Source organism: Erinaceus europaeus, chromosome 4 (assembly GCF_950295315.1).
Source record: "Erinaceus europaeus chromosome 4, mEriEur2.1, whole genome shotgun sequence".
Classification (NCBI taxonomy): domain Eukaryota; kingdom Metazoa; phylum Chordata; class Mammalia; order Eulipotyphla; family Erinaceidae; genus Erinaceus; species Erinaceus europaeus.
The window spans coordinates 30,530,456-30,602,544 of record NC_080165.1 but is presented as its reverse complement, the minus strand read 5'-3'; the positions used below and the strand labels follow the sequence as shown (position 1 = coordinate 30,602,544).

Below are 72,089 nucleotides of genomic sequence, written 5' to 3'. Positions count from 1 at the left end.
GACACTATTTCATTATGAACTTGATACTGACTCACTGCAGACTATTGTGTATTTTTGTTTTCATGTATATATTTTGCCCTAATTTATGGACAGGTGAACATATGCTCTATCTTACGGGACCTGGTCTATATCTAGATTTTGGGACTTTGTGAGGAAGTGAACCTCCTGGAATGGTTATTTATTTATTTATTTATGAGAAAGATAGGAGGAGCAAGAGAAAGAACCAGACATCACTATGGCACATGTGCTGCCAGGGACTGAACTCAGGACCTCATGCTTGAGAATCCAATGCTTTATCCACTGTGCCACCTACTGGACCATGGTATCTATTTTCTATAACAAAAATAAGCAGTTTGTCATTATTTGAGGTTTTCTTTTCTTTCTTTCTTTTTTTTAGAGTAATTTTTTTATTTTTTAATTTATTTTAAAAAGGAGACATTAACAAAACCATAGGATAAGAGGGGTATAACTCCACATAATTCCCACCACCAGATCTTCATATCCCATCTCCTCCCCTGATAGCTTTCCTATTCTTTATCCCTCTGGGAGTATGGACCCAAGGTCATTGTGGAATTTTTTTAAAGCACATTCTTTTTTGTTATTTATTTATTTTCCTTTTTGTTGACCTTGCTGTTTTTTATTGTTGTAGTTATTGTTGTTGTTGATGTCATAATTGTTAGATAGGGCAGAGAAAAATGGAGAGAGGAGGAGAAGACAGAAGGGTAGAGAGAAAGATAAACACCTGCCAACCTGCCTCACTGCCTGTGAAGTGACTCCCCTGCAGGTGGGGAGGTGGGGGCTTGAACTGGGATCCTTATGCTGGTCCTTGCGCTTTGCCCCACCTGTGCTTAACTCACTGTGCTACCACCCAACTCTATTATTTGAGTCTTTCTTTACTAACAATGGCATCAAAACTTAATTAAAAAATATAGTAGCCACTTGAGGACATTTATTGATATGTCTGGTCCAGAAGTTTATTGGCCAGTTTTTTAATAAACTTCTATCTTCCCAGATGTTGTTCCAAGCCAAACATGATCTATTACCTGGTAAGCAACGGCAAAATTTCCCTTCCATCTAGGGATTCCTCCTCACCCTAGAATCTTAGCCTGTGGCCCTTTGTCCTTTCTGCAATAGAGGAGTTATGTTTTCCTTGCCAGGTTCCTCACAGAGCTAAACAACCTGAGCTTTCACTGATCTTTGCTTTCACAACATAAATTTCTCTGTAAATCTTGTTCTCGTTTCCTTGCATGCATCTATCTCCCTTTTGGATGGAGTCTCTCACCACAAGGTTGCCATGTCACTTGGTTATGATGTTTTCTCCAGCTTTCTACCCCCTTTTCTCCATCTGTCAGGAATTGAGTTTCCTGAAGAGGAAGTTTCTCTTGATTCAGTAAGTTAATGTAAGAAAAGGAGCAAAACTATTTTGATTAGAATATGTTTGCTTAAATATATTTTCCAGCTGCCTGATCCAAATTCAAGAGCTCCCTTTTTAATTTTGTGTACAAAAGTGCAGTAAGACCCTCCTAATAAACAGATTAAAAAAAATTTTTAACATTTATTTTCCCTTTTGTTGCTCTTGTTTTTATTGTTGTTGTAGTTATTATTGTTGTTGTTATTGATGTTGTTAGATAGAACAGAGAGAAATAAAGAGAGGAGGGGAAAATAGAGAGGAGGAGAGAAAGATAGACACCTGCAGACCTGCTTCACCACCTGTGAAGTGACTCCCCTGCAGGTGGGGAGCCAGGGGCTCGAACTGGGATCCTTATGTCGTCCTTGTGTTTCATGTTACATGTGCTTAATCTGCTGCACTACTATCCGACTCCCTTTTTTTTTTTTTTTTTTTAAATCTCTTCTTACCAGAGTACTGCTCAACTCTGATTTACTGTGGTTCAGGGGATTGAATCTGGGACATTGGAGCCCGAGGCCTGAAACTCTCTTTGCATAACCATCATGCTCTCTACCCCTGCTCAAGAACAGACTTTTACAAAGTGAAAATATTGATTCTCCCTCATCTCAAATACAATGTCATCTATGGAAGGAAAGTCTGTGATATGATTTTGTTTTCTTTTTTTTTACATTTATTTATTTAAAAGGAACATTAAAAATATTTTATTAAAAATATTGTATTTATTTATTAGATAGAAACAGAAAGCAATTTAGAGGGGTGGGGGAGCTAGAAAAGGAAAGAGAGAGAGGGACACTTGCAGCCCAGCTTCACCACTCATGAAACATTCCCCTTGCAGGTGGGGAAACACGGGCTTAAACCTGGGTCCTTATGCACTGTAGCATGTGTGCTTAACCAGGTGTGCCGCCGCATGGCCCCCAAAACATTTATTTACTTGTAGAAGAAAGAGAGAATCAGAGTATCACTCTGTTATAGGCAATACCTGGGGTTGAACTTCATAGTTGCAAACCTGAGGCTCTAGTCCCTCTGCAATCTCCCCAGCAAATTTGTTTTCCTCATTTAGGAAAATTTTTACATAGAACAGTAAGTGAAGTGCAGAAATTAAATTTTGCGGACACTGCAATATCCTTCTCAAGTTGTCACTACAAAATACCATAGATTGAACAGCAAATTTAATTGTCACAGTTATGAAGGCTAGAAGTTCAAGACCAGGGCACCAGCACAGCACATGTGGTAAGGACCCTCTTCCATTTCAAAAACTGCTAATTTCTTACTATATCATCATATGGCCCAAGAGGTCAGCAAGCTTTCTGGTGTTCCTTTTATTTATTTTTTTAAATTTATTTCTTTATTGGGGAATTAATGTTTTACATTCAACAGTAAATACAATAGTTTGTACATGCATAACATTCCCCAGTTTCCCATTTAACAATACAACCCCCACTATGTCATTTATCATCCTTCATGGACCTGTATTCTCCCCACCCACCCACCCCAGAGTCTTTTATTTGGGTGCAATAAGCCAATTCCATTTCAGGTTCTACTTGTGTTTTCTTTTCTGATCTTGTTTTTCAACTTCTGCCTGAGAGTGAGATCATCCCATAGTCATCCTTCTGTTTCTGACTTATTTCACTCAACATGATTTTTTCAAGGTCCATCCAAGATCGGCTGAAAACGGTGAAGTCACCATTTTTTACAGCTGAGTAGTATTCCATTGTGTATATATACCACAACTTGCTCAGCCACTCATCTGTTGTTGGACACCTGGGTTGCTTCCAGGTTTTGGCTATTACAAATTGTGCTGCCAAGAACATATGTGTACACAGATTTTTTTGGATGGGTGTGTTGAGTTCCTTAGGATATATCCCCAGGAGAGGAATTGCAGGATCATAGGGTAGGTACATGTCTAGCCTTCTGAGAGTTCTCCAGACTGTTTTCCACAGAGGCTGGACCAATTGACATTCCCACCAGCAGTGCAGGAGGGTTCCTTTGACCCCAAACCCTCTCCAGCATTTGCTGCTGTTACCTTTTCTGATGTATGACATTCTCACAGGAGTGAAGTGATATCTCATTGTTGTCTTGATTTGCATTTCTCTGACAATCAGAGACTTGGAGCATTTTTTCATATGTTTCTCGGCCTTTGGGATCTCTTCTGTGGTGAATATTCTGTCCAAGTCCTCCCCCCATTTTTGGATGGGGTTATTTGTTGTCTTGTTGTTGAGTCTGGCAAGCTCTTTATATATGTTGGTTATTAAATTCTTGTCAGATATATGGCATGTAAAGATCTTCTCCCATTCTGTGAGGGGTCTCTTGGTTTGGGTAGTGGTTTCTTTTGCTGTGAAGAAGCTTTTTAATCTGATGTAGTCCCATAGGTTTATACTTGCCTTAGTCTTCTTTGTAATTGGATTTGTTTCATTGAAAATGTCTTTAAAATTTATGCGGAAAAAAGTTCTGCCAATATTTTCCTCTAAGTATTTGATAGTTTGTGGTCTGACATCCAAGTCCTTGATCCACTTGGAATTTACTTTTGTATTCGGTGAAATACAGTGATTTAGTTTCATTCTTCTGCATGTTTCAACCCATTGTTTCCAACACCATTTGTTGAAGAGACTCTGCTCTCCCCATTTAATAGTCTGGGCCCCTTTGTCAAAGCTTAGATGTCCATAGGTGTGGGGCCTTATTTCTGGGCTCTCAATTCTATTCCAGTGGTCAGTGTATCTATTCATGTTCCAGTACCAAGCAGTTTTGATGACAATGGCCCTATAATATAGTTTGAGATCTGGGAGTGTGATGCCTCCAGTTCTGTTCTTTTTTCTCAAGATTGTTTTGGCAATTCTAGGTCTTTTCTGGTTCCAGATAAACATTTGTAGCATTTTTTCTCTTCTCCTAAAAAATGTACTTGGGATCTTGATGGGGATAGTATTAAATTTGTAGATGGCTCTGGGTAACATATTCATTTTGATGATGTTAATTCTTCCAACCCATGAACATGGAATATCTTTCCACTTCTTTTTTTTTTAAATAATTTATTTTTTATTGGGGAATTAATGCTTTACATTCAACAGTAAATACAATAGTTTGTACATGCATAACATTACCCAGATTCCCATTTAACAATACAACCCCCACTATTTCATACATCATTTTTCATGGACCTGTATTCTCCCCACCCCAGAGTCTTTTACTTTGGTGTAATACTCCAATTCCATTTCAGGTTCGACTTGTGTTTTCTTTTCTAATCTTGTTTTTCAACTTTGGCCTGAGAGTGAGATCATCCCATATTCATCCTTCACTTTCTGACTTATTTCACTCAACATGATTTTTTCAAGGTCCATCCAAGATCAGCTGAAAACGGTGAAGTCACCATTTTTTACAGCTGAGTAGTATTCCATTGTGTATATATACCACAACTTGCTCAGCCATTCATCTGTTGTTGGACACCTGGGTTGCTTCCAAGTTTTGGCTATTACAAATTGTGCTGCCAAGAACATATGTGTATACAGATCTTTTTGGATGGATGTGTTGGGTTTCTTAGGATATATCCCCAGGAGGGGAATTGCAGGATCATAGGGTAGGTCCATTTAATATATTGCTGTAGCTCTTTCAGTAGAAGTTTGATGTATTTAGATGGCTTCTCATTGGGTGCATAGATATTAATAATTGTTAAGTCCTCTTGATTGACTGATCCTCTGAGCATTAAGTAGTGTCCATTCGTATCTTTTTTAATCTTATCTATTTTTAGTCTATCATGTCAGATATGAGAATAGCTGTTCCTGCCCTTTTTTGTGGGCCATTGGCTTGTATGATAGTTTTCCATCCTTTCACTTTAAGTCTGTGTTTGTCTTGTTGAGTTAGGTGAGTTTCCTGTAGACAACATATTGTTGGGTTGTGTTTTCTGATCCATCTTCCTACTCTGTGTCTTTCAACAGGTGAATTCAGGCCATTGAAATTTATTGATATCAAAGATTGAAGATATTTTAATGCCATTCTTGTAGAGTTTTAGAGTGTTTTGATATATGTCCTATTTGTGGTGGTCTGGTTGTTTATAGGAGACCTTTCAGAACTTCTTTCAGGGCAGGCTTGGTGATGATTGCTTCCTTCAACTGTTGCTTGTCTGAGAAGGTTTTGATGCTTCCATCTAGTCTGAATGACAGTCTAGCAGGATATAGTATTCTTGGCTGAAAGCCTTTCTCATTGAGCACTCGATAGATATCTTGCCATTCTCTTCTGGCCTGTAGTGTTTGTATGGAGAAGTCTGCTGCTAATCTTATGGGTTTTCCTTTGTAGGTGACTCTTTGTTTTTCTCTTGCAGCCTTCAGGATCCTTTCTTTATCCTTATTCCTTTCCAATCTAAGTATGACATGTCTTGGTGTCTTTAGGTCTGGGTTAATTCTATTTGAGACCCTCTGGGCTTCTTGAATCTTTATGTCTTTGGTGTTGTCTAGACTAGAGAAATTTTCAGCTATTATGGCCTGGAGAATGCTTTCTTCCTCTCCTTCTCTTTCTTCCTCTGGTAAGCCAATAATGCGTATATTGTTTCTTTTGAAGTCATCCCATAGGACTCTGTTGTTGTTTTCAGCATCTCTTAATCTCTTTTTGAGATCTCTTACTTCTTTTTTAGTTGTCTCTAATTCATCCTCAATCTTGCTAATTCTGTTTTCAGCCTCATAGATTCTATTCTCTCTGCCCTCTACTGCTTTCTGGAATTCATCTATTTTGTTGCATTGCTCTGATACTGTTTTAGCTTGTTCAGCTAGTTGCCTGCTTAGCTCAGCAATTTCAGCTTTCAGCTCTCTAATAACCATGAGATAATTAGAATTTTCTTCCATTTTCTCATTTGTTGTTCCTGCATTTCTGATTATAATTTTTTCAAATTCTTTACTCACTCCTATTATTATTTCCTTAGCTAATGTTTAGATGTTGAACTCGTTGTTTTGTGCTTCACACTCTGGAGGACTTTTAGCTGGATTCTTGTCCTGGTTTGAGTCTCCAATATTTTTTCTTGTTGTTTTACCATTTTATATATGTTAACAGTTTTTCAGTCCCTGAGTTGGAGCTCAGTGGTGTAAAAGCCTCTTTTATTTCTTCCCTGTAGGCTATGGGAGCCTGTGGGCTTTTAAACTGTCAATAGGCTTCTTAGCTTAATCACTGACTCCTGACCTAGAGATAAAGCAGGGTGTGGCAGAGATAATCTAGTGGTTATGCAAAGAGACTTTCACAGCCCCTCAGCTATGCCACCCCGGTATAGGTCTTCTCCTGAGTTTCCCGGTTAGATCTCTGTCCCCTGGTGTCCCTCCCTGTTGCTGCTTCAGATTCTGAGGGTAGTAGCAATGGAGACTCAGAGTTGCACTTAGTGAGTCTCTGGGGAGTCCTTTCCTCCCTTCAGCTGTTCCCTTGTTGTGGAGCAGACTGGAGGTGGTGTCTCCACTGATAAACTGTTGAACTGTTAGCAGCCACTTAATCTCTCCTTAGGCCCCTCTCTCCTCTCTGTCACCAGCCATGCGTGTTTGTACTCACGAGTGATTTACTGGGTTCCTGTGGTCATTCTAGTCCTGTCTTGTTTCGGTCCGGTGGTCTCCTTTGGTATTCCTAGTTGATCCGGGAGAGGAGAGGAGAGGAGAGGACAGAAAGGGATCTGCTGCTCGTAGCTCCGCCTCCATATCTTTCCACTTCTTTGTGTCTTTTTCAATTTCTTTGAGTAGTGACTCATAATTTTCAGTATAGAAGTCTTTCACTTCTTTGGTTAGGTTTACTCCTAGATATTTTATTGTTTTTGTTGCTCTAGTAAAAGGAATTGTTTTCTGGATTTCAATTTCTTCTAACTTAGTGTTTGCATAGAGGAATGCCACTGACTTTTGAATGTTAATTTTGTAGCCTGACACCTTACTGTATTGCCTGATGATTTCCAAAAGCTTCTTGCTGGATTCCTTAGGTTTTTCCAAGTATACTATCATGTCATCTGCAATAAGGAGAGTTTGACTTCTTTTCTTCCAATCTGTATCCCTTCAATTCCTTGTTCCTTCCTGATTGCTATGGCAAGAACTTCCAACACTATGTTGAATAGTAATGGTGATAGTGTGCATCCCTGTCTAGTACCTGATCTGAGTGGAAATGCTTCCAGTTTTTCACCATTGAGTATGATGTTGGCTGTAAGTTTGCTATATATAGACTCCACTATCTTCAGGAATTCTCCATCTATTCCTATTTTTTGTAGTGTTTTGATCATAAAGGGTTGTTGTATTTTGTCAAAGGCTTTCTCTTCATCTAGTGATATGACCATGTGGTTTTTGGTCTTGCTTTTTTTGATGTGGTGGATCACATTGATTGATTTACGTATATTAAACCAACCTTGCATGCCTGGGATAAACCCCACTTGGTCATGATGGACAATCTTTTTGATATATTGTTGTATCCGGTTGGCTAGAATTTTGTTCAATATTTTAGCATCTATGTTCATCAGAGATATTGGTCTGTAGTTTTCTTTTTTGGTTGTGTCCCTGTCTGATTTTGGTATCAGAGTGATGTTGGCTTCATAGAAGCTGGCAGGGAGTATTCCAGTGTCTTCAATCTTCTGGAAGGCTTTTAAAAGTAGAGGTATTAGTTCTTCTTTGAAAGTTTTGTAGAATTCATTTGTAAAACCATCTGGTCCAGGACTTTTATTTTTGGGGAGATTTTTGATAATTGTTTCAATTTCATTAGCTGTGATGGGCCTGTTCATGTTATGCACTTCCTCTTTACATAGTTTGGAAGTTGGTAGGTGTCTAGGAAATCGTCCATTTCTTCCAGGTTCTCTAGCTTGGAGGCATATAATTGTTCATAGTAGCCTCGCATGATATGTTGAATTTCTGCGGTGTCTGTTGTGATATCTCCTCTTTCATTTACTATCCGATTTTTTTGGGTCTTCTCCCTTTTTTGTTTTGTGAGTCTGGCTAAAGTTTTGTCGATTTTGTTTACTTTTTCGAAGAACCAACATTTACTTTCGTTGATCTTTTGTATGGTTTTCCTATTCTCAATGTTATTTATTTCTGCCCTAACTTTAGTGATTTCTGTCCTTCTGGTTGCTTTAGGATTCCTTTGTTGTTCTTCTTCTAGGTCTTTAAGATGTGCAATCAGGCTGTTTATTTGTGCTTTTTCTTGTTTCCTAATGTGTGCTTGTATAGCTATGAACTTCCCTCTTAGGACTGCTTTAGCTGTGTCCCAAATATTTTGATAGCTTGTGTCTTCATTTTCATTGAACTCTCGAAACATTTTGATTTCTTCCTTGATTTCCTCTTTGACCCAGAAGTTGTTAAATAGTGTACTGTTGAACTTCCACATTTTGGCACTGTTACTAATTTTTTGTTGATTGTTAAGTGTTAGTTTAATTCCACTGTGGTCTGAGAAGATGCTTGGGATGATTTCAATGCTCTTGAATTGGCTGATGCTGTCTTTGTGGCCTAATATATGGTCTATCCTTGAGAATGACCCATGTGGATTTGAGTAAAATGTGTATTCCAGTTTCTTGGGATGAATGACTCTGAAAATGTCCAGTAGTTCTAGTTTATCTATCTCTTCATTTAGCTCCCTTATGTCTTTATTGATTTTCTGCCTGGATAACCTGTGCAGTTGAGAGAGTGGGGTGTTGAAGTCCCCTACTATGATTGTTTTACTGTTAATATATTGCTGTAGCTCTTTCAGTAGAAGTTTGATGTATTTAGATGGCTTCTCATTGGGTGCATAGATGTTAATAATTGTTAAGTCCTCTTGATTGACTTATCCTCTGAGCAGTAAGTAGTGTCCATTCCTATCTTTTTTAATCTTATCTATTTTAAAGTCTATCATGTCAAATATGAGAATAGCTGCTCCTGCCCTTTTTTGTGGGCCATTGGCTTGTATGATAGTTTTCCATCCTTTCACTTTAAGTCTGTGTTTGTCTTGTTGAGTTAGGTGGGTTTCCTGTAGACAGCATTTTGTTGGGTTGTGTTTTATGATCCATCTTCCTACTCTGTGTCTTTTAATAGGTGAATTCAGGCCATTGAAATTTATTGATATCAAAGATTGAAGATATTTTAATGCCATTCTTGTAGAGTTTTAGAGTGTTCTGATATATGTCCTATTTGTGGTGGTCTGGTTGTTTATAGGAGACCTTTCAGAACTTCTTTCAGGGCAAGCTTGGTGATGGTTGATTCCTTCAGCTATTGCTTGTCTGAGAAGGTTTTGATGCCTCCATCTAGTCTGAATGACAGTCTAGCAGGATATAGTATTCTTGGCTGAAAGCCTTTCTCATTGAGCACTCGATAGATATCTTGCCATTCTCTTCTGGCCTGTAGTGTTTGTATGGAGAAGTCTGCTGCTAATCTTATGGGTTTTCCTTTGTAGGTGACTCTTTGTTTTTCTCTTGCAGCCTTCAGGATCCTTTCTTTATCCTTGTTCCTTTCCATTCTAAGTATGATATGTCTTGGTGTCTTTAGGTCTGGGTTAATTCTGTTTGCGACCCTCTGGGCTTCTTGAATTTTTATGTCTTTGATGTTGTCTAGACTAGAGAAGTTTTTAGCTACTATGGCCTGGAAAATTCCTTCTTCCTCTCCTTCTCTTTCTTCCTCTGGTATGCCAATAATGCGTATATTGTTTCTTTTGAAGTCATCCCATAGGACTCTGTTGTTGTTTTCAGCATCTCTTAATCTCTTTTTTGAGATATCTTACTTCTTTTTTAGTTGTCTCTAATTCATCCTCAATCTTGCTAATTCTGTCTTCAGCCTCATTGATTCTATTCTCTCTGCCCTCTACTGCTTTCTGGAGTTCATCTATTTTGTTGCCCTGCTCTGATACTGTTTTAGCTTATTCAGCTAGTTGCCTTCTTAGCTCAGCGATTTCAGCTTTCAGCTCTCTAATAACCATGAGATAACTAGTATTTTCTTCCATTTTCTCATTTGTTGTTCCTGCATTTCTGGTTACAATTTTTTCAATTTCTTTACTCACTCCTGTTATTGTTTCCTTAGTTAATGTTTGGATGTTGAACTCATTATTTTGTGCTTCACCCTCTGGAGGACTTTTAGCTGGACTCTTGTCCTGGTTCGATTCTCCAATATTTTTTCCTGTTGGTTTAACCATTTTATATATTATGTTATGAGTTCCCTTTATCAGTACTTTTCAAATTATTGATCACTATTCCCTGGATTGACTTGTGTCTAAGTAAGTTAATTAAAGGGTTCACAGTGGTGGAAGTTAACAGTTATTTCAATCCCTGAGTTGGAGCTCAGTGGTTTAAAAGCCTCTTTCTTTTTTTTTTTTCCTTCCCTGTAGGCTATGGGAGCCTGAGGGCTTTTAAACTATCAATAGGCTTCTTAGCTTAATCACTGACTCCTGACCAAGAGATAAAGCAGGGTGTGGCAGAGATAATCCAGTGGTTATGCAAAGAGACTTTCATAGCCCCTCAGCTATGCCACCCTGGTATAGGTCTCCTGAGTTTCCTGGTTAGATCTCTGTCACCTGGTGTCCCTTCCTGTCTCTGCTCCCGATTCTGAGGGTAGTAGCAATGGAGACTCAGAGTTGCACTTGGTGAGTCTCTGGGGAGTCCTCTCCTCCCTTAAGCTGTCCCCTTGTTGGTGGAGCAGACTGGAGGTGGTGTCTCCACTGATAAACTGTTGAACTGTTAGCAGTCACTTAATCTCTCCTTAGGCCCCTCTCTCCTCTCTGTCACCAGCCATGCGTGTTTGTACTCACGAGTGATTTACTGGGTTCCTGTGGTCATTCTAGTCCTGTCTTGTGTCAGTCCCGGGTGGTCTCCTTTGGTATTCCTAGTTGATCCGGGAGAGGAGAGGAGAGGAGAGGAGAGAAAGGGATCTGCTGCTCGTAGCTCCACCTCCAGAAGTCAGATCTCTCTGGTGTTCCTTTTATTAAGGAACCAATCCCATTCATTAGAATTCCACCTGCATGACTTATTCTTACTCACCCCCTCCAAAAACATCACATTGAAGATTATGTTTTCAACATATGAATGCATATTAAGAGTAATTTAGAGATCATAGCAAAACTAGTTTTACTTAGTAGTAGTCGATGATGATAGATAGATAGATAGATAGATAGATAGATAGATAGATAGATGATGGATGATAGGACTCTTAGAATCATAAAATGACAGAGAAATGGGGTCGGGCAGTGGCGCAGTGGTTTAAGCGCATGTGGCACAAAGTGCAGGGACTGGCGTAAGGATCCCGGTTCGAGCCCTGGCTCCCCACCTGCAGGGGAGTCGCTTCACAGGCTGTGAAGCAGGTCTGCAGGTGTCTATCTTTCTCTCCCCCTCTCTGTCTTCCCCTCCTCTCTCCATTTCTCTCTGTCCTATCCAACAATGAACAGCATCAACAATGGCAATAATAATAACCACAACGAAGCTACAACAAGTGCAACAAAAAGGGGGAAAAAATGGCCTCCAGGTGCAGTAAATTCATGGTGCAGGCACCGAGCCCAGCAATAACCCTGGAGGAAAAAAAAAATGACAGAGAAAATTTGGTTCAATTTCCTTTACCTAAAAATGAAAAAACTAAAACCAAGAGAAGCTGAGACCATGGTTTTCCCAGTGATGCTTCAAACTCAGTATTCCTTATTCTCAGTCCAGATGACAATTATTCCCAATTAGCCTTATTCTCCGTGGCTAGGTTAAACCAAGTTGTGCTACAAAAGAAGCAATTTAAATATGTAGTACTTGGAGCATCCTATATTGCCAGCTGGGCATTTTTTTTTTAATGTCTACTTTAATCCTGCCCACAGAGCAGTCTTGGTAGATATTACTACTACCTTTTCACAATTGACAAAACTGAGACTTGAGAATTCAAGAGAGTTGAAGGGTATCAGTCAGAATGAACTGGGTTAGCCTATGGTAACAGATAACTTAAAAATCTCAGCACCTTAACATAGGTGTATAGGTATTCTTGTCTACAGGACCTCTCCAACATGAACTGTCAGAGAACTGTGTTCTGTATGATCCTTTTGTGCTTATCCTGCTGTACTACCACCTGGCCCACTTTGCTTCTTAAAAAAAAAAAAAAAAAAACGAAGCCGGGTGGTAGCGCAGCAAGCAGGTTAAGTGCAGGTGGCGCAAAGTGCAAGAACCAGCATAAGGATCCTGGTTCGAGCATCTGGCTTCCCACCTACAGGGAAGTCTCTTCACAAGCAGTGATGCAGGTGTCTATCTTTCTCTGCCCTTCTCAGTTTTCCCCTCCTCTCTCCATTTCTCTTTGTCCTGTCCAACAACAACAAAATCAATAACAACAAGAAAACAACAATGGCAACAAAAGGGAATAAATAAATAAATATTTTTTAAAAGATTTTATTTATGAGAAAGATAGGAGGAGAAAGAACCAGACATCACTCTGGCACCTGTGCTGCCGGGGATCAAACTCAGGACCTCATGCCTGAGAGTCCAAAGCTTTACCCCTGCACCACCTCCCGGACCACATAAATAAATATTTAAAAAAAAAAAACCTGTTCCTTCTCCTTTTTCTTCATCTCTCTTCTCCTGTTGGTACTACTATAATATTTATATTGATTTTCTTGGTTCTTCTTCTTCTAGCGTTTGCCCTTCTTCCGTGGCCAGTCAACAGCATCAGGTTGAGCCTGATGTAAAGTTTCGAGACCTCCTTTGAATCTGGAGAGGTGGCAGTCGTTGACTATGTGGGTCATAGTCTGTCTGGAGCCGCAGGGGCAGTTTGGGTCGTCTCTGGCTCCCCAGCGATGGAACATAGTGGCTCACTGGCCATGGCCTGTTCAATAGCGATTGAGGAGAGCCCAGTCATAATGTGCTAGGTCAAAGCCGGGTTGACGCTTGCAGGGGTCTGTGATGAGGTGTTTGTTCTTTACCTCAGCTAACTGCCAGCTCTGTTTCCAAGAGTCTGGAACAGAGAAGTTCAGTGTAGGCATAGGGGACCAGATTGGGTGACGATACGTCAAGTGTTGAACAGGGTGGGCAAAGATATCCGCGTATATTGGCAGGTCTGGTCGAGCGTAGACGTGGGAAATGAACTTAGATGATGCCGCATACCGACGAATATCTGGCGGGGCGATGTTGCTAAGAACTGGCAGCCATGGAACCGGGGTGGAACGGATGGTTCCAGAAATTATCCTCATGGAGGAATATAATTTGGAATCGACCAAGTGAACATGGGGGCTACGGAACCATACTGGGGCACAGTATTCTGCAGTGGAATAGCATAATGCCAGAGATGATGATCGTAGTGTGGAAGCGCTCGCGCCCCATGAGGAGCTGGCCAGTCTTGCAATGATGTTATTCCTCGCGCCCACCTTTGCTGCAGTTTTTATGAGATGTTCGTGAAATGACAGGGTGCGATCGAGAGTAACGCCAAGATAGACTGGCTGGGCTTCATGCCGGATTCTCGTATCGCCAAGCTGCACATTAAGCTCACATGAGGCCGAGGCATGGTGTAGATGGAAAACAGATGATACCGTTTTTGCAGTGCTAGGGATTAGTCGCCATTTTTTACAGTAATCAGATATCAGAGACATGTCTTTCGTGAGTGTTTCCTCGAGGATGTCGAACTTGGATGCCTGAGTTGCACAGCAGATGTCATCGGCGTAGATGAACTTCCTTGAAGAAGTTTCTGGGAGGTCATTGATGTAAATATTAAATAGCATAGGAGCCAGAACAGAGCCCTGGGGGAGGCCACTTGAGACAAGTCTCCATCTGCTAGACTTGTCACCCAGATGTACTCGGAATCTTCTGTTTTGGAGAAGAAACGATATAGTGTTGGCCACCCATGGAGGCAGGCATCTTGAGATCTTGACTAGGAGACCACGATGCCAGACCGTGTCATAGGCTGCTGTGAGATCAACAAAGACAGCACCCATCTTTAAATTCTTCTGGAATCCATTTTCAATGTAAGTTGAGAGGGCCAGGGCTTGTTCGCAGGTAGATCTTCCTGGGCGGAAACCAGCCTGGGCGGGTGATAGGAATTTCTCTGTAAGATGAGAAATACGTGACATAAGCAGCCTCTCAAGGAGTTTGTAACACACGGAGAGGAGAGAAATTGGTCTATAGCTGGCGGCCAGTGTTGGGTCTTTCTTTGGTTTCAAAACCGCTATAATCTTCGCACGACGCCAAACTTTGGGCATAGACTCAGATTCCAAGATGTGGGACAGGAATGAAGCGAGCCACTTCTTTGCCGCGGGACCCAGGTTAAGAATGAGTTCTGGGGTGATGTTATCATAGCCAGCAGCTGTTCCCGGTTTAACCCTCTTCAAAGCATCTTCCAGTTCAGACAGTGTAAAGGGAGAGAGTTTTGGAGATGGACAAGATAAACGGAAGTGGGATGACCACTCATGGGAAATTTATCTTTTCCAGACTGGGTCGATCTTAGGACATCCAACTTGAGTTAGGTGACTGGCCACTGAGTTTGGAGATATGGGAGGATGGGAGACGGGAGGGGGTTGGCTACCGGCACCCAGTCTGTGAAGAAGCTTCCAGGCCTTCCTATTTGAGTGGGTGAAGTTCAGACTTTCCATGAGATGTTGCCAGCGGGCTTGGCGTGCTGCATCCAGGGAGGCAATGAGATGCTCAGCCACATCTGGGTCGCCCGACTCATCATACTGCTTTAGTAGTTGCTCACATTCAGCATCAAGACAAGGCGTATAGTTAGCACGTCTCCCATGAGGAATGGCTTGGGAAGCTGCTTTGAAGATGGCTTGGCGGAAGCGCCTGTAGGAATCTTCAGAGGGGATAGAGTTAATTGGAATTGCAGGAATAGATTTGTTGGTAAGATCACTGAACAGACGCCAGTTTGCTTTCCGAAAGTTCCATCTTAGTTTCTCTGAGCACAGAATTAGTGGGAGCTGGAGACCGATGTGGATGATAGCTGGGCAGTGATGACTGTGCGGGAAGATCTTGAGAACTTGTCTCGTAGCGGGAAAGGCTTGGCCGTTGACTGTGCTAATCCAGCACAGGCCTTCTGCTGAGTGACAGTCACTAACACTGTGATGCAGACTTATCGGCAATCCCTTTCTAGGGAGACATCAGGGATGTGGAGTGGGCTCGAGGTAGGTGTTTGCTGGCTTTATCGTTTCCAGGGTAAATGTTAATCATCTTCTCAAGATGTGTCATATTGGAAGCCTGTCCTTCAGGCAGCCACCTTGATTGTTTGCAAATGACCTTTTTCTAGGAGATAGGGGTTGGGTTGACAGCAACCACCACAAGTTCTCTCTCTTGTAAGACTTTGTTTATTAATGAGAAAGACAGGAAGAGAGAAAGAAAGAACCATGTGCTGCCAGGGATTGAACTCAGGACCTCTTTTTTTTTTTTTTTTTTTTAACCAGAGCACTGCTTAGCTCTGGTTTATGGTGGTGCAGGGGATTGAACCTGGGATTTTGAAGCCTCATGCATGGGAATCTGTTTGCATAACCATTATGCTATCTACCCTTGTCCAGGGCCTCATTTTTGAGAGTCTAATGCCCCATCCTCTGCTCCACCTCCTAGACCACCCACCACAAATTGTCTAGAGCTTTTTATGTTCAGGAACTCATCCCTCAGATAGGAATCTTAAAAACTGGCCTCCAAGATGTGGGACTCAAAGAGAAGCTGGGAGTGAGGAATTCCCTATTGTATGGGAGCCTATGCTGGGGTGGGGTTTAAGGTGAGAATGGGTCTCAGCATTCTCTACCAGTTTCAATATGGGTATTTTCTTGTTTACACAATGTATAGGAGTTGCTCGACTGGTTTCTGGATTTCTTTCACAAAGAATTGCGTAGTTACAAAGAGCACAGTCACACACTCATGAAGTATCTGAACATCAAGTGAGTTCTATTTTTTATTGTACAGAGAATTTGTATGTTTGACCATTTAATTTGTTTCTTTTACTTGCTTGTGAAGAGAGAACGAGAATACCAGAGCATCATTCTGGCATGTACTGTGCCAGGACTTGGGACTGCTCTGTGATAGAGGAAAATACACACTGTAGAGGTCTGTAGACGGAGAGATACTTGAGTTTCCTGTTCTTCTCACTTTTATAGTGGGTTCAGTGGATGCTGAGGTGGGACCCTGAAGGAATTAACTGTAGCTATTGTCTGTAGGTACACAGTCTACATTGTTATGTCCTTAGCAGTCTGGTGGAAAGGGAGATACAGGTATAGGATGCAGACATCTTGGCATCTGGCCTCTTTTGCACAGTGCAGGGAGAGTGGTTGCTAAAAACTTTCTTACAGAAAAATCTTTCTCTAAGCAACCCCGGCACCAGGACCTTGTGCATGCAAAGCCTGTGCCCTATCATGGAGTCACTTCCCTAGGTACTGTTTGAAAGTGTGGGAAGACGGGGAAAGGAATAACCAAAGGAGGAGACTGTCACAGCCAACATCCCATCAATGTACTTTCACACATTGCATGGGAGACAGAGAGCTTTTATTGTATTTCCCCAGTTCCCTTTCATCTAGGGAATTCAGGTTCCATAATTTAAGAGAATTAATGTCAAACTAGGAAGTGATGTTTTTATTTATTTATTTTTTATTTACTTTTTTAATTTATTATTTATTCCCTTTTGTTACCCTTGTTGTTTTATTGTTGTAGTTATGATTGATGTCGTTGTTGTTGGATAGGAACAGAGAGAAATGGAGAGAAGAGGGGAAGACAGGGATGGGGAGAGAAAGATAGACACCTGCAGACCTGCTTCATCGCCTGTGAAGGGACTCCCCTGCAGGTGGGGAGCCAGGGGGCTCGAGCTGGGATCCTTATGCCAGTCCTTGCGCTTTGCACCACCTGCGTTTAACCCGCTGCGCTACCACCTGACTCCCGCGATGTTTTTTATTATTGAGGCTGACAGGTACCATTCTGAAGGCACCTGTCTTTTCTGTGAGAGTAGAAGGCAAGGTCCTCACGTCTATTTTTGTGTGCTTTGGTAAGTACTGAAAAGCAGTAGCCAGATATCTATTTTGCTGCTATGAAGTACACCAAGCACAGCATGATTCTGGAACAGAAGCACAACCAGCAACATTCTGGTCAGGGCAGCTGCTTGATCACGGCAGGCAGTATGGCTGGGAGTTAGTAGCGGTAACCACTGATTCCCATCATGACTGATGCCTGCTGACTTAGAGAAGAGGCAATAGCTTCTTTAATTCTCCAGGGTGGTTTTTGGTAGTGTTCTTAAAGAAGCCAATTTGGAACCTGTTTCAAAGACTCTGTAAACTGTGTAATATCCTGTAATAAATCTGTTGTGCTAAAACTAACAAGATTGAATTCTGTTGTCTGCAGCAGACCTGAGCTATATACATGCAACCCTCCGCTGTGCCTTTCCCAGTGTATTCTTTCCTTTAAACCAAATCACTACATAAGAATTAAGACTATATTATTCATTCTCTTTGGCGGGACCACAGATTTTCCCTTTTTAAAAAGTGCAATTTGATATCTACCCTCCATTAAACCATTTTAGATGGGTTCAGAAACACATCCCATTTCCTCTGAAACTGTAACTTAGACACTTAGTAATAGCTCTTTGGGGGATTCTAAGGACATTAATCAGTTTCAGAACTAGAGTCAGACTACTTCCCCTGGGAAACATTTTTCACATAGAGTAAAAAGTACTTTGACCTTAACAGGGCAAATGAGGACTTAAAAAGAAAAGCTAGCGTTTATGGCTAGGGTAGCAATCAAGATGTGAAAACTCATTCCTCTAAGTCCTTCGACTATTTCTCTTCCCCTTCTCTTATCTTGCTCCTTCCCACAGCGTATAATTGGCAGAAAGCAAGAGAGTTGTTACTCTACCAAAAGTATATTCTTTCATAAAAAGAAGTACAAATCTGTCAGCTAAAATAGTCCACCTTTCAAGAGACCCTGGAACCCTGAACTACCCTCATGAATGCTTGAGTCTTCTCCAAACCACTGGTTCTGAACAATTAAGTAGAGGCAAGAAGGTCCCAGTTGGCACACACTGCCCCCTAGAGATCAGTTCTAGCACTGCTTCCTGTTTCCCAGGAAATTTTCCATTTCTCTATTGCAAACTTCATTTGGCCCAGAACTGAGGCAGTTAAGGATACAGAAATAAATTTACCAACAGTTTTTAGAGTAAAGGAATCATGTGTTATGGCTCAAATATGTGAAAAAGAATAAGAATATGTAGAGATTATATATTTCTTTCTGATTCCAAAGTCACTGCCTTTCTTCTTCTTTTTTAATGTGAAACTGCCTTACACAGATGTAGTGTTGTAACCCTCCAATTAGCTATTTTATCAGACTTTGTTTGCAGTACCATCTAACTGGGAAATTTAAATAGAGAGCAGGGGTAGATAGCAAAGACACTCTCATGCCTGAGACTTCAAAGTCCCAAGTTCAATACCCAGTACCACCATAAGCCAGAGCTGAGCAGTGTTCTGGTGAAAGAAAGAAAGAAAGAAAGAAAGAAAGAAAGAAAGAAAGAAAGAAAGAAAGAAAGAAAGAAAGAAAGAAAGAGAAAGGAAGGGAGAAGAAAAAAATTAAAATAGGTAATAATTAGGAATTCATAATGTCATTTATATTTTTATGTACTTTACAAAGCTAGAGAAGAAATATTAGTTGATACTTCAACAGCTACGTCAATATCTACTGAATAATAAAGCCAACACTTTCATAATTCGGAAGGTAAAGATGTGACATGTCACTGAATTGATATTTCAAATTTACAACTAGAATTTACTACAAAGAGATCCCTTGATTGGAATATTAGCTTCTTTGCTAGAGATAATGGCCTACTCCTACTTTAATTATTCTTTAATGAATGGACTGTGTTACAATCCCTTTTGTCTACCTATATATAAAATACTTGTCTCTCCAAAAATCAGCCAGGTATTAAAAGAAGCAATGTTCTTCTCTCTTTTTTTCTCTCTCTTTCTTCCTCTTATATGAAACTAGCTTGTATAAAATAAATAAAATAAGTCTTAAAATAATTTCAATATTTTCTGTCCACAAATTGCAAGAGCTGCATTTGGAGCCATTCTAAACATTTGTGTAATATTTGACACCTGTTAACATTATGAACATTGATCTGTGGAAAGGCTCTACAACACCTTTACTAGAGACTTTCCAAAAGAAATCACACAAAAAAATCAGCAGAGCTGTATAAACTAGAGAGCTTTTTTATTTGTTTGTTATTTTACCAGAGCACTACTCAGCTCTGGTTTATGATGTTGTAGGGATTGAACCTGGGACTTTGGAGCCTCAGGCATGAGACTCTCTTTGCATAACCATTATGCTATCTATCCCCACAAAGCTGTATAAACTAGAAACAACACAGAAATTAACCACCCTGACCTATGAGCTCTTACAGAGCATAGTAAAATCAAATCCAGAGAGTGTACAATAATTGCCTAGAAAGTCAATAGCTTCCTACATCTTCTGCAACTTCATCTTTTAAAAAAATTCCTGGAAACCCTTTGAAAGCTAGGCATACATGTATGCAAATGTCATATGCCATCAGGCAGAAGTGCTCTTAATTATACTTATTTACAGGCAAAAAGCCAGACACAGTCTTGATCTCCTTTTTTTAAAAAACTGTACTCCTCTTAATTAAAAATAAACTTCACTAACCAACACAAGCATGTGCTACTAAAAGTGTCTTTAACAGTTTCCTAAAAATGTGTGAGCACATACGTGCTTGAAATCCCTTCTTTTCATCATTTTGAGAGACAAACTTCTTAATTTCCTGCTCTGGAACATGTGGAATATCATTTTAAACAAAAGTCCACTTTGATAGGCTTTCAGGCTTGGTTCAGTACTAGAAAGCATTTGGGATATGTGTTTCTTACTCACTGTACAGGAGACTAGACACACAGTGCCTTAAGCAACAATCAAGTTTTTTGCAGAGGACAGTAACCATAAATCCATCCTATCCCTGGGCTGTAGTCTCTACAGCCCCTGGTGCTGTATTATCTTCATATACACCTAATAATGACAAGATTTGCTGACGAGGACTCAGATTTTTAGGGTATATTCTCTGTACTGGGCATGATTTTTAGCATGGAATCTTTCATACCACTTTCTACTGGAGTGAACTGAGAAATAAAGATAATAGTTATTGAAGGAGCCTAGAGTAACCAGAGCCATTAAGCAATAGCACCCTTGGGACTGGCCGCCTTACCAGCATCTTTTAATAACCTACTTTCAATTTTAATTAAACAACTAGTTTTCTCACATTACCGGGCATTTATTCAGTATTCCATAAATTTGAAAGAAGGGCAATGACTACAAAACCAACTAGCAATCACTGTATTTCACCAAATACAAAAGTAAATTCCAAGTGGATCAAGGACTTGGATGTTAGACCACAAACTATCAGATACTTAGAGAAAAATATTGGCAGAACTCTTTTTCTCATAAATTTTAAAGACATTTTCAATGAAACGAATCCAATTACAAAGAAGACTAAGGCAAGTATAAACCTATGGGACTACATCAAATTAAAAAGCTTCTTCACAGCAAAAGAAACCACTACCCAAACCAAGAGACCCCTCACAGAATGGGAGAAGATCTTTACATGCCATACATCAGATAAGAGTTTAATAACCAACATATATAAAGAGCTTGCCAAACTCAACAAGACAACAAATAACCCCATCCAAAAATGGGGGGAGGAATTGGACAGAATATTCACCACAGAAGAGATCCAAAAGGCCGAGAAACACATGAAAAAATGCTCCAAGTCTCTGATTGTCAGAGAAAGGCAAATCAAGACAACAATGAGATACCACTTCACTCCTGTGAGAATGTCATACATCAGAAAAGGTAACAGCAGCAAATGCTGGAGAGGGTGTGGGGTCAAAGGAACCCTCCTACACTGCTGGTGGGAATGTCAATTGGTCCAACCTCTGTGGAGAACAGTCTGGAGAACTCTCAGAAGGCTAGACATGTACCTACCCTATGATCCTGCAATTCCTCTCCTGGGGATATATCCTAAGGAACCCAACACATCCATCCAAAAAGATCTGTGTACACATATGTTCTTGGCAGCACAATTTGTAATATCCAAAACCTGGAAGCAACCCAGGTGTCCCACAACAGATGAGTGGCTGAGCAAGTTGTGGTATATGTACACAATGGAATACTACTCAGCTGTAAAAAATGGTGACTTCACTGTTTTCAGCTGATCTTGGATGGGCCTTGAAAAAATCATGTTGAGTGAAATAAGTCAGAAACAGAAGGATGACTATGGGATGATCTCACTCTAAGGCAGAAGTTCTTCTTCTTCTAGCGTTTGCCCTTCTTCCGTAGCCAGTCAACAGCGTCAGGCTGAGCCTGATGTAAAGTTTCGAGACCTCCTTTGAATCTGGAGAGGTGGCAGTCGTTGACTATGTGGGTCATAGTCTGTCTGGAGCCGCAGGGGCAGTTCGGGTCGTCTCTGGCTCCCCAGCGATGGAACATAGCGGCGCACCGGCCATGGCCTATTCCATAGCGATTGAGGAGGGCCCAATCATAACGTGCTAGGTCAAAGCCGGGTTGACGCTTGCAGGGGTCTGTGATGAGGTGTTTGTTCTTTACCTCAGCTGATTGCCAACTGTTTCCAAGAGACTCGAACAGAGAAGTTCAGTGTAGGCATAGGGGACCAGATTGGGTGATGAGATGTCAAGCATTGGACAGGGTGGGTGAAGATATCCGCGTATATTGGCAGGTCCGGTCGAGCGTAGACATGGGAAATGAACTCATAAAACTGCAGCAAAGGTGGGTGCGAGGAATAACATCATTGCAAGACTGGCCAGCTCCTCATGGGGCACGAGCGCTTCCACACTATGATCATCATCTCTGGCATTATGCTATTCCACTGCAGAATACTGTGCCCCAGTATGGTTCCGTAGCCCCCATGTCCACTTGGTCTATTCCAAATTATATTCCTCCAAAAGGATGATTTCTGGAACCATCCGTTCCACCCTGGTTCCATGGCTGCCAGTTCTTAGCAACATCGCCCCGCCAGATATTTGTCAGGATGCAGCATCATCTAAGGCAGAAGTTGAAAAACAAGATCGGAAACGAAAACACAAGTAGAACCTGAAATGTAATTGGCGTATTGCACCAAAGTAAAAGATTCTAGGGTGGGTGGGTGGGGAGAATACAGGTCCATGAAGGATGATAGATGACATAGTGGGCGTTGTATTGTTAAATGGGAAACTGGGGAATGTTATGCATGTACAAACTATTGTATTTATTGTTGAATGTAAAACATTAATTCCCCAATAAAGAAATAAATTTAAAAAAAAAAAAAAGAAAAAAAGAAAGCAAGTGAATGAGAAACACAGCGGGGTAGCGCAGTGGGTTAAGCACAGGCGTGGCGCAAAGCGCAAGGACCCGCATAAGGATGCCAATTCGAGCCCCCCTGCTCCCCACCTGCAGGGAAGTCGCTTCACAAGTGGTGATGCAGGTCTGCAGGTGTCTTTCTCTCCCCCTCTCTGTCTTCCCCTCCTCTCTCAATTTCTCTCTGCCCTATCCAACAACAACGACATCAATCATAACTACAACAATAAAACAAGGGCAACAAAAAGGAATAAATAATAAATAAATGTATATTTTTTAAAAATACAAAATAAGAAAGAAAATAAAATAAACAAATAAGGAGTTGCCAACTTTTTAGCTATGCCCTTAAGTAAGAACTACATTTCACATTATAACCCATATGACATGTATGTATTTGTTTATGAACATTTTACTACATATACATATTTTTAAAAAATCAACTAGCAACAATATGCCCAAATAAAAGAGTTTTTAGAATTTAGTGCAGACTTGAGACTCTTCACTGTTTTCTCCCTAGAAAACTCTATAATTAATTTATAATTTATGCTATCAACTTAATCTGTAATCAAATATTTCAAGTTTTTACCTATTTCAGATCAAATTAAGTCTAAATGGTATCACAGAATATTTCTTTCCCTTGAAAAATGACAAAATAGAATTATTTAACTCTATACTTGAAAGAGGAAAACTTTACAATGTCACGGGAAAAAAAAAATGAGTTGCCATGATAATATTGCCAAGAAACTAAGGCTTTCCCTCCTGTACCTTAAGTATTTTTTTTAAAAAATTGCACTAATAAAGTAGGTTAAAAAGACTGAAAGAGTGAATGAGTTCAAATTTATCTGTAACTGACTTTCTCCAGAGAGATTTCAGGCATTAGTGAGAAAATTAATCAAGATAATTTCCAAAAATGCATCCCATTTTGTTCTAGTTTTTTTAATTGAGAAAAATATCTTAAATCTGTCTAGAAAGCATAGGGAATATTGCACTGATCTTTTCTGTAACTTTCATTCAGCTCAATAATTATCAACACACATGTATATACCTCTACCTAATACCAAATTCCTTCACTTGTGATAAAGCAGCTGTATCATTCTGTCTATAGTATTCCTGAAAGCACTTCTAAAATGTGATTCTCTTCGTGAACAAAATACAACAGCACTATAATCATCACACCTAAAATATATTAAAGCAAGTCTTATATTAAGGCATTTAATATATACATTTTTTTAATTAGAGAGAGACTGACCAGAGCACTGCTCAGCTCTGGTTTATGGTGATGTGAACCATTTCATCACTTCTACTTATAGTTCCGTTCATATCGGGTTCAAAATTCATATATTGCTCTTGGCCACTGTGTCTTTGAGGTCTTATTTATAGTATTCTTTCCATTTTTCTTGAATATATTTGCTGACAAAACTGTGTCCTATGACATTTCCTATGTTCTGGTTTGCTCATAGCTTACTGAATCTCCGATGTACTTTCAGTTTCCCATTCAAGTACTAACCAGGCTGACTCTACTCGCCTTCCAAGATCAGCCAAGATTAGGAACCTTCAGGGTACACTGTATTTTTTTGTAAACTGATAATTAGGTCTAGCACTTTCATTAGATTTAATGTGGCCTTTTCTGAAATTGTTCAGTTTTATGATTTTTTCCATTTCCTCAAAAAGAACAAATATATACTATGACCTGACGACCATACAACTTATTGCTACTGTAGATGAGGATGTTTCCCTGTGGAATGTTTTTGGTGGTGAAGATATTTAACATTTTGCAATGTCTGACATAAAGAGTGTAAACTTTAGATCCCAATAAACCTCAGTGGAAGACCTAACTCCTATCAACTATCTGATATTCATTTATTATTATTATTTGTTGTTGTTGTTGTTGTTGTAATTATTTAACCAGAGCAGTGCTCAACTCTGGTTTTATGGTAGTGCTGAGGATTGAACCTGGAACCTCAGAGCCTCAGGCATGAAAGTCATTTACATAACCATTATGTTAACTCCCTAGCCCAGGCTATCTGACCTTAAGCAAACCAGTAAAATAGGGACAATAATGTCTTCCTTAAAAGGTTGTCTTAGGGGGCCGGGAGGTAGCGCAGCGAGTTAAGCACACATGGTGCTAAGTTCAAGGACCTGGGTCAGGATCCAAGTTCGAGCCCTCAGCTTCCTACCTGCAGGGGCTGGGGGTCACCTCACAAGGTCTGCAGGTGTCTTTCTCTCCCCCTCTGTTTTTCCCTCCTCTCTCGATTTCTCTCTGTCCTATCCAACAACAATGACAGAAATAATAGCAACAATAAACAACAAGGGCAACAAAAGGGGGGGAAGCCTCCAGGAGCAGAGGATTTTTGGTACAGGCACCGAGCCCTAGCAATAACCCTGGAGACAAAAAAAGGGGTGGGGTTGTCTTAAAGGCTAGAAAACATAGACACTCATTAGTATCAAATACACCCTAAGTTGTCAATATGTGTGAATGTTATTAGTCTAATGTCCTAGATGTATGGGGCTGGTGCTCTCTACCTGAAATGTTCATTCCCAATTCTGTGTTCTGATCTGAACTCCCCAAAATGAGCTACCAACTGTCCTTCTATTGACCCTTCTATTGACCCATCTACCTTCTATGTCTCTTGTATTGCTGGAGTTTATCACTATCAGCTTGCCTGTTTCTCTTCCTCACTAAAATGTAAGCTACAAACAGGTAACACCTCTGTGATTATATTTAAATGATTTATATGAAGGAAAAAAGATGTAACTTCCATTCACATATCTGCCACCAAAATTAAGCAAGCACACCTTGCAGAGCACATGCACTGGTTGCAGAGCACCACAATAACGTGAGTATTGCAGTAAAGGGCGTCACACAAATTCCTTAATTTCTCAGTAGATATGAAACTTGTGTTTCCACCATGCTTTCGTCTATTGTGTGCATCAGCATTATTTAAAGAAATAATAGTAAACCTGTATGTGAGGCACAGGTAATAGGAGGGGTCTCATCTTCATCAAGATGGTTGGTCCTCCTTGGAAATAATTTAGCTGGGAAGAAGTGGATTAATAGATTATCTCTGGAATCTCTGGAATGTCTGGGAGTTGGGGATTTTGAGGACAGCAGTGACTTCCTCCCTTTGGTGTCCCCTAGCCACCAGAGACCAGTTGGTATGTGTTGTCACCAATTCTAAGCTGTGAGAACTGCAGCCTGGGGGTGGGGGTGGGGGGTCCTCAGCAATTAATTCTTCCTTCATGGAGGAGTGGTCCACCCCACTATAGTTCAAACTAGTTACAATGCTGTTGGTTTCCCAGACAAAACCTCATTCTTATTTTCCCTCCATTCTTTCCTCCCCAAAGGTGTTGGTATGCTTCTAGTTCTGCTTCTGGGATCCCTTCTGTTACATTGCTTGGCACTGTGGTCTATTTACATGGTCTTTCTGTTACACTGGTTTGGTTTCACTCCCCCTGCCTCTGGGAGATTTTGGTTTAGTCCTTGCTAGTTCATGCTTCTTCCTTCTCTCCGCCCCCTATCCTACATACTTCCTTGGTTCCTGAGTCTTCCGCTGGAGGAGAGAGAAGCAAGACAGAATTGGTTTGTGATTAGATTAGATTAGATTAGATTAGATTAGATTAGATTAGATTAGATTAGATTAGATTAGATTAGATTTTTGAACCTTTCGCTCGTGAATAAAGAAATATTGCTTCTCCGCTCAGCCATGTGTCCCTGGTCATCTGTCCCCCGCCACGAAGCTAGCCCGGCATACTGGCGCCCTGAACTTTGACTGACACAAAGGAAACACTTATTTTAAAGCATATTTTTCACAGTCTCATTTTATATGTATAAAGTCCCAATCAGTGGGACTGGGTGGTGGTACACCAGGCAGAGTGCAGAAATCATAGTGTGAAAGGATCTGGGTCCAAGCCCCCCGTGTCCACTTGAGGAAGGAAGTTTCAGGAGCAGTGAAGCAGTGCTGTAGTTGTCTCTCTCCCCTGCTTCTTTTTTTTTTTATTTATTTATGTATTCCTTTTTGTTGCCTTTGTTGTTTTTTATTGTTGTAGTTATTATTGTTGTTGTTACTGATGTCGTTGTTGGATAGGACCAAAAGAAATAGAGAGAGTAGGAGAAGGCAGAAAGGGGGAGAGAAAGAGAGACACCTGTAGACCTGCTTCCCCATTTGTGAAGCGGCTCCCCTACAGGTGGGGAGCCAGGGGTTCGAACCGGGATCCTTAAGATGGTCCTTGTGCTTTGCACATGTGCTTAACCAGCTGTGCTACCGTCCGACTCCTTCTCCCCTGCTTCAATCTCCCCCTTCACTCTCATTTTCTCCTTGTCTATATGCAAAATAAATAAATAAATATACAAAAAAATCCCAATTAAGGTATTCTATTGCATATGTTAAATCTTTAAGGTTTGTATGTAATATATATATATATATATATATATATATATATAATGTCTTAATACTGATATTATGTTTTAAAATTTATCTATGTGGGGGCCGGGTAGTAGTGCAGTGGGTTAAGCGCATATGGCACAAAGCACAAGGACCAGCGTAAGGGTCCCTGTTCGAGCCTCCAGCTCCCCACCTACAGGGGGGGTCCCTTCACAAGCAGTGAAGTAGGTCTTCAGGTGTCTATCTTTCTCTCCCCCTTCTGTCTTCCTGTCCTTTCTCAATTTCTCTTTGTCCTATCTAACAACAGCAACAACGATAAACAACAACAGCAACAAATGGGAAAAAAATAACTTCCAGGAGCAACAGATTGGTAGTGCAGGCACCAAGCCCCAGCAATAACCCTGGAGGAAAAAAATTATCTATGTAATATGGTATATATATGCACATTTTTTATTCAATTTAAATGTTATTTATTGTGTTGTATTACTTTATTAAATTTTAATTTTTCTACTGAAGGACAATTGGATTGACTATATTCTTTGGTTATGACAAATCATGCTTCAATAGATGGCCAGAAATACTGGTCCATGTATTTATTTTTTTATTTAATAATTTTCATTTTCCTATCATTTTATTCAACAGGACAGAGAGAAATTGAGAGAGGAGGGGAGATAGAGAGGAAGAGAAAAAGATAGACTCTTGCAGACCTGCTTTACCATTTGTTAAGCATCCCTGCTGAAGGTGGAGAGTGGGGGATCAAACCCAGGTCCTTGCTCAAGTCCTTCCACTTAGTAATATGTGCACTTAACCAGGTGTGCCCTGCCAGACCATCATTTTTTATATTCTTTTTAAAAAAAAATATTATCTTTATTTATTGGCTAGAATCAGCCAGAAATCGAGAGGGTAGGGGGAGATAGAAAGACAGACATGGGAATCAAGCCGGTAGCACATCGGGTTAAGTGCAGGTAGGGCCAAGCACAAGGACCAGAATAAAGATCTCGGTTCAAGCCCCTGGCTCCCCACCTCAGGAGAGTCACTTCACAGGCGGTGAAGCAGGTCTCAGGTGTCTTTCTCTCCCCCCTCTGTCTTCCCCTCCTCTCTCCATATCTCTCTGTCCTACCTAACAATGACATCAATAACAACAATAACTACAATAAGCAGCAACAAATGCTGGAGAGGTTGCGGGGTCAAAGGAACCCTCATGCGCTGCTGGTGGGAATGTAAATTGGTCCAGCCTCTGTGGAAAACAGTCTGGAGAACTCTCAGAAGGCTAGAAATGGACCTACCCTATGATCCTGCAATTCCTCTCCTGGGGATATATCCTAAGGAACCCAACACATCCATCCAAAAAGATCTGTGTACACATATGTTCTTGGCAGCACAATTTGTAATAGCCAAAACCTGGAAGCAACCCAGGTGTCTAACAACAGATGAGTGGCTGAGCAAGTTGTGGTATATATACACAATGGAATACTACTCAGCTGTAAAAAAAAAAAAAATGGTGACTTCACCGTTTTCAGCCGATCTTGGATGGACCTTGAAAAAATCATGTTGAGTGAAATAAGTCAGAAACAGAAGGATGACTATGGGATGATCTCACTCTCAGGCAGAAGTTGAAAAACAAGATCAGAAAAGAAAACACAAGTAGAACCTGAAATGGAATTGGCATATTGCACCAAAGTAAAAGACTCTGGGGTGGGTGGGTGGGGAAAATACAAGTCCAGGAAGGATTCAGAAGACCTAGTGGAGGTTGTATTGTTATATGGGAAACTGGAGAATGTTATGCATGTACAAACTATTGTACTTACTGTTGAATGTAAAACATTAATTCCCCAATTAAAAAAAACAATTAATAATAATAATAATAATAACTATAACAATAAAACAGCAAGGGCAACAAAAGGGAATAAATAAATAAATATTTTTAAAAAGAGAGAGACCCACAGCCCTGCTTCACCACTTCCAAAACTTTCCCCCTACAGATGGAGACCAGGGGTTCAAACCTGGTTCCTTTCGCATTGTAACATGCACTCAAACAGATGTGCCACTACCTGGCCCCCATAATTTTATTTGTTATTTATATTTTGTTAAAGTCCTTGTATTTACATATAGGAATTTCCCTGGAAGGGTTGAGGATATTGTCTCCACATCCAAACCCCTCAAAGTGCTTAAAACATGGAGTGCCCAGTGGTGTCTGATGGAAGGAATGAAAATGTGATTTTTTTCACTTATTCAAGAATGAACTATTAATGGACATAAAACTAATATATCACTAGGGCCCAATTATTAAAGATATGAAGTCATTCAGAAGCCATTATAAATGTGAATGGGCTACTATTTCTTGGCTTAAGCCACAGAAATTCTGTTCCAATGAATTACAGGGGAAATGAAAATGTAATGCTAAAGAAAAGCAATCACTCCCCAGATTGAATTAAGTGACATATTAGTTCAGTTCTGAGGACAGAGCTTCAATTGTTACCATGGATGGAAATTAAGGGCAATGTCAAGCACAGGACTCAGATTTACGACACCATGAGCTGCAAAGGGACCTAATAGACCACAGCACAACAAGGCCTTATTCACCTTCATGGGACTGATCAAAAACTAGGTCAAAATGTAGACAGATACACTTTGCCCCTGAGAAGCTGCTTAGGCATCTTGTGCCAAGATATTAGAAGGTCACTGAGTTGCTTAAACAACTTAATCATCAACACTCTCTGAGGGAATAAAATGCTATTCAGCTTTTGATACTACTTTGGGAACTAAAGTAGAAAAGCCAATAACTTTGTCCTTGTGCAAGTTTCCAACTATGACCCTCCCATGTACACAGACAATGTCAAGAATCTATTCATCTTAAGTCTTGGAGCCACTTCCTCTTTAAGCAAGTCACTGGCAATAGAGACATAGTGTTCCTTCAAACAAATAGATAAACTCTCTGGAGCTGAGTATGCAATTAGGTGAAGCAAAGGTTACACATGGGGAGGTTGATATCTGAATGAATTAAAGACAAAAGAAAACGGCAGAAGATAGATCCTGAGTAGATAGCCACAATCTACCCCTTCAGTGTCAGCAACAATCTACCCCTTCAGCTGTCCATATTTCTCTTGTCGTACTTCAAAATGCTCATGCCTACATAAAATAGTCTCACTCCAAATTTAGGATGTCTAAGTGATATGTGTAGTCTTTCTCTTCAAGTAGCTACTCATTTTGAAACAATGCTAAGAATATAAAAAGAGAGAGATGCTATTTAAAAATAGAAGTTATTTGTGTATGATATAAGCTAGTTTTCCACACTAGTCATTGTCTGAGAGCTGAGATGGCACAAAAAGTTGGTAGACTTGGCCAGAAAGCCAGAGTAAAATTACTCATAGTCTCACAGTTGACTCTAAGTTCCCACTAGAAAGAAGTTACTTGAAAATACACCTAGTGTCTCAAGACAGTCATCATTTTGAAATTTAAAATTCTGAATGACAAAACATTCAAAACTGAAGAGACAGATAATTCAAGGCTAAGAGAGTCCATATGCAGACATTGCAACCTAGTGCTAACCCAGCTCAATCTTTACTTTAATTGAAACAATCATCTGTTCTTCTGCACGATGCACAGAAGAAAATAAAGAGCCTTGCTGATGAAAGATAATGTATGAAAAGGAACTCGCAGAGACATGACTATGGAGTAGCAGCAGATTCATTTGCTCTCCCTGGTCAACTAGGAAAAGAAATGAAAACTCAATAAAATACAACAAGTATTTATTTCTTTGGAAACTCACCAAGCCACAGTGAGTATGGACTGGTGTGGCTTGTGGAAAAAAAAAAAAAGGGATGAGGGAGAGATTCCTGGACCCCAAAGGTCATACTCAGGGGCTGCAGAGTGTTAGCTGAGGGGCATCACTTCTGTGTCTGAGTTAAAGAAACTACTGTAGAAAGAAAGAAAGAAAGAAAGAAAGAAAGAAAGAAAGAAAGAAAGAAAGAGAGAAAGAAAGAGAAAGGAAGAAAGGAAGAAGAGAAGAGAAGAGAAGAAGAAAAGAAAAGAAAAGAAAAGAAAAGAAAAGAAAAGAAAAGAAAAGAAAAGAAAGTCACCTAAGCCATAGGTGAGTATAGACACATGTGGCTTGTGGACGTAAAGGGGGCAAGGGAGCAGTTCCCAGGACTAAAAAGTTGTGCTCAGGGATAGCTGGCACCAAATTGGGGGATTGGCAGCAGAGGCTCACAACTAAACTCACACATTTATGTTTAAGTAATAAAAAAAAAAAAACTGGTAAAAGGGGGAAAAATCAACTAAAAATTTACCAATTTACAACTGTAACTTTTAAATTTTTTTTTAATTTTTATTATTTTTATTTATTTCCTTTTGTTGCCCTTGTTGTTTTATTGTTGTAGTTATTGATGTTGTAATGTTGTTGGGTAGGACAGAGAGAAATGGAGAGAGGAGGGGAAGAGAAAGATAGACAAACTTTCTTCAGGGCTTGTGAAGCAACTCCCCTGCAGGTGGGGAGCCTGGAGCTTGATCCCGGATCCTTACAGGTCCTTGTGCTTCGAGCCATGTGCGCTTAACCTGCTGTGCTACCGCCCAACTCCCTACAACTGTGACTTTTTAAGTTTCAATGCTGTTGCTCCACAGAGGCTGGAAAAGCAACAGGGAGACCCTAATTAACATGAGGGACACTAACCCCTTCCATACCAAGATATATAAACAGGGAAATTGAAGCCCTTAGCCACAGCGCCTCCTGCTGTCACACCAATGATAGCCACACTAAATGCAGAAACAGAAATACACAGACCCAATGACAGAATCTCCAAATGACCTGACAGGCAAAGCTCTAAAGACAGAGAGGGGAGGGGGAGGGGGGAAGGAGAGGGGGAGGGGAGGGGGGAAGGAGAGGGGGAGGGGAAGGGGGAAAGAGAGGGGGAGAGAGAGGGGAGGAGAGGGGGAGGGGAGGGGGAAAGAGAGGGAGAGGGAGATGGGGAGGGAAGGGGGAAAGAGGGGGAGGGAGATGGGGAGGGAAGGGGGAAAGAGAGGGGGAGGGAGATGGGGAGGGAAGGGGGAAGAGAGGGGGAGGGAGATGGGGAGAGGGAGGGAGAGGGGAGGAGAGGGGGAGGGGAGGGGGGAAGGAGAGGAGGAGGGAAATCCAATTACAAAGAAGACTAAGGCAAGTATAAACCTACGGGACTACATCAGATTAAAAAGCTTCTTCACAGCAAAAGAAACCACTACCCAAACCAAGAGACCCCTCACAGAATGGGAGAAGATCTTTACATGCCATACATCAGACAAGAGTTTAATAACCAACATATATAAAGAGCTTGCCAAACTCAACAATAAGACAACAAATAACCCCATCCAAAAATGGGGGGAGGACATGGACAGAATATTCACCACAGAAGAGATCCAAAAGGCTGAGAAACACATGAAAAAATGCTCCAAGTCTCTGATTGTCAGAGAAATGCAAATCAAGACAACAGCAAGATACCATTTCACTCCTGTGAGAATGTCATACATCAGAAAAGGTAACAGCAGCAAATGCAGGAGAGGTTGTGGGGTCAAAGTTACCCTCCTGCACTGCTGGTGGGAATGTAAATTGGTCCAGCCTCTGTGGAGAGCAGTCTGGAGAACTCTCAGAAAGCTAGAAATGGACCTACCCTATGATCCTGCAATTCCTCTCCTGGGGATATAACCTAAGGAACCCAACATACCTATCCAAAAAGATCTATGTACACATATGTTCTTGGCAGCACAATTTGTAATAGCCAAAACCTGGAAGCAACCCAGGTGTCTAACAACAGATGAGTGGCTGAGCAAGTTGTGGTATATATACACAATGGAATACTACTCAGCTGTAAAAAAAATGGTGACTTCACTGTTTTCAGCCGATCTTGGATGGACCTTGAAAAAATCATGTTGAGTGAAATAAGTCAGAAACAGAAGGATGACTATGGGATGATCTCACTCTCAGGCAGAAGTTGAAAAACAAGATCAGAAAAGAAAATGCAAGTAGAACCTGAAATGGAATTGGCGTATCACACCAAAGTAAAAGACTCTGGGGTGGGTGGGTAGGGAGAATACAGGTCCAAGAAGGATTCAGAGGACCTAGTGGGGTGGGGGTTGTATTGTTATATGGGAAACTGGGGAGTGTTATGCATGTACAAACTATTGTACTTACTGTTGAATGTAAAACATTAATTCCCCAATTAAAAAAAAGAAAAAAATGAAAGAAGGAATTTTTTTGATTAATGTGTGTATGTTGCCTTTTCATCAAAATGCTATTGTATTGCACACTTCATAGTCAACAGCATAATGCAGATATAACTTTCAGGTGAGATCAGGCATGTTCAAGGTGGTATAGATTAGATATAACTTCCATATGCACTAGGAAGCCAAAAGATTTGCATCACTTGAAATATTTATTTTATTGTGGTGGCCTGAAACCACATTTGCAATATCTCTGGAGTGTTTTTTGCTTGTTTGATTTAAATATATACATATTCTTAAGCATTTCTCCTTTTTGAGGCTATTGTAAATGGAATTGTTTTCTTAATATCATTCATTTTATTTTGGGGCTGTTTCTAGTATATAGAAGTAAATAAATGCAGATGTTACCATGCTCAAGAACTTGGGTTAAATCCACCTATCCCCACCTGCAGGGGAAAAGCTTCATGAGTGGGTGCTGTAGGTGCCTCTCTCTCCTCCTCTGTCTCCCCTTCTTTCCTCTACTTCTCTCTGTGTCTATCCAATAAATAAATAAATATGTTTATAAAAGAAGTGCAGGGAGTCGGGAGGTAGCTCAGCGGGTTAAGTGCACGTGGCGCAAAGTGCAAGGACCCGCGGAAGGATCCCCACCTGCACTGGGGTTGCTTCCCAGGTGGTGAAGCAGGTCTGCAGGTGTCTATCTTTCTCTCCCCCTTTCTGTCTTCCCCTCCTCTTTCCATTTCTCTCTGTCCTATTCAACAACGACGACATCAGCAACAATAATAACTACAACAACAATTTAAAAAAAAGAAATGCACTTGGTTTGCATATTAATTGTGTATTCTATAAATCTGTTAAACTCATCTGTTAGTTCTAGTAGTTCTTTAATGAAGTCCCTGTGAATATGACCAGAAAGGTAGATCATCTTTGTGTATTATCAGGTAGGGCATAGACCTTACTGTGCATGTGGCCCTAATTTGAGCCCTGGCACCAAATGAGAGCACCATGGCATCAGTGGATGCTCTGGTCCTGTGATATCTTCCCTCCCTCTGTCTCTTGGCCTAGCTCTCTTTCTCTGTCTATCAGAAACAGACAATTGGCCTGGGAGTGGTGAAATCATGCATGTGCAAGGTTCCAGTTCTGCCCCCTCCAAGGATTTTCTAGATATGACATCATGTTATCCGTATATAGACATAGTTTCACTTATTTTACTGTGAATTCATGAACAGTGAATTACAAAAAAGATGAATATGAAAAAAAGATAATCTTGTTTACAAGTAGATGAAAAAAGATAAAGTACTTCAGAGTACACTTAAGAGGTGAGATTCGACTTCCGGAGGCGGAGCTACGAGCAGCAGATCGCTTTCTCTCCTCTCCTCTCCTCTCCCGGATCAACTAGGAATACCAAAGGAGACCACCGGACCGAAACAAGACAGGACTAGAATGACCACAGAAACCCAGTAAATCACCCGTGAGTACAAACACGCGTGGCTGGTGACAGAGAGGAGAGAGGGGTCTAAGGAGAGATTAAGTGACTGCTAACAGTTTGACAGTTTGTCAGTGGAGACACCACCTTCAGTCTGCTCCACCAACAAGGGGACAGCTGAAGGGAGGAAAGGACTCCCCAGAGACTCACCAAGTGCAACTCTGAGTCTCCATTGCTACTACCCTCAGAATCGGGAGCAGCAACAGGGAGGGACACCAGGGGACAGAGATCTAACCGGGAAACTCAGAAGACCTATACCTCGGTGGCATAGCTGAGGGGCTGTGAAAGTCTCTTTGCATAACCACTGGATTATCTCTGCCACACCCTGCTTTATCTCTTGGTCAGGAGTCAGTGATTAAGCTAAGAAGCCTATTGATAGTTTAAAATCCCTCAGGCTCCCATAGCCTACAGGGGAAAAAAAAAAGGCTTTTACACCACTGAACTCCAACTCAGGGATTGAAAAAACTGTTAACTTATTTAAAATGGTTAAAACAACAAGAAAAAATAATGGAGACTCGAACCAGGACAAGAGTCCAGCTAAAAGTCCTCCAGAGGGTGAAGCACAAAACAACGAGTTCAACATCCAAACATTAGCTAAGGAAATAATAACAGGAGTGAGTAAAGAATTTGAAAAAATTGTAATCAGAAATGCAGGAACAACAAATGAGAATATGGAAGAAAATTCTAATAATCTCATGGTTATTAGAGAGCTGAAAGCTGAAATCGCTGAGCTAAGAAGGCAACTAGCTGAACAAGCTAAAACAGTATCACAGCAGGGCAACAAAATAGATGAACTCCAGAAAGCAGTAGAGGGCAGAGAGAATAGAATCAATGAGGCTGAAGACAGAATTAGCAAGATTGAGGATGAATTAGAGACAACTAAAAAAGAAGTAAGAGATCTCAAAAAGAGATTAAGAGATGCTGAAAACAACAACAGAGTCCTATGGGATGACTTCAAAAGAAACAATATACGCATTATTGGCTTACCAGAGGAAGAAAGAGAAGGGGAGGAAGAAAGCGTTCTCCAGGCCATAATAGCTGAAAATTTCTCTAGTCTAGACAACACCAAAGACATAAAGATTCAAGAAGCCCAGAGGGTCCCAAACAGAATTAACCCAGACCTAAAGACACCAAGACATGTCATACTTAGATTGGAAAGGAATAAGGATAAAGAAAGGGTCCTGAAGGCTGCAAGAGAAAAACAAAGAGTCACCTACAAAGGAAAACCCATAAGATTAGCAGCAGACTTCTCCATACAAACACTACAGGCCAGAAGAGAATGGCAAGATATCTATCGAGTGCTCAATGAGAAAGGCTTTCAGCCAAGAATACTATATCCTGCTAGACTGTCATTCAGACTAGATGGAAGCATCAAAACCTTCTCAGACAAGCAACAGTTGAAGGAAGCAACCATCACCAAGCCTGCCCTGAAAGAAGTTCTGAAAGGTCTCCTATAAACAGTCAGACCACCACAAATAGGACATACATCAAAACACTCTAAAACTCTACAAGAATGGCGTTAAAATATCTTCAATCTTTGATATCAATAAATGTCAATGGCCTGAATCCACCTATTAAAAGACACAGAGTAGGAAGATGGATCAGAAAACACAACCCAACAATATGTTGTCTACAGGAAACTCACCTAACTCAACAAGACAAACACAGACTTAAAGTGAAAGGATGGAAAACTATCATTCAAGCCAATGGCCCACAAAAAAGGGCAGGAACAGCTATTCTCATATCTGACATGATAGACTTTAAAATAGATAAGATTAAAAAAGATAGGAATGGACACTACTTAATGCTCAGAGGATCAGTCAATCAAGAGGACTTAACAATTATTAATATCTATGCACCCAATGAGAAGCCATCTAAATACATCAAACTTCTACTGAAAGAGCTACAACAATATATTAACAGTAACACAATCATAGTAGGAGACTTCAACACCCCACTATCTCAACTTGACAGATCATCCAGGCAGAAAATCAGTAAAGACATAAGGGAGCTAAATGAAGAGATAGATAAACTAGAACTATTGGACATTTTCAGAGTCATTCATCCCAAGAAACTGGAATACACATTTTACTCAAATCCACATGGATCATTCTCAAGGATAGACCATACGTTAGGCCACAAAAACAGCATCAGCCTATTCAAGAGCACTGAAATCATCCCAAGCATCTTCTCAGACCACAGTGGAATTAAACTAACATTTAACAATCAACAAAAGATTAGTAACAGTGCCAAAATGTGGAAGCTCAACAGTACACTTCTTAACAACTTCTGGGTCAAAGAGGAAATCAAGGAAGAAATCAAAATGTTTCGAGAGTTCAATGAAAATGAAGACACAAGCTATCAAAATATTTGGGACACAGCTAAAGCAGTCCTAAGAGGGAAGTTCATAGCTATACAAGCACACATTAGGAAACAAGAAAAGGCACAAATAAACGGCCTGATTGCACATCTCAAAGACCTAGAAGAAGAACAACAAAGGAATCCTAAAGCAACCAGAAGGACAGAAATTACTAAAGTTAGGGCAGAAATAAATAACATTGAGAATAGGAAAACCATACAAAAGATCAATGAAAGTAAATGTTGGTTCTTCGAAAGAGTAAACAAAATCGACAAACCTTTAGCCAGACTCACAAAACAAAAAAGGGAGAAGACCCAAATAAATCGGATAGTAAATGAAAGACGAGAAATCACAACAGACACTGCAGAAATTCAACATATCATGCGAGGCTTCTATGAACAACTATATGCCACCAAGCTAGAGAACCTGGAAGAAATGAATGATTTCCTAGATACCTACCAACTTCCAAAACTAAGTAAAGAGGAAGTGGATAACATGAACAGGCCCATCACAGCTAATGAAATTGAAACAGTTATCAAAAATCTTCCCAAAAATAAAAGTCCTGGACCAGATGGTTTTACAAATGAATTCTACAAAACTTTCAAAGAAGAACTAATACCTCTACTTTTAAAAGTCTTCCAGAAGATTGAAGACACTGGAATACTCCCTGCCAGCTTCTATGAAGCCAACATCACCCTGATACCAAAAGCAGACAGGGACACAACCAAAAAAGAAAACTACAGACCAATATCTCTGATGAACATAGATGCGAAAATATTGAACAAAATTCTAGCCAACCGGATACAGCAGTATATCAAAAAAATTGTTCATCATGACCAAGTGGGGTTTATCCCAGGCATGCAAGGTTGGTTTAATATACGTAAGTCAATCAATGTGATCCACCACATCAACAAAAGCAAGACCAAAAACCACATGGTCATATCACTAGATGAAGAGAAAGCCTTTGACAAAATACAACATCCCTTTATGATCAAAACACTACAAAAAATAGGAATAGATGGAAAATTCCTGAAGATAGTGGAGTCTATATATAGCAAACCTACAGCCAACATCATACTCAATGGTGAAAAACTGGAAGCATTTCCCCTCAGATCAGGTGCTAGACAGGGCTGCCCACTATCACCATTACTATTCAACATAGTATTGGAAGTTCTTGCCATAGCAATCAGGCAGGAGCAAGGAATTAAAGGCATACAGATTGGAAGAGAAGAAGTCAAACTCTCCTTATTTGCAGATGACATGATAGTATACATGGAAAAACCTAAGGAATCCAGCAAGAAGCTTTTGGAAATCATCAGGCAATACAGTAATGTGTCAGGCTATAAAATTAACATTCAAAAGTCAGTAGCATTCCTCTATGCAAACACTAAGTTAGAAGAAATTGAAATCCAGAAATCAGTTCCTTTTTCTATAGCAACAAAAACTATAAAATATCTAGGAATCAACCTAACCAAAGAACTGAAAGACTTGTATACTGAAAATTATGAGTCACTACTCAAAGAAATTGAAAAAGACACAAAGAAGTGGAAAGATATTCCATGTTCATGGGTTGGAAGAATTAACATCATCAAAATGAATATATTACCCAGAGCCATCTACAAATTTAATGCTATCCCCATCAAGATCCCAAGCACATTTTTTAGGAGAATAGAAAAAATGCTACAAATGTTTATCTGGAACCAGAAAAGACCTAGAATTGCCAAAACGATCTTGAGAAAAAAGAACAGAACCGGAGGCATCACACTGCCAGATCTCAAACTATATTATAGGGCCATTGTCATCAAAACTGCTTGGTACTGGAACATGAACAGATACACTGACCAGTGGAATAGAATTGAGAACCCAGAAATGAGGCCCCACACGTATGGACATCTAATCTTTGACATAGGGGCCCAGACTGTTATATGGGGGAAGCAGAGTCTCTTCAACAAATGGTGTTGGAAACAATGGGTTGAAACATGCAGAAGAATGAAACTGAGTCACTGTATTTCACCAAATACAAAAGTAAATTCCAAGTGGATCAAGGACTTGGATGTCAGACCAGAAACTATCAGATACTTAGAGGAAAATATTGGCAGAACTTTTTTCCACATAAATTTTAAAGACGTTTTCAATGAAACGAATCCAATTACAAGGAAGACTAAGGCAAGTATAAACCTATGGGACTACATCAAATTAAAAAGCTTTTTCACAGCAAAAGAAACCACTACCCAAATCAAGAGACCCCTCACAGAATGGGAGAAGATCTTTACATGCCATACATCAGATAAGAGTTTAATAACCAACATATATAAAGAGCTTGCCAGACTCAACAACAAGACAACAAATAACCCCATCCAAAAATGGGGAGAGGACTTGGACAGAATATTCACCACAGAAGAGATCCAAAAGACCGAGAAACACATGAAAAAATGCTCCAAGTCTCTGATTGTCAGAGAAATGCAAATCAAGACAACAATGAGATATCACTTCACTCCTGTGAGAATGTCACACATCAGAAAAGGTAACAGCAGCAAATGCTGGAGAGAGTGTGGGGTCAAAGGAACCCTCCTGCACTGCTGGTGGGAATGTCAATTGGTCCAACCTCTGTGGAGAACAGTTTGGAGAACTCTCAGAAGGCTAGAAATGGACCTACCCTATGACCCTGCAATTCCCCTCCTGGGGATATATCCTAAGGAACCCAACACATCCATCCAAAAAGATCTGTGTACACATATGTTCCTGGCAGCACAATTTGTAATAGCCAAAACCTGGAAGCAACCCAGGTGTCCAACAACAGATGAGTGGCTGAGCAAGTTGTGGTATATATACACAATGGAATACTACTCAGCTGTAAAAAATGGTGACTTCACCGTTTTCAGCCGATCTTGGATGGACCTTGAAAAAATCATGTTGAGTGAAATAAGTCAGAAACAGAAGGATGAATATGGGATGATCTCACTCTCAGGCCGAAGTTGAAAAACAAGATTAGAAAAGAAAACACAAGTCGAACCTGAAATGGAATTGGAGTATTACACCAAAGTAAAAGACTCTGTGGTGGGTGGGTGGCTGGGGAGAATACAGGTCCATGAAAAATGATGAATGAAATAGTGGGGGTTGTATTGTTAAATGGGAATCTGGGGAATGTTATGCATGTAAAAAAAAAAAAAGAAGAAGTAGAAACGCAAAGCAGAAAATGACTGAGTTTGGAGTATGGCACCAAAGTAAGAAAGCAGAAGTACACTAGAGTTTGCAGTGAGTACCTCCCTAATACTTCCTCTCCACTTTTCCAAGCTTTGGGTCCATGATTGCTCAACAATTTGTTTGGCTTTGTATGTTAACTCTCTTTTCAGTCACCAGGTTCCAGGTGTCATCAGGATGCTGGCCAGACTTCCCTGGATTAAAGACCCCACCAATGTGTCCTGGAGCTCAGCTTCCCCAGAGACCCACCCTACTAGGGAAAGAGAGAGGCAGACTGGGAGTATGGACCGACCAGTCAATGCCCATGTTCAGCGGGGAAGCAATTACAGAAGCCAGACCTTCTACCTTCTGCAACCCACAATGACCCTGGGTCCATGCTCCCAGAGGGATAGAGAGTGGGAAAGCTATCGGGGAGGGGGTTGGATATGGAGATTGGGCGGTGGGAATTGTGTGGGGTTGTACCCCTCCTACCCTATGGTTTTGTTAATTAATCCTTTCTTAAATAAAAAAGAAAAAAAAAGAAAAAACAATGTAAAGGTACAAAAAAAAAAAAAAAAAAAGAGGTGAAAGACCTATGCATGGAGCATATACAACCCTGTTAAAAGATATAGAAGAAACAATAAATAGGAAGGTATCCCATGTTTGTGGATTAGAAGAACCAACGTTCTTTTTTCTTTCTTTTCTGTTTTATTAGAGCACTGCTCAGCTCCGGTTTGTGATTGGGGGTAGGGTGGGGGTGGGGAGTGAACTTGGACTTTGGAGCCTCAGGCATAAGAGTCTCTTTGCATAACCATTATTCTAACTCCCCCACCCATTAGAATCAATATTCTTAAAATGTCCATATTAGCTAGAGAAATTTACAGATGTATACAGTCTCCATGGAAATCTCCATCACATTATCTCATGGAAAAGGGACAAATACTAACAAACAAATTTATATGGAAAAAGATGAGTAATAGCTAAAGCAGCCCAGAGAAAGAAGTAAAAATTGAGTGATCGTTCTCCTTGATGTCAAAACCATACTACAAAGAAATAGTAACCGGAACAATTTAATACTGGAAGAAAAATAGGCACATAGACCAATGGAAGAAAACAGAATATTTTATAAGTATATATAGTTCTTTAGTTTGTGTCAGCTAATCCTATCTAATTCTTGAGTTCAGGATTAAAAACCCTTGTTCCATTTTCCTGAATTTTGTTTGTTTGCTTGTTTTTTGACAGAACAGAGAAAAACTGGAAATGGAATGGGGAGGTAGAGAGAGAAGGAGAGAGCGAAAGACAGAGACCTGCAGCATTGATTCACCACTCATGAAATATTCCCCCAGGTAGGGACCAAGGACTTGAACCTAGGTCCTTGTCCATAGTAGTGTGCTCAACGAGGTGTGCCACTGCCTGATCCCTGCTTGAGAATTTATTGATATGATTAAACTTCTACATATTTTAAATTAATTTTTGCTCCTGGAGACCTGTTTGTTAATTTGACTGAGTACTCCAAGAACCCAGAGAGTTAAAATAAATTTTCTTCTCTGTCTATATACTTTTAATAATAGTTCTGCATCCAGGTTTGCTTCCTTTTATTAGGCATCTTGATCAGCAGGCAGAAATTAATAAAAGTGAGAGACCAGAAAGATAATTCACCACATAGATTGTGTACCACACAGAAGGTGTTCTGGCTCTGGGAGAAGCTCTGGTACTGTGATGTGTGTGTGTGTGTGTGTGTGTGTGTGTGTGTGTGTGTGTGTCTGAAAAGGCAGTCCAGAGTGTGGTGGACTCATGCATGTATGAGGCCCCAACTCCACTAAAATTAATAAATGAAATAAATGTATTATAAATTGCAGGTAAAATCCAGTACCACTTGCTGACATGCTAAGGAATCTCCCATTCACAGTCAGATCACTTTTCTCAAGTGATCTGAAGCTAGATCTCTAACCCCTCAATTGTAGCCAGCTGCCATGGCATTAGACTCCTCAAAGGATGAGATACAACTAGGTAGGGAGCTAGAGAATTCTAAGAGATAGCATTTACCCAGTTAAGTTCACCACCAACCAAAGACCAGTCTGCAAAGGGAAAGCTTTGCATGTGGTGAAGCAGGGCTGCAGGTGTCTCTCTTTCTCTCTCCTTCTCTGTCTCCCCCTACCCTCTTGGTTTCTGGCTGTCTCTATCCAATAAAGATAATAATAATTAAAAAATTAGTGTGAACCAGGAGCTGGCATAGTGGATAAAGTGTTGAACTCTCAAGCATGAGGTCTTGAGTTTAATCCCCAACAGCACATGTAACAGAGTGATGTCTGGTTCCTTCTCTCTCTCCTATCCCTCTCATAAATAAGTAAATGAAATTTAAAAATATATCTAAATTTAAAAAAGTGGTTTTCTTTGTTCATTTGTTTAAATAGCCACCAGAGCAGAGGATTCATAGTGCAGGCACTGAGCACCAGCGATAATACTTGAGGCAACAAAAAACAAACAACAACAACAACAAAAAACTGAGCAAAGCAGGGGAAGGCTATTTTGTGTGCCTATTTTGATTGACACAAGATCTTGAGATGTGCTAATACCTTTCTCAAGCGAGCAGGGGCTTCCCAAAGCAGACTGTCATGCAGTATCTCCGGATCTTCTGCCTGGTGAGAGAAACTTGAAATGCAGCTTTAATGAATTATTAAAACAATACCACAGGATGTTTGGGAACACTGCATGGATCCAACAAAACATATCTGCAGGATGTGTTAACCTTTAAACTGGCAGGCTGCAATCCTTAGAGCAGTGGGCATGGCCCAGCCTAATCCTGGCGAGACCCTAGCAGACATGATAGCCCACGGAAAGAGAGGCAAAGCCAGCACCAACCCTGCAGAAACCTCAATGCCCCTCAAGCCAGGTTCAGCAGACCTTCTCCCTGAGGAGCAGAATTGTTGCCTTCTATGGTTCTGTCTGCTGATTCTAGATAGAGCTGACGAGGCTGAAAATATAACAGACAGGGAACAGCATTCCTCCAAACTGGCAGGCAACCTATACCTTACGGCCAGCCAAGGTCAGGACACTGGAGGCTGGGAGATGGAAGGGATAAGGGAGAGCCCTGGACACCACTCACCACCCTGTCTCATTGACACTCTTCTCACAGTTTATTGCCACTGGGAGCAAATGAGAGTCAACCCTGTGAGCCAGGTGGTGGCACATCTGGTTAAGCACACACATTACAGTAACCAAGGACCCCGGGTCAAGCCCCTTGTTCCTGCCTGCAGAGGAAAGTGAAGTTGCAGGTGTCTCTCTGTCTCTTTCCCTCTCACTATCTCCCTCTCCTCTTTCTTTTTTTTTTTTTTTTAAGATTTTATTTATGAGAAAGATAGTAGGAGAGAGAAAGAACCAGACATCACTCTGGTACATGTGGTACATGTGCTGCCAGGGATCGAATTCAGAACCTCATGCTTGAGAGTCCAAAGCTTTATCACTGTGCCACCTCCCAGGCCACATTCCTCCTCCCTTTTCAACTACTCTCTGTATCTAGCCAACAATAAATAAGATTACAAAGAGAGAGAGTTGACCATCCTTGGAGTCAAGGAAGCTTGGATCAGATAAACCCTAATCCCAGTTCTTACCCATCTCCAAACCTGGGCCAGATGACACAGTCAGAAACTACTTTATTTATTTATTTAAGAAAGGAGACATTAACAAAATCATAGGATAGGAGGGGTACAACTCCACACAATTCCCACCACCAGATCTCCATATCCCATCCCCTCCCCTGATAGCTTTCCCATTCTCTATCCCTCTGGGAGTATGGACCCAGGGTAGTTGTGGGTTGCAGAAGATGGAAGGTCTGGCTTCTGTAATTGCTTCCCCGCTGAACATGGGCGTTGACTGGTTGATCCATATTCCCAGTCTGTCTCTCTCTTTCCCTAGTAGGGTGGGTCTCAGGGGAAGCAGAGTTCTAGTACACATTGGTGGGTTCTTCCGTCCAGGGAAGTCTGGTCAGCATTATGCTGGCATCTGGAACCTGGTGGCTGAAAAGAGAGTTAACATACAAAGCCAAGCAAATTGTTAAACAATTATGGACCTAAAGGATGGACTAGTGCAGATGAAGTGTTGGGGGGTACTCACTGCAGACTCTTGTGCAATTCTGCTTTCATGTATATATTTTGCCCTAGTTTATGGATATGTGTGAACATATGCTCTATCTCAGGGTACCTGGTCTGTATCTAGGTTTTGGGACTTTGTTAGGAAGTGAACCACCTGGAATGGAATTAGAGAATACTATGAAAGGAAAGGTCTCACCTGAGTAATGAGGCTGAAGGGTTGCCATTCCACACCTGAAGTCTCTGGACACAGTTTGAAGTATAGCATGCTGGGGTGGCACTTGTTGCATTGATTAGGTTGGGATCGGCAGATTCAATATTATTTAGTATGAATTGAGAGAAGTATGCAGGAAAATGGGCCCCACCCTAAGGTTCCAGGACTGGAGAAAATATAGGCTCTATAGTGGAAATGTGAGGTTCCTCCTGTTAGGGTTCAAGAAGACAATGGATAGTTATTCTTATCATCACATTACTTGGTATTTGGGTTAACGTTGAAAAGTCCCTTTGTGGATTAAATGGAAAAAGGAGGCTCTCTTCAATAAATGGTGCTGGAAAAACTGGGTTGAAACATGCAGAAGAATGAAATTGAACCACTTTATCTCACCAGAAACAAAAATCAACTCCAAATGGATCAAAGACCTAGATGTCAGACCAGAAACAATCAAATACTTAGAGGAAAACATTGGTAAAACACTTTCCCACATACACCTCAAGGACATCTTTGATGAATCAAACCCAATTGCAAGGAAGGCCAAAGCAGAAACAAACCAATGGGACTACATCAAATTGAAAAGCTTCTGCACATCCAAAGAAACTATTAAACAAACAGAGAGACCCCTCACAGAATGGGAGAAGATCTTCACATGCCAGACATCAGACAAGAAACTAATCACCAAAATATATAAAGAGCTCAGCAAACTTAGCCGCAAAAAAGCAAATGACCCCATCCAAAAATGGGCAGAGGAAATGAACAAAACATTCACCACAGAGGAGATCCAAAAGGCTAACAAACATATGAAAAACTGCTCTAGGTCACTGATTATCAGAGAAATGCAAATCAAGACAACACTAAGATACCACCTCACTCCTGTAAGAATGGCATACATCAAAAAGGACAGCAGCAACAAATGCTGGAGAGGATGTGGGGACAGAGGAACCCTTTTACATTGCTGGTGGGAATGTAAATTGGTCCAGCCTCTGTGGAGAGCAGTCTGGAAAACTCTCAGAAGGCTAGACATGGACCTTCCATATGACCCAATAATTCCTCTCCTGGGGTTATACCCCAAGGACTCCATAACACCCAACCAAAAAGAGGTGTGTACTCCTATGTTCATAGCAGCACAATTCATAATAGCTAAAACCTGGAAGCAACCCAGGTGCCCAACAACAGATGAGTGGCTGAGAAAGCTGTGGTATATACACACAATGGAATACTATGCAGCTATCAAGAACAATGAACCCACCTTCTCTGACCCATCTTGGACAGAGCTAGAAGGAATTATGTTAAGTGAACTAAGTCAGAAAGATAAAGATGAGTATGGGATGATCCCACTCATCAACAGAAGCTGACTAAGAAGATCTGAAAGGGAAACTAAAAGCAGGACCTGATCAAATTGTAAGTAGGGCACCAAAGTAAAAACCCAGTGGTGAGGGGTAGGCATGTAGCTTCCTGGGCCAGTGGGGGGTGGGAGTGGGTGGGAGGGATGGGTCACAGTCTTTTGGTGGTGGGAATGGTGTTTATGTACACTCCTAGCAAAATGTAGACATATAAATCAGTAGCTAATTAATATGAGAGAGGGAAATCAATTGTATGTCTCAAAGGTTCTCAAAAGACAAACTGAATCTTTTTAATATATAGGCTATGTATTTGATATGCGGACTCTCTCAAAAGCCTAGACCAAGTAGATTAGAAGCTTCCAATAGCACAGCTATATACAAGATACTGGGTACTGTCCAGCAAACCATAACAAAGGGACTTTTCAAAGTTAAACCAATTAACAAATAATGTGATGATAATATTAACTATTGAGTGTCTTTTTGAACCCCAAGACAGCAGGAACCTCACATCTTCACTATAGAGCCCCTACTTCCCCCAGTCCTGGAACCCTTGGATAGGGCCCACTTTCCCGTATGCATCTCCCAATCCAAACCAAATAACATTGCATCTGCCGATCACAACCTAACCAAAGCAACGATTGCTACCTCAACATGCTTCACCTCAGAATGTATCCAGAGACTTCACGTGTGGAATGACAACCCTTCAGCTTCATTACTTGGGTGAGACCTTTCCTTTAATAGTACACTCTAATTTCATCTCAGGTAGTTCACTTTCTAACAAAGTCCCATAACCTAGATATACACCAGTTTCTGTGAGAGAGAGCTTATGTGCACACGTATCCATAAACTACTGCAAAATATATACCTGAAAGCAGGACTACACTAGAGTTTGCAGTGAGTACCTCCCTAACACTTCCTCTCCACTATTCCAAGCTTGGGATCCATGATTGCTCAACAAATTGTTTGGCTTCATATGTTAACTCTGTTTTCAATCACCAGGTTCCAGATGCCACCAGGATGCTGGCTAGGCTTCCCTGGATTGAAGACCCCACCAATGTGTCCTGGAGCTCAGCTTCCCCAGAGTCACACCCTACTAGGGAAAGAGAGAGGCAGACTGGGGGTATGGACCGACCAGTCAACGCCCATGTTCAGCGGGGAAGCAATTACAGAAGCCAGACCTTCTACCTTCTGCATCCCTCAACGACCCTGGGTCCATGCTCCCAGAGGGATAGAGAATGGGAAAGCTATCAGGGGAGGGGGTGGGTTATGGGGATTGGGTGTTGGGAATTGTGTGGAGTTGTACCCCTCCTACCTTATGCTTTTGTTCACTAATCCTTTCTTAAATAAAAAATTAAAAAAAAAAAAAAGAAAAAAAAGAAAAGTCCCTTTGTTAGGGTTTGCTGTATAATACCCAGCATCTTGTACATAGCTGTGCCACCAGTTGCTTCTGTTCTCCCTGGTCTAGGCTTTTGATAGAGTCCACATATCAAAGACTCAGCCTATGTATTAAAAAGACTCAGTCTGTGTTTTAAAAAGTTTGAGACATACAATCAATTTTCCCCTCTCATATTAATTAACTAGTGATTTATATGACTACACTTTAATAGGAGTGTACATCAACACCATTCCCACCACCAAAAGACTGTGTCTCATTCCACCCACCCACCCCCACCCCACCTCTGCCCCAGGAAGCCGAATGTCTACCCTCCCCCTCACCACAGGGTTTTTACTTTGGTGCCCTACCAGAAATTACTTTTATCAGGTTTGATCTCCAACATACTAACTGCCACCTTTAGGTGGATAGGTTTCACCTTATATCTCGAGCCAATTGTAATATAATTACAAGATGACTTCATTAGGGGGAGGGGTACACAAGACAACAAAACAAACACTCAATGCAATTAGCTGCAAAGGGTGGAGAGAGGACTAAGAACCACCATGTATGTCACTGGCTCAGGAAACTGGCTTGTGAATGGAGATGGTGAGAGCTGAGGCTTCCCCACAAGGCAGGAGGGGCCACTTCTAGGTAAGAAACCACAGAAGCCGTCTCTGAAGAAGGTCTCTGGGCTACAGGCAGAGTTCAGAAAGCATCTCAGTTTCAGTTTCATCAGATGAAACTGATTACACTCTTCCATCAGAGAGGGGTGTGTTATCAGGATTGCCAGTGGATTCCACTGGAGCCAGCCCAATCCCACAGTTAAGAGGACTCTGTTCCGGCTCCTTTGGGTCTGTGTTTTTGACTGATAATTCCACTGTCCCTCTTGTCCCCCTACCTTTGCATTTTGGGATGGCATTCTATCCGAGTGTTCTCTCTTCCCACCCACCCTCAGCCCCTATTTTCACCAGCTGGAATAATTCAAGTGTCACTGCACATACTATTTTGAATCTTTCTGGACTGTTATAACATATTCCTACATATGACAGGAAAAGAAATGGTCTTTGAACATTCATTCCCCAGTGCGTGGTCTATCCTTAGCCCTCCACTTCCAATGGGGACAACTGTAGGCTTCACACACACAATGTGTCCTGTGTCAAAATGGGTCACAAACCTCCCCAGCAAATGACTCAGGCCCTACCCTGTTTCCATAACCAGACTATGGCCATGAATTTCTGGAGTAATCTCAGTGAAGAATAATGGGCTCCTCTGGGCGGATGACCTCACCAATGTGTCCTGGACCCTCGCATCTCCAGAGCTCTGGTCCATCAGGGAAAGATAGAAACAGGCTGGGGGTATGGATCGACCTGTCAACGCCCATGCTTAGCGGAGAAGCAGCTACAGAAGCCAGAACTCCTACCTTCTGCTCCCAATAAACAACCTTGATCCATACTCCCAGCAGGGGAGAAGTGATAGGATGAAAATAAGAGGACTCTACACTCCAGCTCCATCAGCACCCGGAGAGAGAGAAGGAAAAGGAGAGGGATATATGAAAGCCATGATGCTATGAGTGGCTTAGAGGGGAAGTGAGGATTGACTCAGAAAAAAGAAGGGGCAATTATGTATAAAAGTGGACAGATAGTTATAGAGAAGATGTTCGGCCCACGTCTAAAACTTTAGGGGAACTGTGGTGGATTGAAGTGGGGAGAGTAAAGATTTAAAACTCTGGTGATGGGAATGGTTTAGATTCAAACCCCTGTAGACATGTAATTCTGTAATATAAAAATTATAAAATAATAATAAATTGTTTTTTAAAATGATGGGCTCCAAATGCTACCGTGATGCCAACCTGACTTCCCTGGGCAAACGACCCCACCAATGTGTCCTGGAGTCCTGCCTCTCCAGAGCCCTGCCCCACTAGGAAAAGAGAAAGACAGGCTGGGAGTATGGATTGACCTACCAATGCCCATGTTTAGCAGGGAAGCAGTTACAGAAGCCAGACCTTCCACATTCTGCACCACATAATGATCCTGGGTCCATACTTTATCCCAGAGGGATAAAGAATAGGAAATCTATCAGGGGAGGGGATGGGATATAGAACTCTGGTGGTGGGAACTGTGTGTAATTATACATCTCTCATCTTATGGTCTTGTCAATATTTCCATTTTATAAATAATGTTGTTTTTTTTTTTAATGATAGCTTCCTTCACCAGTTTGTGAATGAATTTTTAGTTTTTACCCAATTCTGAAGTGTGCCTTCAATCTGAAGTGCATCTTCCATCTGAAAGGAATTTCCCAGAGCAGAAAAATCAGTGCCCTAGGATCTAATAAGCCTGGGAGCCAGTCCCCACATTCTCTACCTCTGTATCCCTTAGCTGTCTCTTGAGTTTCAGGTTTTTCTTCTATGAAAAAGATCCAGCAGTCCCTTCCCAGGGTCTTTTAAGTGTCTGGAAAAAATATAGTGCAGTGTGATTTAGCACTTGAGCTTACCAAGTTCTCTCCTCTTGCACCTTGAAGTGTTAATCACGAGGCCTGACTAGGGACTCAATAAACATGAACCCCCTCCTCCTAATCCCACCACTAGATTTTATCTGCAGGAGAATCCCCACCCCCCACCCCCCTCTCCCCCCAGCTAGCCCTCAAGTTAGTTTATGCTAAGGCCCTGGGCTTGCCCTGTGGTGTCTGGGTGAAGGCCACCCACCAACAAAGAAGGAGTCCTCCCTAGGCCTCTGGGAAGTGAGCACCCCCACAACCTGAGTCCCCTTCCCTTGTCTGGCCCTCTCTGTAGGTGTGGGAACAGAGGCCCTTAACAGACCCAGAGGGTTTCAACAAGGGAGCAGCGCTGGGACTTATAAAGCTTACAACATCCCAGTTCCCAGGCTCTTTGTCAACCCACCAAGCCATGTCACCTCACAGCTAATGCAGACTGTGGCCCCAGAGTCCCCTCGGGAAATGTTTAAAAGCTCAAGTCTGGTTTTTAGAAAACACGAGAAGCTGGCAATCCCGCCTCCTCACCTCCCCTCCACTCCCCCACCCCCACCCATTTGGAAGCTGTGAGCAGCAAAGTGAAAGGGAAGAGGGGGAGAGGGTCTCCTGAGTGACATTCTCCCAAGATAGCATTTCTACCTGAGAAGCCAGAAAAGTCAACAACCATTTTTCTCTACCAGGAAGACAACCCAAATCCCTAAGGCATCCTGGAACTTGGGAATCAAGCCCCCTCTAGTCTCAGCCCAATCATAACACTGACACCCCCCACAGACCAGTCTCAGGAGGTTGGTCCCCATTTGTTCCTTCTCAAAATGAAGGGGATTCCAAGAACACCAGAAGCTCGCTTTCCCCGGATGCCCTGTTTTGAAACCTCCCTTCACACCCTCACAACCTCAGCCTGTGCAGGAAAAGCCAGCCCTGTCTCCTCCGTCCAGCACACAGTTGGGAATGAAAGGCTGGCCTTGTTCTGATGGGAACACAGGGCTGTGGCTCCCCACAATCGGAAAATGCAGTTTTGATGATTAAAGTGTGCATTTCAACAGGCTTTGTGCAAGACGTTTCTGGGCGAGGTCTGAGAAAAGAAGGCTGCCAGTGAGTTAGTTGTCTGCCAGCCTTGTTTTCTCTGAACTTCTGGCCCCTGTGGGGAGGAAACTCAACTTTGTTTTAGATTTTTAGTTTTGATTCGCAATACTGAAGGGTCACGGCCTAGGGTTTAGAAAAGCCACCCATGAAAAAGATCCTAAATTCTCTCTTAAGACGGAAAGCACCCAAAACACAATCAGGGTTAAATTATTCTTTAGGACAGTGACATCATACTGGGAAGAAAATCCTGTTAGGAGCTGGATGGTGGTGTGCTTGGTAGAGCACACACATTAACAAGCATGAGGACCCAGGTTCATGCCTTCCAGTCCCCACCTACAGTGGAGATTTTTCAGAAGTGGTGCAACAGTGTTGCAGGTATCTCTCTATGTCTGCCTTTCACTCTGACTCTTACCCCTTATGAAAAAAAAAAAAAAAAAAACAGAGGAAGGAGAAAATGGTCACCAAGAATGTTGGAGCTGTGTGGGCACTGAGTCTCAGAAATAACCCTGGGAAAGGAAGAAAGAAAAAAGAAAGAAGGGAGGAAAGAAAGAGAGAGAGAGAAAGGAGAGAGAGAGAGAGAGATCTGTAAACAGCCCTAAAGTTGTGACATAAAAACTTAAAACTGAACGTTGTCAGTGATTTCTACAGTGCTTAAGCTCCAAACATGTACTCTCAAATTCTATCATGCTATCATTTTAAGAAAAAAAAAAAAATTCTGGTGCTTTTACTGTGAGTTTCTTTAAGGTCCACTTAAAGAACAACCAGTCCTGGCAAATAAGGAAAGAGAAGTGGGAGAAAGACAGTCAAACTCAAAGTCAATCATTATTCAGTGGGTTGCCTAACTACTTGTAACTGGAGAAGACCAAGTTCTTCAAGAACAGCCAGCTAGCATTTGTCATCAGTACTCTGGAGGATTTCTAGAGTATTCTAATGAGCCCAAGAAAGCAACAGATCCCGAATTTCCATATTTGACTCTCAGGGTTTCTCCTTTCTTTTTTCTTTCCTCTCCTCCTCCTTCTACTTTTCCCTCTCATTTTCCTTCTTCCTTCCCCACTCCACTTTCTCCTTCTTCCTCTTCTTTTTTTAAAGAATTGAATAACACTGGTAGCCTGTAGAGCTGGATTCATAGATACTGAAAGCAAAGCAATGGATTACAAGGGCTGGGGAATTGTGTAATGGGCATGTTTCAGTTTCAAAACTAATGATGAAAAGGATACTAGAGACTTGTGGCAAATAATGTGAATGTACTTAATACTGAGATACACAGTTAAAAAAATAACTAAGATGGGGACCACTAGTCAGGGAATCCTGGTATTCCCACATAGACATGTTGGGCCTAGACCTCTAACAAATACCTCTGTCCACTGTCACTGGTCATCTCCATCAGGAGCAACATACTGGACCCTCTTGTAGGCCTCTACAGGACCTTACCCTCAATGTGAGTCAACACTGGTAGGGACTGTCCCATTCTCCAAACGGAGGTTGGGTCCACATACTCTGCCACTCGGGAAGACAGGTCCTGAAATGAGTGCAGCATAGAATGCTCCTAGCAATGACTAGAATGTTCCTAGCACTGACTAGATAGTGAACTCAGACCTACAGGGATGCAGAGGTTACACAGGCTTCTGTGCTGAATATGGGCCCCAGATTAAACCAATGGGGTTTACAGTTTAACAATACTTATATACTTTCCCCATATTTGGGAGCTACTCTCTTTCCTGATCCAGCTTCTAGTCCTATTTCCAACTCTGACACCATTTCTCGAGACGATACCTTTAGCCCACTGTCATCTGTCTCCATCACAGTCACCACACCAGTTTCCCAAACCTTACGGGGTTCTGATCTCCTTGCTAAAGTGAAAGGAGTAGATTCCACTAATGAGACTCTGAGTAATTAAGATAGAAAATTCTTAAATTTCAGGGGGCTGGGCAGTGGTGTGCCCAGTTGGGCCTATACATTAAAATGTACAAAGACCCAGGTTCAAGCCCCCAGTCCTCGCCTGCAAGGGGCAAGTTTTACTGGCAGTGATACTGTGTTGCAGGTATCTTTTTCTTCCCCTCTCTATTTCCCCTCCTCCCTCTCAATTTCTTTCAGTTCTAGCAATACAAAATACAATTTTGAAATAGCTAATATAAAATAAAAAATAAAATGAACTTCCAAGTTTGGGGGGAGGGAGGGAACCATTACAAATGCATTCTTAGCAATGCTTAGCAAATTAGGCAAATAGGAAACAAAAAAGACTGCAGGGTCCCCTCTCAGTAGCCCTCTGGTGTCACTGCTCTGGCTCTGGCTGCTCTGTGTGGGACTCCCTGACAGCTTCCGCAGAGATTTTGGGGTTATTAAATGTCTCCTGAAGAGACCAAGGGCCACTCAACCTCCATCAGGGCACTCACTCACTACCCAGGCCTCCCTGGGCCAGCCACCAGAGCCCTGAATGGGGACAGTGTGTGACAGTCGAGTGCCCATTTGTCTACTCCCAGCCAGCCTGGAGCTTAGCCATTGCATGCCAACTTGGGGAAGATTTGTGATGTGGAAATCTATGCCCTGGAAATAAAGTTGAGCTCCTTGGATGGCCAGATGCTATCTATCAGTCATGGGCCTCTAACCAACTTTCAGAGTGACAGCTTGTCCCCTCCCAGTCCCAACTCAGAGCAGCCCTGTACTCACCACCCTCTCTAGGAGCCCTGAGCACTGCCTCCTCACACATTGTTTGCAAGGATCCAGGGGGCAGGTCAAAAATTCCAAATAAGGAAGAATGTCTGAAAATGGACACCAAAGGGAGAGAATTAAAGGGCTATGAAATCTAACTGAGCCATCAAAGCATTTGGAAATGTCACAAAATCTGCCAGTATTATTTTTCTTTTAATGTTTTTTTAATTTTGCTTTTTTTCCCCCCATTTGTTGCCCTTGTTGTTTTATTGTTGTAGTTACTATTGTTGTTATTGATGTCATCGTTGTTGGATAGAACAGAGAGAAATGGAGAGAGGAGGGGAAAAGAAAGACAGACACCTGCAGACCTGCTTCACTGCCTGTGAAATGACTCCCCTGCATGTGGGGAGCTGGGGGCTCGAACCGGGATCCTTACACAGGTCCTTGTGCTTCATGCTACTTGCACTTAACCCGCTGCTCTACCGCCTGAACCCCAGTATTTTTTTTCTTTCTTCAAATTGTGCTCCTTAAAGTGTAAGAAACAATTGAAGTGGGGAGACCAGGGGGAGCCTGTACTGTGTTTGTGTTAAGATGTCCCTGGTAAACAAAAGCAGGGACAAACACTGAGAAACTTCTGGTTCAGGGGTGTCTTAATGCTGCACTCCAACCCCACACTCAAAGTAATATTGGAGCCAGAGGGTGGCACACTGGTAGAACATATATGTTATAGTGCTCAAGGACCCAGGTTCAAGTCTTTGGTTACCACCTGCACCATGGGAAGCTCCATGAGCAGTGAATGGTGCTATAGGTCTTTTCTCTCTCACTTGCTCTTGCTCACTCTCTGTCTCTCTCTCTTTCCAAAGTCCTTCTCAATCTTCCTCTGTTTTAATCCAAAATACATTTTTTAAAAAAATCGACAATGACATCCAATTTTTATCAACAGAATTAAAGTCAGTACTTGAGCACAGAGCAGCCTTAATTTATCATTTTTTCTTAAATTTAGTTATTTATTGAGAGAAGCAGAAAGAGGAAAAAGAGGCAGAAGATCTCAGTTCTGGCATAAAGTGGTATCACGGACTGAACCTGTAGCCTCTGGAACCTCAAGCACACAGCACTCTAGCAGACTAATCTATCTCCTCAGTGCCAGAGTAACCTTATTTTAAAAGTCACACAAAGACGTTGCTGTTACATTTGTTTTATTCTTTATGTAGAAAACCCTGGTTTAGAACAACCTAATGAAAGAACCACAAGATAAAGCAAGCGAGATGGGGCAGAGGAGGGAGAGACTGAAAACACCACCCAGTGTCTTCAAGAAGAAAGTTTTCCATCCTGTTCTCTGCATTTCTTTATTGGAATTGATTATGCATCCAAACAAAACAGATCATTGAGTGGGGTATTCCAACCCATCCCCCAAAACAATAATATCCAAAAACTCACTATATCAAAGATCTTATAGTCAACAAATTATATGAAGTCCCTCTGTGGTAACCATCCTGTACAAATAAATGCTACTATTGTCATAGAATGGCCTTGAAACTTTCCATTTTTTTTATGTGGGTTTTGAATAAATTATAAATCCATTGATGAATTCATCAGAATTTGATCAGACAAGATACAGTCTGATCAAGATAAGTCTGCTAACCATACATCTGAAAAGTCATGTGAATCCTCTCTTCATGAATTGAGGAAATAACTAGCAAGTTCTCATTTATATCTAGATTCACTGATCATTTAATTTGTTGGACAAATAGCTAGGAAAGCTTAGACTTCCCCAGTTCTAGTCCAGTCTAAACATGACTAGTCAATTCACAACCCTTTTGGAACTAAGCTGTCTGGTTCCTTCAGGTTTCCTGCCCTACAACTCCATGATCTTACCTAGTTATTTCTTAATATAATTTTTATTGTTATTTATTTATTGGACAGAGACAGTCAGAAATTGAGATGGAAGGGGGAAATAGAGAGGAAGAGAGACAGAGAGACCTGCAGCCCTGCTTTCCCTCTCGTGAAGCTTTTCCCCTGCAGATAGGGACAGGGGCTCAAACCAGGGTCTTTTTGCACTGTAACTTGTACACTCAAGTAGGTGCACCACCACCCTACCCCCCTCCTTTAAAAAAAAAAAAATATATATATATATATATATATATATATATATATATATCCAGAGCACTGATCATCTCTGGCTTCTAATAGTGAGGGGGATTGAACCTGGGACTTTGGAGCCTTGGGCATGAAAATTTTTGCATAATCATTATGCTATCTACCCCCACCCTTTTTTTTCTCTTTTCTTTTCTTTCTTTCTTTCTTTCTTTTTTTTTTTTTAATAAATCACCTCATACATTTTAAGGTGATATCCTGGAAGAAATTACCAGAAAAGACTGAAAGTAAATTGTTGAAGGGAAAAGCTAATGACCATTTTTCTCATAGCCTAAGAGAAGAAGGGTCTTTCTTAGTTGGAAATCAGAATTCCATCTTTCTAATCACTAGAGGGGTTTGACAGACTACGTTTGGTTACTCTAACAAGCAGAGAGTGCTTGGCCTAAAGTGCATCACCTCCCAAGTTGCACTCAAATTGTCCTAGGTTAAACATGTCTTCACTTCACCTGGAAAGAGAGAGGCCACATTATTTACTAGTTTCTTCTCTTGTGAGAGATAATAAAGGAAACGATAGAAAAGCAGTGTGAGGAAAGCAAATATTCCAGGAAAACTGTAGGTCTATTAACAAAACAAAAAAAAAAAAGAAGAAGAAGTACATAAAAACACATGACAGAAAGTAGTCACAAAAAGGACTTTAAAAAATGTGTATGATACTCTGGATCTATACAAAGCAGTCACATACACCGTGTGCCCGAGAGGTAACAAGGCTTTCTTTATTCTGTGGGTCCCAACCCTTAGCTCAGCCCTTAAGAAGACCGCAGACAGTTTGGAGCACCCCAAGTTCAGAGGAACATTGAGATGTTGGAAACCCTCCAGAAAAGAGCCGCAACGCTGAGTTACAGGCTGTGGAGGGTTGAGCAATGTGGAGACAGTCAATAGCACACTGAGTAAGTGCAGAGGCTGTAAGTCAACTGGGGCAAGAACAAGCTAAAAATAGTCACCAGGCCTCCCCCAGGAAGAAGGTTTCCATTCTCTCCAGAACCAGGACCTGGGCAGCTGCAGGCCACACCCAGGCTCTAAGCCAAAGAGGCAAATTCTTTTTTTTATTTATAACCTGCAGTCTGCACTGCCTGCAGTAGTTGACCTGCCTGAACTGAAATGAGTAAAGTCAGCTGTGAGAGACCGGGTCCCACGAAGGGGTGCCAAGCTCAGCAGAAATGACACCAAATAAAGTACAAAGACACCACCCCCTGTTTTGGTTTAGTTAAACTCTCGGGCTCTTCATTTCCTTTCTCAGCCAACCCTTTCCTTCTCATCTTCCTTGGACTTTCCACCCCCATCTTTGCCTCTCCATTCATGACCTATGGCCTCCCCCAGATCAGGAAGCCTATGGCTAGCCAAACCAGGTAAGAATGACTGAGATTTGCATCTAAGACTGGAACTTCTGTAAAGATGGAAAGTCCAGCAGGTTGTGATACCTTGAAAGTGCATCATAGTCCTCTTCCTCTGTCCCTCCATCAGAGCTTCTGTCCCCCGCCCCCATCTGGAGCACCCAACTCAGCAGAGGTCAAGTGCTCACAACAGTGCAGGCTAGAGTTCAAGGACAACACTTGTGGACATTCAGTCTGCCCTACTCAACCAGTTTGGATCTCTGGTACACAAAGTCTCTTACAAAATAAAAGAAAACAAAAATGACACAACTTACTGGTCGTTTTTTATCTTTGAAATTAGTGATCTGGGAGGCCAGGTAGCCGTGCACCTGATAGAGAACACACATTACCATGCACAAGTCTCAGGTTTAAGCCCCTGATCTTCACCGGTAAGAGAAAGAAAGCTTCATGAGTGGTGAAACAGTGCCATAGGTGGTCTCAATTTTTCTCTGTCCCTATTCAAAACAAAATTTCAAAAATACAGCATTGGGGGAGCCCAGTGGTGGCGCAGAGGGTTAAGCAAACATGGTGCAAAGTGCAAGGACGGCATAAGGATCCCAGTTCGAGCCCCCAGCTCCCCACCCGCAGGGGTTCGCTTCACAGGCGGTGAAGCCTGTCTGCAGGTGTCTTTCTCTCCCCCTCTCTGTCTTCCCTTCTTCTCTCCATTTCTCTCTGTCCTATCCAACAACAATGATAACCATAACAACAATGATAACCATAACAACAACAATGATAAAGAAGGGCAACAAAGGAGGGAAAAACAGTCTCTAGGAGCAGTGATTAGTAGTGCAGGCACTGAGCCCCAGCAATAACCCTGGAGATGAAAAAGAAAGAAAGAAAGAAAGAAAGAAAGAAAGAAAGAAAGAAAGAAAGAAAGAAAGAAAGAAAGACTACCTTGAACATCACAGAATTCAAGAAAACATTGATCTGAGAAAAGTGACTTTAAAAAAGTTTACTTATTTTTTCATTTATTAGATAGAGACAGAGAGAAATCAAAAGGAGAGGGGAAGATGGAGAAGGAAAGGCAGACACTTAACAGCACTGCCTCACCACTCCTGGAGCTCTTCCCCAGCAGGTGGGGACTGGTAGTTTGAACCCATATCCTCATGCACTCATGTGTACTCAGTTGGGTGTGCCAATGCCCAGACCCCAAAAAGAGACTTCTAGGGACGATAATATGGACATTCCTTCAAGAGTTTAAGATAAATTACCTTTGCATTAGTTCTTTCTCCCTCTCTGTCTTTCTTACTCTGTCCATTTCTCTCTGTCTCTGTCCTATGTAATAAAAATTATAAAGAAAAAAAAATGGCCACTAAAGTGGTGGATTTATAGTGCTGGCACAGAACCCCAGCAATAACCCTTAGTGGCAATAGGTGTGTGTGTGTGTGTGTGTGTGTGTGTGTGTGTGTGTGTGTGTGTGTGTGTGTGTGTATGTGTGTGTGTAGATAACTGGTAGTCAAATCTTACTTCATAAGAATGTTCTCTTCATGGCTGGGCTATGTTCCAGGCTGCATTTTTTTTTCAGTGCTATGATCTCATCAATGTGTTATTACCATGTGCTCCTAAGTCACTTTTTCATCCAGATAAAGAGACAGGTATGCCCAGCAAGAGGGAGAGATTCCTCAGTAACATGGCAATTCCCATGTGGTATCATGGCTCAAAGGTAGACTGCACATATGACAAGTGCTGTACCATACCCTCTGATATATCTCTGTCTATTATTAATATTATTATTATTATTATTATTATTTCACTTGAACAGCAAGCTACATTTCCATTAAGAGTAGTGAAAACTACATCCCTTTATGATCAAAACACTACAAAAAATGGGAATAGATGGAAAATTCCTCAAGATAGTGGAGTCTATATATAGCAAACCTACAGCCAACATCATACTCAATGGTGGAAAACTGGAAGCATTTCCACTCAGATCAGGTACTAGACAGGGATGCCCACTATCACCATTACTATTCAACATAGTGTTGGAAGTTCTTGCCATAGCAATCAGGAAGGAAAAAGGAATTAAAGGGATACAGATTGGAAGAGAAGAAGTCAAACTTTCCCTATTTGCAGATGACATGACAGTATACACAGAAAAACCTAAGGAATCCAGCAAGAAGCTTTTGGAAATCATCAGGCAATACAGTAAGGTGTCAGGCTACAAAATTAACATTCAAAAGTCAGTGGCATTCCTCTGTGCAAACACTAAGTTGAAAGAACATGAAATTCAGCAATCAATTCCTTTTACTATAGCAAGAAAAACAATAAAATATCTAGGAGGAGTAAACCTAACCAAAGAAGTGAAAGACTTGTACACTGAAAATTATGAGTCACTACTCAAGGAAATTGAGAAAGACACAAAGAAGTAGAAAGATATTCCATGTTCACGGGTTGGAAGAATTACATAATCAAAATGAATATACTACCCAGAGCCATATACAAATTTAATGCTATCCCCATCAAGATCCCAACCATAATTTTTAGGAGAATAGAACAAATGCTACAAATGTTTATCTGGAACCAGAAAAGACCTAGAATTGCCAAAACAATCTTGAGAAAAAAGAACAGAACCGGAGGCATCACACTGCCAGATCTCAAATTGTATTATAGGGTCATTGTCATCAAAACTGCTTGGTACTGGAACCTGAATAGACATAATGACCAGTGGAATAGAATTGAGAGTCCAGAAATGAGCCCCCACACCTATGGACATCTAATCTTTGACAAAGGCGCCCAGACTATTAAATGGGAAAAGCAGAGTCTCTTCAACAAATGGTGTTGGAAACAATGGGTTGAAACATGCAGAAGAACGAAACTGAGTCACTGTATTTCACCAAATACAAAAGTAAATTCCAAGTGGATCAAGGACTTGGATGTTAGACCACAAACTATCAGATACTTAAAGGAAAATATTGGCAGAACTTTTTTCCGCATACATATTAAAGACATCCTCAATGAAATGAATTCAATTACAAAGAAGACTAAGGCAAGTATAAACCTATGGGACTACATCAAATTAAAAAGCTTCTTCACAGCAAAGGAAACCACTACCCAAACCAAGAGACCCCTCACAGAATGGGAGAAGATCTTTACATGCCGTACATCAGACAAGAGTTTAATAACCAACATATATAAAGAGCTTGCCATACTCAACAACAAGACAACAAATAACCCCATCCAAAAACGGGGGGAAGACATGGAAAGAATCTTTAGCACAGAAGAGATCCAAAAGGCTGAGAAACACATGAAAAAATGCTCCAAGTCTCTGATTGTCAGAGAAATGCAAATCAAGACAACAATGAGATACCACTTCACTCCTGTGAGAATGTCATACATCAGAAAAGGGAACAGCAGTAAATGCTGGAGAGGTTGTGGGGTCAAAGGAGCCCTCCTACACTGCTGGTGGGAATGTGAATTGGTCTAGCCTCTGTGGAGAGTAGTCTGGAGAACTCTCAGAAGGCTAGAAATGGACCTACCCTATGACCCTGCGATTCCTCTCCTGGGGATATATCCTAAGGAACCCAACATATCCATCCAAAAAGATCTGTGTACACATATGTTCTTGGCAGCACAATTTGTAATAGCCAAAACCTGGAAGCAACCCAGGTGTCTAACAACAGATGAGTGGCTGAGCAAGTTGTGGTATATATACACAATGGAATACTACTCAGCTGTAAAAAATGGTGACTTCACTGTTTTCAGCCAATCTTGGATGGACCTTGAAAAATTCATGTTGAGTGAAATAAATCAGAAACAGAAGGATGAATATGGGGTGGTGATCTCACTCTCGGGCAGAAGTTGAAAAACAAGATTAGAAAAGAAAACAGAAGTAGAACCTGAAATGGAACTGGTGTATCGCACCAAAGTAAGACTCTGGGGTGGGTGGGTGGGGAGACTACAGGTCCAAGAAGGATTCAGAGGACCTAGTGGGGGTTGTATTGTTATATGGGAAACGGGAATGTTATGCATGTACAAACTATTGTACTTACTGTTGAATGTAAAACATTAATTCCCCAATTAAAAAAAAGAAAGAAAGAAAAAGAAAAAAAAAGAGTAGTGAAAACTGGGCGGAGGGTAGATAGCATAATGGTTCTTCTTCTTCTAGCGTTTGCCAGCATAATGGTTATGCAAACAGACTCTTATGCCTGAGGCTCCAAAGTCCCAGGTTCAATCCCCTGCACCACCATAAGCCAGAACTGAACAGTGCTCTGTTTAAAAAATAAAAAAATAAAAATAAAATAAAATAAAAAAGAGTAGTGAAAACTCTCTTCACCAACACCACTGAAGGAAAAAGTAACAGTAATATAGGGTCCTCCTGGTTTGCAGGACAGCCAGGGAGACCGTACCTTGCCTTGCTGTAACATGGGTATCCCTTCAAGAGCTATACAGCCAGGACACTAGATCATGCCAGAATCTTCTTAACCTATATCCACTTCTAGGCCAGAAAAAGGCATTTTCATAAACATAATAATCATCCTGTAGGTCAAATCTGGTGGAGGGTACAGGTCCATCTGTGACATCAGGACACAGGACAGAATGTCTGCTGAGCCCAGATACCAAATGGGAACAAATAGTAGAGCAATGTCATTAGATTCAATATGTAGTAGTGATTCATATGTATGTGATTTCCAAAGTTTTTGTAGTACCTTCATATCTTTGCTTCCTTCCATCTGTCCATTATCTGCCCTCAAATCCCTAGAGTTCTTAGCCCCTTCCTGCCATATGAGTCTCTGATTGGCTCCCAGGCTGTTGTGTCAAGTCTGCACTGAGGCCTGCCATTGATCTTGCATTGAAGGAGTAGTTGGGCAAAGTTGGAGAGGTTGCTTGAGAAATTTAGGCCTCAGGGCTGGGTGGTGGCACACCTGGTTGAGTGCACATGTTACAATGTACAAGGATGTGGGTTCAACCCCTAGTCCCTACCAGCAGGGGGAAAGTTTTCCAAGTGGTAAAGTAGGTCTGCAGGTGTCTCTGCCTTTCTTCCTCTCTAGCTCTCCCTTCCCTTTCAATATTTGGCTGTCTCTATTAAGTAAAGATAATAAAAAATTGATAAAAAGATAAATTCAGGCTTGGATTAAAGTCCTATAAGACAATGGAGAGAAATCCAAGGGCCTAAAGAAGATACTGCCTTCAGGTTCCAGAGATCACAGAGGAGACAAAGTTCAGATACATCTTGAAGCCTCAGTTTCAACTTAATCCCAGCAATCCCAACCAGGTCTATAGATCATACCACCCTGAACATGCTTTTTCTTGTCCAGAATTCTGTATTCTTCCCAGCAGATCATGGGAAGAAATCTTAAAATTACTCAAAAAAAAAAAAAAGGGTTTGATTTTCAAACCTGTTGCCCTCATGATACCTCCTCAAAAGGGACTTGTTAAGGCTAGCAAAACCTAACATACAAAAGACAAAAATGAGAATGGAAGAAAGAAAGGAAGAAAGGAAGGGAGGAAGGGAGGAAGGAAGGAAGGAAGGAAGGAAGGAAGGAAGGAAGGGAGGGAGGGAGGAAGAGTAAAGTCATGGGCTCTTTGAATATACCTAAAATAGACCTACTAGCTTTTTCCAAAATGGAGACCCCAAATCTTCATCTGCAATATTCTAGCCTTTAGGTTCATGATTAGTCAATAATTTGTTCTGCATTATATCTTAACTCTTTTTCCGCCACCAGGTTCCAGATGATACCATGATGCCAACCCAACTTCCTTGGTCAGAGGACCCCACAATGTGTCTTGGAGGGCCGCCTCCTCAGATCCCTGCCCTACTAGGGAAAAAGAGAGACAGACTAGGAGTATGGATCGACCTGCCAATGCCCATGTTCAGCGGGGAAGCAGTTACAGAAGCCAGACCTTCCACCTTCTGCATCCCATAATGATCCTGGGTCCATACTCCCAAAGGGATAAAGAATAGGGAGGTTATCAAGGGAGGGGATGGGATATGGAGTTCCAGTGGCAGGAATTATGTGGAAATGTACCCCTCTTATCATATAGTCTTGTCAATATTTCCATTTTATAAATAAAAAAATAAAAGAAAGGAAGGAAGGAGGAAAGGAAGGAAGGATGGATGGAGGAAATGAAGGAAGGAAAGAGGAAGGGAATGAGGTTGTGGATCATCTCTCCTGATCAGGCTGCCAGCTTAGTGTCCAAGGACCTGGGGATCTCCAAGGACCGTGTTCTTTGCTTTGGTCCTTCCAAGAGCCTCCTATCTCACTGACTCCACTCTTTACCCATATTATTGCCTGAGATCAGTGGGTATAGTCACTGCCAGCTACCTGAGTATGGACTGATGGAAAATAACTGAAGTATGCTCACAAAGATGAACTTTTTTTTATTCCCTTTTGTTACACTTGTTTTATTGTTGTAGTTATTATTGTTGTTGTTATTAATGTCATCATTGTTGGATAGGACAGAGAGAAATGGAGGGGGAGAAGACAGAGAGGGGGAGAGAAAGATAGACACCTGCAGACCTGCTTCACTGCCTGTGAAGTGACTCCCCTGCAGATGAGGAGCTGGGGGCTCGAACTGGGATCCTTAGGTCGGTTCTTTGCACTTTGTGCCACGTGCGCTTAACCCACTGCGCTACCGCCTGACTCCCTAAAGATGAACTTTTTAATAAAAGAAAATAATGCAACCAGGTTGCCGCTTGGGGGAAGATAAGGTAGATCCACCGTTCACATAGTGTACTATGAACTCCAAATTTATCATAGACTTAGATTTTTTAAAAAAGGAAACATTAAAACTAGTAGCAAAATTCAAATGCAGAGAAAGAATCATGTCCTTTAGTATACCTTGAATGGAGAGATCTTTTCAATCAAAAAAAAATTCAGTAAACATTAAAAAAAGAAGAAGTTTGAGAAATTGGTCAATCTCAAGATTTGAAAATCAAGAATTCAGGGCAAAGAGCTAATTCTCTGGGCAAAACACATGCCTTGCCATGTGCACAGCCCAGCTTTGAGTTCCGGCACCATAGGGGAGGTGCTATGGCACTGGTGCTCTCGTGCTGTGATATCTCCCACTCTCTTTTTCTTTCTCTCTCTCTTTCTTATTCTTTCTTTGCCCTCACCTCCTTTTCCTCTCTCTGTGAATGAAAAAGCCACCAAGGAGAGGTGAAATTGCACAAGCTTAAGGTTTCAGTTCCAGAAAAAGAAAACTGTATGGTAAAGGCATTGTAGATAGTATGTACAGGTACTAGGTGATTTAAGGAACTATTGTTAGTTTTCTCAGGTATGATAGCAATACAGCTGTGTACGAAAGCCTCCTCTTATAAGCGGTGTGTGACACAGTAGGGTTTAAAGAAACATGCTAGGAGTCGGGCAGTGGTAGCTCAGTGGCTTAAGTGCAGGGAACCAGCATAAGGATCCCAGTTCGAACCCACGGTTTCCCACCTGCAGAGGGGTCACTTCACAGGCGGTGAAGCAGGTCTCAGGTGTCTATCTTTCTCCCTCTCTGTCTTCCCCTCCTCTCTCCATTTCTCTCTGTCCTATCCAACAATGACAACATCAGTAACAATAATAACTACAACAATAATGAAAAACAACAAGGGCAACAAAAGAGAAAATAAATAAATAAATATGAAACAATTTAAAAAATAAACATGCTGCAGGCATCTTTTATACATATACACATGTTCACACATGTGCATTCACAGACATATACATGTTCTCACATGCACATGTGCTCACACATGCGCACCCATACACAAACTCATAATTGTTTACACACACACACACACACAGCAAAGGCAAAGGTGGCATCTGAAATCAAATGTTGGATTCTGAGAGCAAATTGATAGACAATTATCGCACTGCTCTTTTGTCAGTATGTTCATTCATAACAGAAAGCTGTAAAACAAAAAAGTCCATAAACAAGGCCAAATGAAAAATGGGGGGAAATTATTTATAATTCCTATAATGGATAAGAGTTACTCTCCCTAATGCATAAAGAACTTTTATAAATCAAGAAAAGAAAAATAGTCCAGCAGAACAATGTGGGAAGTTGAGCAAAGAAAGAAATAACGTACAGAAAAAATATATATATTATGAAAAAGTGATCATTCCCTTTCAACTAAAATTTGAATTCAAACTACTGTCAGGTAACACATCTCATTTATCAGACTGGCAAAAATTCCAGAGCTTGACATTTGTTCAACTGTGAGAAATGGGTGCTCTCAGATCTCCTGGTAGGAAGCAGAGAGGGAAAATGGCAGTAGGCAGGGCTCGTCAATCTGTCCCTCTTGCAACTATATTTACTTTTGACGGACTTCTTAGAGTGCATCTATGGCAAGCCTTGAATATGTGAATGGCAAATTTCTAAGTTGATCTACTGAGTCATTATTATGGTGAGAGGCATCCAGGAGGCTCTGGGTAAGTAAACCATGACATAATCACACTTAAGATTCCCAGGATCTCTTGTAAGGGCCATCTCATGCAATAAGGGGGTGATCAAAAGGGGTACAAGTTTAAAATGAGAAAAAATAAGGTAATTAGGGTTAGTAAAATAAGAAAACTATATACATAATCTATATATAAATCATATATTATGTCTTTGTTTCTGCACGATAAAGTTCTCAAGGTACACAGTCTGCAATGCTATCTCTCACTTCCTCTGTGTCTTGCTCCCACACATAACTAATCAAAGTGGCTACATTGAGAACCAGGGGCTGGGACTAGGAAAGAAGCTATCAATCTGAATGGGAGTAAGATTTCTCAGTGTCTACCTGTTTTTAGTTTAAATCATGTTTGTGTACTGCCCAGTAAACAACCAAATTTAATTGGAAAGAAAAAAAATCCCCAATGGCTCCTGGTTTTTAAATAAAGATGTCTTAAATGCTAATGATTCTTTTTTTTTCTTTTCTTCTTCTTCTTCTTCTTCTTCTTCTTCTTCTTCTTCTTCTTCTTCTTCTTTTTCTTCTTCTTCTTCTTCTTCTTATTCTTCTTCTTCCTCTTCTTCTTCTTCTTCTTCCTCTTCCTCCTCTTCCCCTTCTTTTTCTTCTTCTCCTTCTCCTCCTTCTCCTTCTCCTTCTCCTTCTCCTTCTCCTTCTCCTTCTCCTCCTTCTCCTTCTCCTTCTCCTTCTCCTTCTCCTTCTCCTTCTCCTTCTCCTTCTCCTTCTCCTTCTCCTTCTTCTTCTTCTTCTTCTTTTCTGTCATAACCTGGGCTTCACTGCTTCCAGTTGACTCTTTAAGACAGATAAAGATGAAGTGGCCCACGATGTAGCATAGTGAGTAAAGTGGAGGACTTGAGCTCACTCCCTAGTATCACATGTGCCAGAATTTTTCTCTTTTTCATAAAGAAATAAATAATTCTTAGGGATAAAGTAAAGAAAAAAGACAGAAAGAGGAGAGACATGTCACTGAAAAACCACCACCACCACTGATCTAAGTGCAAGGGGGGACCGGGCTGAAAACTGGGTTGCACACATGGCAACCCAGTAGTCATCTCCCCAGGTGAACTATCTCACCAACCCAGTACTTAATTTTGATTTTATAAATATTTATTTATTTATTTCCTTTTGTTGCTCTTGTTGTTTTATTGTTGTTGTTATTGATGTCGTTGTTGTTGGATAGGACAGAGAGAAATGGAGAGAAAAGGGGAAGACAGATAGGGAGAGAGAAAGACAGACATCTGCAAACCTGCTTCACCACTTGTGAAGCAACTCCCCTGCAGGTGGGGAGACCAAAGCTTGAACCGGGATCCTTACTCCAGTCCTTTGCATCACAAGCACTTAACCTGCTGCACTACAGCCCAACTCCCTTGGTACTTAAATTTGAAGGTTATTTTTTTTTATTTCTTTATTGGGTAATTAATGCTTTACATTCGACAGTAAATACAATAGTTTGTACATGCATAACATTCGCAGCTTTCCATATAACAATACAACCCCCACTAGGTCTTCTATCATCCTTTTTGGACCTGTATTCTCCACCCCACCTACCCCAGAGTCTTTTACTTTGGGGCAACATGTCAATTCCAGTTCAGGTTCTACTTGTATTTTCTCTTCTGATCTTGTTTTTCAACTTCTGCCTGAGAGTGAGATCATCCCATATTCATCCTTCTGTTTCTGACTTATTTCACTTAACATGAATTTTTCAAGGCCCATCCAAGGTCAGCTGAAAATGGTGAAGTCACCGTTTTTAATAGCTGAGTAGTATTCCATTTTGTATATACACAACTTGCTCAGCCACTCATCTGTTGTTAGACACCTGGGTTGCTTCCAGGTTTTGGCTATTACAAATTGTGCTGCCAAGAACATATGTGTATACAGATCTTTTTGGATGGGTGTGTTGGGTTCCTTAGGATATATCCCCAGGAGAGGAATTGCAGAATCATAGGGTAGGTCCATTTCTAGCCTTCTGAGAGTTCTCCAGACTGCTCTCCACAGAAGTTGGACCAATTGACATTCCCACCAGCAGTGCAGGAGGGTTCCTTTGACCCCACAACCTCTCCAGAATTTGCTGCTGTTCCCTTTTCTGATGTATGACATTCTCACAGGAGTGAAGTGGTATCTCATTGTTGTCTTGATTTGCATTTCTCTGACAATCAGAGACTTGGAGCATTTTTTCATATGTCTCTTGGCCTTTTTGATCTCTTCTGTGGTGAATATTCTGTCCATGTCCTCTCCCTATTTTTGGATGGGATTATTTGTTGTCTTGTTGTTGAGTATGGCAAGCTCTTTATATATTTTGGTTATTAGCCTCTTGTCTGGTATATGGCATGTAAAGATCTTCTCCAATTCTGTGAAGGGTCTCTTGGTTTATGTAGTAGTTTCTTTAGCTGTGCAGAAGCTTTTTGATTTGATATAGTTCCATAGGTTTGTACTTGCCTTAGTCTTCTTTGTAATTGGATTCATTTCATTGAAGATGTCCTTAAAATTTATGCGGAAAATGTTGTCGGGGAGGTAGCACAGTGGATAAAGCACTGGATCCTCAACCATGAGGTCCTAAATTCAATCCCCAGCAGCACATGTACCAACGTTATGTATAGTTCTTTCTCTATCTTTCTTATGAATAAATTAAAAATTGTAATTATTTAAAATAAATTTATGTGGAAAATAGTTCTGCCAATATTTTCTTCTAAGTAACTGATAGCTTCTGGTCTAACCTCCAAGTCCTTGATCAACTTGGAATGCATTTTCAGATTTGGTGAAATATAGTGGTTCAGTTCATTCTTCTGCAAGTTTCAATCCAGTTTTTCCAACACCGTTTGTTGAAGAGACTCTGCTTTCCCCATTTAATAGTCTAGACAGCTTTGTCAAAGATTAGATGTCCACAGGTGTGGGGGCTTACTTGTGAGTTCTCAATTCTCTTCCACTGGTCAGTATGTCTATTCATGTTCCAGTACCAAGCAGTTTTGATGACAATGGCCCTATAGTACAATATGAGATCTGGGACTATGATGCCTTTGGTTCTGTTCTTTCTTCTCAAGAGTGTTTTGGCAATTCTAGGTCTTTTCTGGTTCCAGATAAACATTTGTAGCATTTGTTCTATTCTCCTAAAAAATGTGGTTGGGATCTTGATGGGGATAGCATTAAATTTGTAGATGGCTCTGGGTAGTATATTCATTTTGATTATGTTAATTCTTCCAACCCATGAACATGGAGTATCTTTCTACTTCTTTGTGTCTTTTTCAACTTCCTTGAGTAGGGAATCATAATTTTCAGTATACTTCTTTGGTTAGGTTGATTCCTAGATATTTTATTGTTTTTTGTTGCTATAGTAAAAGGAATTGATTGCTGAATTTCATGTTCTTCCAACTTAGTGTTTGCACAGAGGAATGCCACTGACTTTTGAATGTTAATTTTGTAGCCTGACACCTGACTGTATTGCCTGATGATTTACAAAAGCTTCTTGCTGGATTAATTAGGTTTTTCTATGTATACTATCATATCGTCTGCAAATAGGTAGAGTTTGACTTCTTCTCTTCCAGTATGTATCCCTTTAATTCCTTGTCCTGCCTGATTGCTATGGTAAGAACTTCATACACTATGTCGAATAATAAAGGTGACAGTGGGTAGCCCTGTCTAGTACCTGATCTTATGGGAAATGCTTCCAGTTTTTCACCATTGAGTATGATGTTGGCTGTAGGTCTGCTATATATAGACTCCACTATCTTGAGGAATTTTCCATCTATTCCCATTTTTGTAGTGTTTTGATCATAAAGGGATGTTGTATTTTGTCAAAGGCTTTCTCTTCATCTAGTGATATGACCATGTGGTTTTTGGTCTTGCTTTTGTTGATGTGGTGGATCACATTAATTGACTTACGAATATTAAACCAATCTTATATCCCTGAGATAAACCCCACTTGGTCATGACGAACAATCTTTTTAATAGACTGCTGTATCCAGTTGGCTAGCATTTTGTTCAATATTTTAGCATCTATGTTCATCAGAGATATTGGTCTGGAGATTTCTTTTTTGGTTGTGTCCCTGTCTGATTTTGGTATCAGAGTGATGTTGGCTTCATAGAAGCTGGAATGGAGTATTCCAGTGTCTCCAATCTTCTGGAAGACTTTTAAAAGTAGAGGTATTAGTTCTTCTCTGAAGGTTTTGTAGAATTCATTTGTAAAACCATCTGGTCCAGGACTTTTATTCTTGGGAAGATTTTGATAACTGTTTCAATTTCATTAGCTATGGTGGGCCTGTTCATGTTATCTACTTGCTCTTTACTTAGTTTTGGAAGTTGGTAGGTATCTAGGAAATCGTCCATTTCTTCCAGGTTCTCTAGCTTGATGGCATATAGTTGTTCATAGAAGCCTCGCATGACATGTTGAATCTGTGATGTCTGTTGTGAAATCTCCTCTTTCATTTCTGATCCGATTTATTTGGGTCTTCTCATTTTTCTGTTTTGTGAGTCTGGATAAAGGTTTGTTGATTTTGTTCACTCTTTCGAAGAACCAACAATTTACTTTTGTTGATCTTTTGTATAGTTTTCTTATTTTCTTTTATTATTATTATTTTTATCTTTAAAAGCCATAAATTAAGAGGGAAGAAGGTGATAAAAAGGGAGGGAGACAGAGAGAGACACCTGCAGCCCTGCTTGACCACTTGCAAAGCTTTCCCCTTGCAGGTATGGACTGGGGGCTTGAACCCAGGTCCTTGAGCACTGTAACATGTACGCTCAACCAGGTGCACCACCACCCGGTCCCAGTTTTCTTATTTTCAATGTTATTTATTTCTGCCCTAACTTTAGTGATTTCTGTCCTTCTGCTTGCTTTAGGGTTCCTTTGTTCTTCTTCTTCTAGGTCTTTAAGATGTGCAATCAGATTGTTTATTTGTGTTTTTTCTTATTTCCTAATGTGTACTTGTATGGCTCTGTACTTCCCTCTCAGTACTGCCTGGCTGTGTCCCAAATATTTTGATAGCTTGTGTCTTCATTTTCATTGAACTCTCGAAACATTTTAATTTCTTCCTTAATTTCCTCTTTGATCCAGTAGTTGTTAAGAAGTGTACTGTTGGGAGTCGGGTGTAGCTCAGCGGGTTAAGCGCAGGTGGTGCAAAGCACAACGATTGGCATAAGGATCCCAGTTCGAGCCCCCGGCTCCCCACCTGCAGGGGAGTCGCTTCACAGGCGGTGAAGCAGGTCCTCAAGTGTCTATCTTTCTCTCCCCCTCTCTATCTTCCCCTCCTCTCTCCATTTCTCTCTGTCCTATCCAACAACGATGACAGCAATAACAACAACGATAAACAACAAGGGCAACGAAAGGGAAAATAAATAAATAAATAAATAAATAAATGAGAAAAAAGTAATAAAAAATAAAAATAAAAAATAAAAAAATAAATTAAAAAGAAGTGTACTGTTGAGCTTCCACATATTGGGACTATTACTAATCTTTTGTTGATTGTTAAGTGTTAGCTTAATTCCACTGTGGTCTGAGAAGATGCTTGGGATGATTTCAATGCTCTTGAATGTGCTGATGCTGTCTTTGTGGCCTAACATATGGTCTATCCTTGAGAATGACCCATGTGGACTTGAGTAAAATGTGTATTCCAGTTTCTTGGGATGAATGACTCTGAAAATGTCCAATAGTTCTACTTTATCTATCTCCTTATTTAGCTCCCTTATGTCTTTATTGATTTTCTGCCTGGATGATCTGTCAAGTTGAGAGAGTGGTGTGCTGAAGTCCCCTACTATGGCTATGTTGCTGTTAATATATTCTGTAGCTCTTTCAGTAGATGTTTGTTGTATTTAGATGGCTTCTCATTGGGTGCATAGATGTTAATAATTGTTCAGTCCTCTTGGTTGACTGATCCTCTGAGCATTAAGTAGTGTCCATCCATACCTTTTTTAGTTTTATTTATTTTTAAGTCTATCATGTCAGATATGAGAATAGCTGTTCCTGCCCTTTTTTGTGGGTCATTGGCTTGTATGATAGTTTTCCATCCTTTGAGTCTGTGTTTGTCTTGTTGAGTTAGGTGGGTTTCCTATAGACAGCATATTGTTGGGTTGTATTTTCTGATCCATCTTCCTACTCTGTGTCTTTTAATAGGTGAATTCAAGCCATTGACATTTATTGATATCAAAGATTAAAGATATTTTAACTCCAATCTTGTAGCTTTTTAGAGTGTTCTGATATATGGCATATTTATGTTTTTCTGACTATTTATAGGAGACCTCTTAGAACTTCTTTCAGGGCAGCCTTGGTGATTGTTGATTCTTTCAACAATTGCTTGTCTGAGAAGGTTTTTATGCCTCCATCTAGTCTGAATGACAGTCTAGCAGGATACAGTAGTCTTGTTTGAAAGCCTTTCTCATTGAGCACTCGACAGATATCTTGCCATTCTCTTCTGGCCTGTAGTGTTTGTGTGGAGAAGTCAGCTGCTAATCTTATGGGTTTTCCTCTGTAGGTGGCTCTGTTTTTCTCTTGCAAACTTCAGGATCCTTTCTTTATTCTTATTCCTTTCCATTCTAAATCTGATGTGTCTTGTTGTCTTTAAGTCTGGGTTAATTATGTTTGAGACCCTCTGGGATTCTTGAACCTTTACATCTTTGATGTTATCTAGACTGGAGATGTTCTCAGGTATTATGTCCTGAAGAATGCTTTCTTCCCCCTCCCTCTTTTTCTTCCTCTGGTAAGCCAATAATGCGTATATTATTTCTATTGATGTCATCCCATA

General features: G+C 40.9%; 1 long non-coding RNA gene across 1 annotated transcript; it reads right to left on the bottom strand.

The window, feature by feature from the left end:
- Positions 1 to 44,128: 44,128 nt before the first annotated feature.
- On the bottom strand, positions 44,129 to 57,070 carry LOC132538262 (uncharacterized). Its single transcript, XR_009549662.1, has 3 exons — positions 57,036 to 57,070; positions 44,512 to 44,735; positions 44,129 to 44,240 (listed from the first exon to the last, which is right to left on the bottom strand). It is a non-coding gene; the product is annotated as an uncharacterized LOC132538262 (long non-coding RNA).
- Between the last annotated feature and the right edge of the window lie 15,019 nt (positions 57,071 to 72,089).